Genomic DNA, 72,089 nt, shown 5'->3' with positions numbered 1-72,089 from the left:
ATGCCTGTCTTTTTGTGAGATATGTGGAACATTCCTTGTTCCAGTCTTACTTGGACCCCCTCCCTCCCTCACCTCTTTTTCCAATACATTGATGACTGTATTGGTGCTCTCGCCTTGAAATGAAAAACTTCATCAATTTTGCTTTCAATTTCGACCCTTCTCTAATGTTTACATGGTCCATCTCCAAATCTTTCCTTCCCTTCTTTGACTTCTCTGTCTCCATTTCCGGGGAGAGGCTATCAATGAATATCCACTATAAATCCATTGATTCTCACAGCTACCTCGACAATGCTTCCTCACACCCTGCTTCCTGTAAGCATGCCTTTCCATTCTCCCAGTTTCTTCATCACCGTCGCATCTGTTCTGATAATGCAATCTTTCATACCATTGCTTCTGATATGTCTTCCTTTTTCTCACCATGGTTGACAGGGCCCTCGAACGTGTCCATTCCATTTCCGCACTTCTGCTGTCACCCCTTTCCCTCCCTCCCAGAACCATGATATGGTTCCCCTTGTCCTCACCTTCCACCCCACCAGCCTCCGTATTCAATGTATCATCCTCCGCTAATGGAAGTGGACACCTATACAAGCAGAAAGGAAATCACCAATATTGCGACAATCACAGAGGAATCTCACTCTTCTCCATCACCAGCAAAATCTTCACCAGAATCCTTCTGAACCACTTAGTGCAACATTTCGACCAGGATCTGTTTGCCAGAGAGTCAGTGCGGTTTCAGAACTGGTCGAGGAACCACTGATATGGTGTTTGTAGTTAGACAGCTCCAGGAGAAATGCCAAGAACAGGACATGGACCTTTACACCATGTACGTCACCTGACCATGGCCTTCGACACAGTCTGTCATAAGGGCCTTTGGTAGTTAATGGAGAAATTTAGCTGCCCTGAGAAATTCATCACAATGGTTTGACAGTTCCATGATGGCATGCTCACATGTGTCCTGGATAATGGTGAGTTTTCTGACCCATTCCCAGTTACTATTGGAGTTAAACAGGGCTGCATGCCAGCACCAACCCTCTTCAGCATGTTTTTTCTCCGCCATGCTCTCTGATGCCTTTCATGATTATGATCCTGGCATCGAATTCAGATATCACATGGATGAGAAGCTGCTCAATCTGAGATGACTCCAGGCAAATTCCAAGGTCTCCAAGGTCATACTTCGCAATTTCCTGTTTGTCAATGACTGTGCATTAGTTGCCGATTCAGAGCTGGACATGCAATGTAGCATGGACTTGTTCTCCAATGCATGCTGCAACTTCGGCCTTACAATCAGCACAAAGAAAACTGAAGTAATGCACCAGCCTGCTCCAGGAAAGCGCAACGTTTCAGTCCATGACCAGAACTTGTCAGCAGTGGATAAATTCGCTTATTTTGGCATCACACTTTCTTGAGCTGTCAATATCGATGACGAGACACATGCAAGAATTGCTAAAGCAACTGTGGCCTTCGGCAAACTTCAAACGTCAGTCTGGGAACAAAGAGCAGTAAGTTTGCCTACCAAACTGAAAGTCTGTAGAGCAATAGTCCTGTTGAACTCCAGAAAGCTTGTTATGGAAGGATATTGCTGGAGCCTATCTTTACTCAGTTTCACATTTATTGTACAGAGGAAAAGGATTACATACATATGGCTCCTCACTCAAACTCTTCACCAGTCTCAGTAAGTGTCTGCTTGTAAGTGCTCGGGTAAGACCCCAATTAACACTCTCCATCTGCATATAATCACACAATTGATACGCATTCAATAGATTAACAGTCCTGCCCACTCTGCTTTATGTATGTGAGACTTGGACTGTGTACCAGCATCATGCCAAGAAGCACAACCATTTTCACTTGAGCTGCCTTCGGAAGTTTCTAAAGATCAGATGGCAGGAAGTAATACCAAACACTGAGGTGCTCACCCAAGCTGGCATGTCAAGCATCCACACCATATTGAGACAGTCACAACTGAGTTGGGCTGGTCATGTAGCCAGAATGCCTGACATTCGCTTACCCGAGTGAATCTTCTATGGAGAGCTTGAGTTTGGGGTGTCCTATCATGGCCATCAAAGGAAGCGCTACAAGGACACTCTGAAGACTTCACTAAGGAGTTTTGATATTGACTCCAAGTCTTGAGAGAAGTTCACCCAGGATTGCTGCACCTGGCGCAACCAAATAAAAAAGGATGTGGCCTCCTTTGAAAGCAAACGCATATCAGACACAGAGAGAAAACACAAGGAGAGGAAATCCTGAGACAGCAACTCGTCCAAAACTCAATCGTCTGTGGTATCCTGCCCTATTTGCAGCAGAACCTTCGGGGCACAGATCGGCCTGAGCAGTCACCTACGTACCCACCGGATCCCTACCAAACACCCCAGATGATGGACCTGGTCATCTTCGCCTTGAAGGACAAATAACAACAACATCATCCTCTGCCATTTCCATCACCTCCAGCATGATGCCACCACCAAACACATCTTCCCCTCCCCTTTCAGCATTCCATAGGGACTGCTCTCTCCACGACATCCTGGTCCACTCCTCAATCACTCCCAACACCCCATCCCCTTCCCACAGCACCTTGCCATGCAAGTGCATGAGATGCAACACCTGCCCTTTTACCTCCTCTCTCCTTATCGTCTAAGGTCCAAAACATTCCTTCCAGGCGAATCAATGATTTATGTGTATTTCTTTCAATTTAGTAATCTGTATTTGCTGCTTACAATGTAGCCTGCTCTTCACTGGAGAGACTGAATGCAGTTTGGGTGACTGTTTTGCAGGACACCTCCATTCAGTCCACAAGCACAACCCTGAACTATCGGTTGACCATCATTTTAATTCTCCACCTTGCCTTCAAGCTGACCTCCCTGTCCTCGGCCCACTGCAGTTTTCCAATTAAGTTCAACGTAAGTTTGAGGAATAGCACCTCATCTTTCAATTAGGCACTCTACAGCCTTCTGGACTCAATGAGTTAAACAATTTCAGACCATAAACTTTGCACCCATCTTGTGTCCTTTTCTTTGCATGTTTCGGTGTTACCCTTATTTTTCTCTTGTTTTTGCTTTCAGATGGCAGGTGTTCATCATTCTGCCATTCACACTTGCTCTAGGCACATCTTTCATTTCTCTGTTTCTTTTCTTGCCCCCTTACCACTATCTTTGGCCCTGCACAACTCACTGTTTTGTCATCTAACCTCTCCTGTCTTCCACCCTATCACAGACCTTCCCTTTTGTTCTTTTACCCACCCTTCCACTTTTCACCTGCTTAAAACCTATTATATTACTAATTTTTCCCAGTTTTGATAAAAGGTCATCGACCTGAAAGTTAACTCTGTTCCTCTCCCCTCAGATGCTGCCAGACCTGCTGAGTATTTCCTGCATTTTCTGTGTTTATTAATAGTAGGAGTGTTGTCAAAGGGGTGATGGGGCTGATTAGGAACAAAATGGAGATTTATTATTGGAGGCAGAAGGCATGACTGAAGTACTAAATGAATACTTTGCAGCAATGTTTACCAAGAAGACTTTGTCAAAGCTATGGCAAACAACAAGGTTGCTGGGATATTGTATGAGATTAAAAATAGAGAAGATACTAGAAAGGCTGCAGTCCTTAAAGTGGATACGCCACTCTGTCCAGATTGGAAGCATTCTAGGTTGCTGAGGGAAGTAGAGTAGAAATTGTGAAGGTGCTGGCCACAATCTTCCAATCTTTAAATTCAGAGGTGCTGCCAAAGGACTAGAAGATTGCAAACGTCAAAAATGGGGAGAAGGATAAAATTAACAATTACAAGCCATTTGGTTTAATGTTGGTGGTGGGGAAAATTTTAGAAACAGTAATCAGGGAGAAAAATAAGAGCCAGTTGGAAAAGCATGGATTAAGAAAGGAGAGCCAGCATGGATTTGTTTAGGGTAATCATGTTTGAATAAGTTTTTTGATGAGATAACAGAAACAATGGATGAAGGCCATGAGGTTGATGTTGTGGATATGGACCTTCAAAAGGTGTTTGATAAAGTACCACAAGTTAGGCTTGTTAGCAAAATTGAGGCCCATAGAATAAAAGAAACAGTAGCAGCATTGATACAAAATTGGCTCAGGGTTCGAAAACAAAGAGTTGTGATACACATTTGTTTTTCAGACTGGAGGGAGAGATAAAGTGGAATTCCCCAAAATTCAGTATTAGGAACACTGCTGTTTTGATATACATTAATGACTTGGACATGGGGATTACAGGACAGATTCAGATTTGCAGATGGCTCAATAATTGGAAATGTAATAAACAGTGAGCAACATAGTAGTAGACTTCAAGAGGACATAGACAGGCTGATGGAATGGGTGGGAACATGGCAGATGAAATTAAACACAGAAAAGTGTGAGGTGATACATTTGGAGGGAAGAATGAGGAGAGACAATACATCCAAAAATGGTACAATTCTAAATGGGGTGCAAGAAGAGAGAAACATGGGGTGTAAGGGCAGAAATCTTTGAAGGTGGCAGGACAGGTTAGCGAAGCAGGACAGTTAGTCAAGCATACAGGAATCTGGACTTTATAAAGAGGGGCACAGAATACAAAAGCCAGGAAGTTATGCGAAACTGATATTAAACATTAGCTCGGCCTCAGCTGGAATATTGGCTGGAATTTTCATGGCCCTTGGCGACAGGTTGGGTGGTGGGAGGGCTGGTAACATGGCGGGGGAAGGCACCGGGAGGGGAGACTGATGTCTTCCATGCCATATTGTCAATGGTGGGAAAGTTGGTCAGTTGAGCCACTCAAGTGGCCAATTAAAAACCACTTCCCTCCTCTGTGGGCATTTTGCTTGCATCAGGAGGGCCCACCGCCATCTGGAAGACCGCCCATTGAAACCTGGTGGCCTTCTATTGGACTCCAGTGGGGAGGGATGGGGGTCCTCCTTTAGCGCACTCCATGGCCCACAGAGGGACTTCCCTCACAGCAACGGTGCCATCGGTGCTTCACGATACGCTATTGGTGGCCTGTTAATTGGCTGCCACGAGCAACACGCTGCACAAGTCCCACTGCTTGCCGAATTGGAGTCGCCTCCCGCTTTCAGTCCCCGTGGTGGGACTTGCCGGTAATCAGCCGAATTCAACCCATTGTGTCTAATTCTGGGCACCACACATTAGGAAGGACTAGAAGGCTTTGGAAAGATTGCAGAAGTCTTACTAGCATGGTTCCAGGGATGAATGTTTAAAGTTACCTGGATAGATTGGAGAAGGCTGGGGGTTGTTCTCCTTGCATCAGAGAGGGCGAGGAGGAGGGTTTAGATAGAGTGAATGAAGAGAAGTTGTTTCCAATGGCTGAAGGGTCGATAACCAGAAGACAAATATTCAGGATGATTGGTGAAAAAGGAGATGCAACATGAAAATAAAACATTTTTATGTTGTAAGTGGTTAGGATTAGGAATGTACTGCCTGATAAGATAGTGGAAATAAGAAAAACAAAGAACAGAACAAAGAACAGTACAGCACAGGAACAGGCCTTCAGGCCCTCCAAGCCTGTGCCGATCTTGATGCCTGTCTAAACTAAAACCTTCTGCACTTCCGGGGACCGTATCCCTCTATTCCCATCCTATTCATGTATTTGTCAAGATGCCTCTGAAACGTTGCTATCATAACTGTTTCCACCACCTCCCGCAGCAGCAAGTTCCAGGCACTCACCACCCTCTGTGTAAAGAACTTGCCTCGCACATCCCCTCTAAACTTTGCCCCTCGCACCTTAAAGCTATGTCCCCCAGTAACTGACTCTTCCACCCTGGGAAAAAGCTTCTGACTATCCACTCTGTCCATGCCACTCATAACTTTGTAAACCTCTATCATGTCGCCCCTCCACCTCCGTCGTTCCAGTGAAAACAATCCGAGTTTATCCAACCTCTCCTCATAGCTAATACCCTCCAGACCAGGCAACATCCTGGTAAATCTCTTCTGTACCCTCTCCAAAGCCTCCAAATCCTTCTGGTAGTGTGGCGACCAGAATTGCACACAATATTCTAAGTGTGCCCTAACTAAGGTTCTGTACAGCTGCAGCATGACGTCAATTTTTATACTCTATGCCCCGACCGATGAAGGCAAGCATGCCGTATGCCTTCTTGACTACCTTATCCACCTGCGTTGCCACTTTCAGTGACCTGTGGACCTGTACGCCCAGATCTCTCTGCCTGTCAATACTCCTAAGGGCTCTGCCATTTACTGTATACTTCCCACCTGTATTAGATCTCCCAAAATGCATTACCTCACATTTGTCTGGATTAAACTCCATCTGCCATTTCTCTGCCCAAGTCTCCAACCGATCAAAATCCTGCTGTATCCTCTGACAATCCTCATCACTATCCGCAACTCCGCCAACCTTTGTGTCGTCCGCAAACTTACTAATCAGACCAGCTACATTTTCCTCCAAATCATTTATATATACTACAAACAGCAAAAGGTCCCAGCACTGATCCCTGCGGAACACCGCTAGTCACAGCCCTCCATTCAGAAAAGCACCTTTCCACTTCTACCCTCTGTCTCCTATGACTGAGTCAGTTCTGTATCCATCTTGCCAGCTCACCTCTGATCCCGTGTGACTTCACCTTTTGTACCAGTCTGCCATGAGAGACCTTGTCAAAGGCTTTACTGAAGTCCATGTAGACAACATCCACTGCCCTTCCTTCATCAATCATCTTCGTCACTTCCTCAAAAAACTCAATCAAGTTAGTGAGACACGACCTCCCCTTCACAAAACTATGTTGCCTCTCGCTAATAAGTTCATTTGTTTCCAAATGGGACTTCGACCACCTGGCCGGGCCCATTCCCCAATACCAGATCCAGTACGACCCCTTCCCTAGTTGGACTATCTACATATTGTTTCAAGACGCCCTCCTGGATGCTCCTTACAAATTCTGCCCCATCCAAGCCCCTCGCACTAAGTGAGTCCCAGTCAATATAGGGGAAGTCAAAATCACCCATCACTACAACCCTGTTGCTTTTACATCTTTCCAAAATCTGTCGACATATCTGCTCCTCTACCTCCCGCTGGCTGTTGGGAGGCCTGTAGTAAACCCCCAACATCGTGACTGCACCCTTCCTATTCCTGAGCTCCACCCATATTGCCTCGCTGCACGACCCCTCCGAGGTGTCCTCCCGCAGTACAGCGGTGATATTCTCCTTAACAAGTAATGCAACTCCCCCACCACTTTTACATCCCCCTCTATCCCGCCTGAAGCTTCTAAATCCCGGAACATTTAGCTGCCAATCCTGTCCTTCCCTCAACCAGGTTTCTGTAATAGCAACAACATCATAGTTCCAAGTACTAATCCAAGCTCTAAGTTCATCTGCCTTACCTGTTATACTTCTCGCATTGAAACAAATGCACTTCAGACCACCAGTCCCGCTGTGCTCAGCAACATCTCCCTGCCTACTCTTCCTCTTAGTCTTACTGGCCTTATTTACTAGTTCCCCCTCAGTTATTTCACCTGATGACCTACTGCTCTGGTTCCCACCCCCCTGCCACCCAAGTGACGCTAACAAACCTCGGAGCCAGGATATTTGTGCCCCTCCAGTCCTTCTTGTACAAGTCCCACCTGTCCCGGAAGAGATCCCAATGATCAAGATATCTGAAACCCTCCCTCCTACACCAGCTGTTTAGTTGCACTATCTTCCTATTTCTAGCCTCACTGGCACGTGGCACAGGGATCCCGAGATTACAACCCTAGAGGTCCTGTCTTTTAACTTTCTACCTAACTCCCTAAACTCCCCCTGCAGGACCTCGTCGCTCTTCCTGCCTATATCGTTAGTACCAATGTGTACCACAACCTCTGGCTGTTCACCCTCCCCCTTCAGAATGCCCCCTGTCCGTTCAGAGACATCCTTGACCCTGGCACAAGGGAGGCAACATACCGTCCTGGAGTCTCTTTCACGTCCACAGAAGTGCCTATCTGTGCCCCTGACTATAGAGTCCCTATAACTATTGCTCTTCTGCGCTTTGCCCCTCCCTGCTGAACAACAGAGCCAGCCGTGGTGCCACTGCTCTGGCTGCTGCTGTTGTTTTCCCCTGATAGGCCATCCCCCCCAACAGTATCCAAAACGGTATACTTGTTAGAGAGGGGGATAGCCACAGGAGATTCCTGCACTGACTGCCTGCCCCTTCTAGCGGTCACCCATCTATCTGCCTGTACCTTGGGTGTAACCACGTCTCTAAAACTCCTGTCTTATGACGCTTTCTGCCACCTGCATGCTCCTAAGGGCTTCCAATCGCTGCTCCAATGCGGTCTGTGAGGAGCTGCAACTGGGTACACTTCCTGCAGATGTAGTTGTCCGGAATGCTGGAAGCTTCACGGACCTTTCGCATCTCACAGGTGAAGCACTTTACCCCTCTAACTGACATTTCTGGCACTAATTAATAAATTAATTAAAAATAAATACTTAAATACTTATTAAATCCCTACTAAATTAAGTTACAATTAACCTTATGGTCTCGAGTGCTAGATTTCTACTATAAATATTGAATGCTAAATACAGTAATCTCCTCCCTCGGTTTAGTTAGTCCTCTACTTATTAATTAATTAGTTAATTAGGATTTTAATCAATGTTTTATTTTCAAATTCAGAACAGATTCCCTACCAGCCAATCAGGTCACAGCTTTCCTGTGATGTCACTTTTCAGTTCATTTTTTTACTTATTTTCCCACCTGAGGTAACTTACCAGTCCGGAACTCTGCCCTCCGATTCTTCTCCCTGGATGTAGGCCGCGAATCCCCGAGGTAAGGTTTTTATACTTACCGGTCCAGAACTCCGCCCTTTGAGTCTCCTCCCTGGATGTAAGCCGCAAATCCCCGAGGTAAGGTTTTTATACTTACCGGTCCGGAACTCCGCCCTCCGAGTCTTCTCTCTCGATGTAGGGATCAATAGTAGCTTTCAAAAGGGAATTGAATAAACACTTGAAGGACAAAAGGTTGCAGCATTATGAGGAAAGAACAGGGGAATGGGACTAACTAGGTTGTCCTTTGAAATACAGAGTTAACATTTCAGGTCTGTACCCAGGAATTCCACATTCTGCCATAGATCTGAAATTTTAACTCTCCACAGATGTTGCCTGACCTGCTTAGTAATTCCAGCATTTTCTGTTTTTGTTTCAGATTTCCAGCATCCACAGTATTTTGCTCAGGAAATACATATTGGCTTAGAACCATAGAAAAGTTACAGCACAGTAAGAGGCCATTCAGCCCATCCTGATTGCACTGGCTGAAAAAACTAGCCGCCCATTCTAATCCCACTTTCCCCCACTTGGTCCATAGCCTTGCAGGTTACAGCACTTCAGGTGCAGGTCCAGGTACCTTTTAAATGAGTTGAGGGTTTCTGCCTCCACCACTGATCCAGGCAGTGAATTCGAGACACTCAGCACCCTCTGGATGAAAATGTTTTTCCTCATGTCCCCTCTAATCCTTCTAATCCTTAAATCTGTGCCCCTTGGTAATTGACCTTTTTGCTAGGGGAAACAAGTCCTTCCTGTCTACTTTATCTGTGCCCTTCATAAATTTGTACACCTCAATTAAGTCACCCCTCAGCCTCCTCTGTTCTAAGGAAAACAACTCTAGCCGATCCAATTCTTCCTCATAGCTGCAACTTTCAAGCCCTGGCAACATTCTTGTAAATTTCGTCTGTACTCTCTCCAGAGCAATTATGCTCTTCCTGTAATATGGTGACCAGAACTGTACACAATACTCCAGCAGTGGCCTAACCAGCGTTTTATACAGTTCCAGCATTACAACCCTGTTTTTGTATTCTATACCTCGGCCAATAAAGGAAAGCATTCCATATGCCTTCCTCACCACTCTGTCTACCTGTCCTGCCACCTTCAGGGACCGGTGGACATACACTCCAAGGTTTCTCACTTCTACCCCTCTCAATATCCTCCCGTTTATTGTGTATTCCCTTGCTTTATTTGACTTCCCCAAATGTATTACCTCACACTTCTCTGGATTGAATCCTATTTGCCATTTTTCTGCCCACTCAACTAAACCATTGATATTATTCTGGGGTCTACAGCTATCCTCTTCACTATCAACTACATGGCCACTTTTTGTATCATCTGTAAATTTCCCAACCATGCCTCCCACATTTAAGTCCAAATCATTAATATATACCTCAAACAGCAAGGGACCCAACATTGAACCCTGTGGAACGGCACTGGAAACCGCTTCCCATTCGCAAAAACATCCGTCGACCATTACCCTTTATTTCCTGTCACTGAGCCAATTTAGGATCCAACTTGCCACATTCCCCTGTATCCCATGGGCTTTTACTTTTCCGAATAGTCTGCCATGTGGGGCCTTGTCAAATGCCTTACTAAAATCTATGTAGACAACATCCACTGCACTACCCTCATCAATCCTCCTTGTTACTTCCTGAAAAAATTCAATTAAGTTAGTAAAACATGACCTACCCTGAACAATCCATGCTGACTAACCCTGATTAATCCATGCCTTTCTAAGTGGTGGTTTATCCTATCTCTCAGAATTGATTCTAATAATTTGCCCACCACCGAGGTCAGACTTTTTTAAAATTCATACATGGGATGTGGGCGCTGGCCAGGCCAGCATTTATTACCCATCCCTAATTGTCCTTGAGAAGGTGGTGGTGAGCTGCCTTCTTGAACCGCTTCAGTCCATTTGGGGTAGGTATACCCACAGTGCTGTTAGGAAGGGAGTTCCAGGATTTTGACCCAGCGACAGTGAAGGAACGGCGATATAGTTCCAAGTCAGGATGGTGTGTGACTTGGAGGGGAACTTGCAGGCGGTGGTGTTCCCATGTATTTGCTGCCCTTGTCCTTCTAGTTGGTAGAGGTTGCGGGTTTGGAAGGAGCTGTCTAAGGAACCTTGGTGCATTGCTGCAGTGCTTCTTGTAGATGGTACACACTGCTGCCACTGTGCGTCGGTGGTGGAGGGAGTGAATGTTTGTAGATGGGGTGCCAATCAAGCGGGCTGCTTTGTCCTGGATGGTGTTGAGCTTCTTGAGTGTTGTTGGAGCTGCACCCATCCAGGCAAGTGGAGAGTATTCCATCACACTCCTGACTTGTGCCTTGTAGATGGTGGACAGGCTTTGGGGAGTCAGGTGGTGAGTTACTCGCCTCAGGATTCCGAGCCTCTGACCTGCTCTTGTAGCCACGGTATTTATATGGCTACTCCAGTTCAGTTTCTGGTCAATGGTAGCTCCTAGGATGTTGACAGTGCGAGATTCAGTGATAGTAATGCCGTTGAATGTCAAGGGGTGATGGTTAGATTCTCTCTTATTGGAGATCAGCATTGGCTGGCACTTGTGTGGAGTAAATGTTACTTGTCACTTACCAGCCCAAGCCTGAATGTTGTCCAAGTCTTGCTGCATATGGACACGGACTGCTTCAGTATCTGAGGAGTCATGAATGGTACTGAACATCCTATAGTCATCAGTGAATATCCCCACTTCTGACCTTATGATGGAGGGAAGGTCATTGATGAAGCAGCTGAAGATGGTTGGGCCTCGGACACTACCCTGAGGAACTCCTGCAGTGATGTCCTGGAGCTCAGATGATTGACCTCCAACAACCACAACCATCTTCCTTTGCGCTAGGTATGACTCCAGCCAGTGGAGGGTTTTCCCTCTGATTCCCATTGACCTCAGTTTTGCTAGGGCTCCTTGATGCCATACGCGGTCAAATGCTGCCTTGATGTCAAGGGCAGTCACTCTCACCTCACCTCTTGAGTTCAGCTCTTTTGTCCATGTTTGAACCAAGGCTGAAATGAGGTCAGGCGCTGAGTGGCCCTGGAGGAACCCAAACTGAGAGTCACTGAGCAGGTTATTGCTAAGCAAGTGCCGCTTGATGGCACTGTTGATGACACCTTCCATCAGTTTACTGATGATTGAGAGTAGGCTGATGGGGCGGTAATTGGCCGGGTTGGACTTGTCCTGCTTTTTGTGTACAGGACATACCTGGGCAATTTTCCACATTGCAGGGTAGATGCCAGTGTTGTAGCTGTACTGGAACAGCTTGGCTAGGGGTGCGGCAAGTTCTGGAGCACAGGTCTTCAGTACTATTGCCGGAATATTGTCAGGGCCCATAGCTTTTGCAGTATCCAGTACCTTCAGTCGTTGCTTGATATCACGCGGAGTGAATCGAATTGGCTGAAGTCTGGCATCTGTGATACTGGGGACTTCAGGAGGGGGCCAAGATGGATCATCAACTCAGCTGAAGATTGTTGCAAATGCTTCAGCCTTATCTTTCGCACTGATGTGCTGGGCTCCCCCATCATAGAGGATGGGAATATTTGTGGAGCCACCTCCTCCAGTTAGTTGTTTAATTGTCCACCACCATTCATGGCTGGATGTGGCAGGACTGCAGAGCTTAGATCTGATCCTTTGGTTATGGGATCGCTTAGCTCTGTCTATCACATGCTGCTTACGCAGTTTGGCGTGCAGATAGTCCTGTGTTGTAGCTTCACCAGGTTGACACCTCATTTTGAGGTATGCCTGGTGCTGCTCCTGGCATGCCCTCCTGCACTCTTCATTGAACCAGGGTTGGTCTCCTGGTTTGATGGTAATGGTGGAGTGGGGGATATGCCGGGCCATGAGGTTACACATTGTGGTTGAGTACAATTCTGCTGCTGCTGATGGCCCACAGCGCCTCATGGATGTCCAGTTTTGCATTGCTAGATCTGTTCGAAATCTATCCCATTTAGCATGGTGGTAGTATCACACAATACGATGGAGGGTATCCTCAATGTGAAGGTGGGACTTCGTCTCCACAAGGACTGTGCGGTGGTCACTCCTACCAATACTGTCATGGACAGATGCATCTGCGGCAGGCAGATTGGTGAGGACGAGGTCAAGTATGTTTTCCCCTCTTGTTGGTTCCCTCAACATCTGCTGCATACCCAGTCTAGCAGATATGTCCTTTCGGACTCGGCCAGCTCAGTCAGTAGTGGTGCTGCCGAGCCACTCTTGGTGACGGACATTGAAGTCCCCCACCCAGAGTACATATTGTGCCCTCACCACCCTCAGTGCTTCCTCCAAGTGGTGTTCAACATGGAGGAGTACTGACTCATCAGCTGAGGGAGGGCGGTAGGTGGTAATCAGCAGGAGGTTTCCTTGTCCATGTTTGATCTGATGCCATGAGACTTCATGGGGTCCAGAGTCGATATTGAGGACTCCCAGGGCAACTCCCTCCCTACTGTATACCACTGTACCACCACCTCTGGTGGGTCTGTCCTGCCGGTGGGACAGGACATACCCGGGGATGGCGATGGCAGTGTCTGGGACATTGTCTGTAAGGTATGATTCTGTGAGTATGACTATGTCAGGCTGTTGCTTGACTAGTCTGTGGGACAGCTCTCCCAATTTTGGCACAAGCCCCCAGATGTTAGTAAGGAGGACTTTGCAGGGTCGACAGGGCTGGGTTTGCTGTTGTTGTTTCCGGTGCCTAGGTCGATGCTGGGTGGTCCGTCCGGTTTCATTCCTTTTTATTGAGTTCGTAGCAGTTAGATACAACTGAGTGGCTTGCTAGGCCATTTCAGAGGGCATGTAAGAGTCAACCACATTGCTGTGGGCCTGGAGTCACATGTAGGCCAGACCAGGTGAGAACAGCAGATTTCCTTCCCTAAAGGACATTAGTGAACCAGATGGGTTTTTACAACAATCGACAATGGTTTCATGGCCATCATTAGACTAGCTTTTAATTCCAGATTTATTAATTGAATTCAAATTCCACCTTCTGCTGTGGTGGGATTTGAACCCATGTCTCCAGAGCAATACCCTGGGTCTCTGGGTTACTAGTCCAGTGACAATACCACTAGGCCACTGCCTCCCCACTCCCCACTAGACTGACTGGTCTATAATTATTTGGCCTATCCCTCACACCCTTTTTAAACAATGGTACAACGTTTGCAGGCCTCCAATCTTCTGGTACCTCTCCGGTATCTAGTGAGGATTTGAAAACGATCCTCAGCGCATCTGTTATTTCCTCCCTGTCTTTCTTTAACAGCCTGGGATACAATCCATCCGACCCTGGTGATTTATCCACTTTCAAGGACATCTGACCTTCTAGTACTTCCTTTCTCATTATGCTTATCACACTCATCCTCTTTAACTACGATGTCTGCAGCCATTCTCTCCTTTGTGAAGACAGAGACAAAAAACTCATTAAGAACCCTGCCCACATCTTCTGCATCCACACATAAGTTCCCTTGTACATCTCTGATAGGCCCTAACCTTTCCTTAGTTATCCTCTTGCTCATAATGTATTGATAAAACATCTTTGGGTTTTCTTTAATTTTACCTGCCAATATTTTGTCAGTTCCTCCCTTTGCTTTTCTAATTTCCTTTTTTACTTCACCGCTGCACTTTCTATACTCCTTTAGGCTTTCTAAAGTATTAAGTTTTTTGTGGCTGCCATAACCTTTCTTTTTCTACCTTATCTTACCTTGTATGCTTCTAGATAACCAGGGTGCTCTACATTTGGCAGTACCACGCTTTCTCTTTGCTGGGACATGCCTACACTGTGACTGTAGAAGCTCACTTTTGGATGCCTCCCACTAGCCTGCCACTGATTTTCCTTCAAGTAGCTGTATCCAGTCCACTTTCGCCAGATCACCTCTCAGCTTTGTAAAATTTGCTTTTCCCTAATTTAGAACTTTTACTCCTGTTCCAGCTTTGTCTTTTTCCATATTAATGCTAAATCTAACTGTATTATGGTCACTATCTCCAAAATGGTCACCCACGGCTTCTTCATCCACTTGCCCAGCTTCATTTCCTAAGACTAAATCTAGAATTGCGCCCCCGCTGATTGGGCTTGTTAGGTGCTGGCTAATAAAGTTCTCTTGAAGGCAGTTCAAGAATTTTGTGCCCTCTGTGCCCCTCACACTGTTGGTATCCCAGTTGATGTTAGGGTAGTTGAAATCCCCAATTATCATTGCCTTATTATTTTTGCACTCATTAATTTACCTACATCTTCTATCTCCCTTTCACTATTTGGGGGTCTGTAGTACAGTCCTAGAAGTGTGGCTGCCCCTTTTTATTTCTGATCTCCACCCATATGGCCTCATTTGATGATTCGTTTAGCATATCATCCCTCCTCACAGATGTAATTGATTCTTTAACCAATAATGTTATGCCCCCTCGTTTTTACCCCTTCACTATCCTGCCTGCAAAAGCTATATCCAGAGATGTTGAGCTGCCTCTCTTTAAGCCAAGTTTCCATTATAGCTTCCATTATGGCTTTGGAAACAAAACAGCACAGGTTCACCAGCATGATATCAGGGCATAAAGGATCAATTATCAGGAGAGGCTGCATAAACGTGGCTTCTATTCCCTTGAGTTTAAAAGGTTGAGCGGTGATCTAACTGAGGTTTTTAAAATAATAAACGGATTTGATTGAATAGATGCAGAGAACGATTTCCACTGCTGGGGCAATCTAGAACAAAAGTGCATCATTTAGGAATGCAATCAGGAACTATTCCTTTGCACAAAGGGTAGTGAAAATGTGGAACTCTCTCTGTCTCAAAAAGGATGTAGATTTTGGGTCGATTGAACCTTTAAAGACTGAAATTGATAGAATTTTGTGGGGAAGGGTATCAAAAGATGTGGGACAAAGTTGGGTAAGTGGAATTGAAATACAGATCAGCCATGATCCAATAGAATGGGGGAACAGGCTTGAGTGGCTGAATGGCCTACTTTGGTTCCTATGTACCTTTATTAAGTGCTACAAGTGCTTCCATTTTTTTGTTAAATTTTGAGGATTTGTGTTTTAAAACTGAAAAGGAGTCCATGGATGTTTTTATTTCCAAGGGTCGCTGAGAGGTCTGGATTGTGAATAGTTACTGGAAGGCAACTGTTTTCAAATAATTACCCCCAAGGGTTGTTTTTGTCTTGGGGAAAGATGTTTACAAAGAAGTGACGGGTCAAGATTTATAGGGGGTCAGGCGGCTTGACTCTTGTGACATTGGTTTTGGTTTTGCTTTGGACAGTGAGTTGTGATATGGACAATGGTTTGAAAAGACAGTTGGAGAAAACTTGCCAAGGGACCAAACCCCACCTCAGTCTATTCCAGCTCTTTGAAAGAGCCTGTCAGTTTTCCATCTCTTAAGAAGATGAGAAGCAAGTGTAAGAAACTGCCTGAAACCCCATTACTGCATTTCCCTGGAAAGCCTGCCCAAACTGATCTTCAACGTCACCTGACAAGAACTGTTCTAGGAAGATAACAGTGACAGCTGTCTACACCAGGGTTGTCCAGTTTTCAGGCAGAGGGCTGCATTACAATTTTTGCTCGACCCAGGGGCCGAGAAGCAAATTTCGAAAGATAAAAGCATTAAAAATTTATCTTACTAATAAAAACAACACATATTCATTTTTGTGAAGAAGCTTTAAATGAGAAGACTAATTTATTGACTTACTTTCTCATCACTATATCGAAAACTGATTTAATGACATACGTGGCATTGTTTTTGTTTGCATAAGTAGTCAATCTCTGCCAGTACATTTGATGTAGCGATGCAGAGTATTCTGGTTAAATGTCCATCTTTCAGGAGAGACCTTATCTCTCTGCCCCCTCTCCCCGTGCTCTGTGTCTCAATCTTTCTTCCCTCCTCCCTCCCCTCTAGGAGTAGGGGACACAGAATTGTGTAGAAGATGCAGGGAGAATATGAGGAAGCATTTCTTTATGCAGCAGGTGGTAATGACTTGGAACTCGCTACCCATAAGGGTGGTGGAAGTGGAGATGATCAATGACTTCAAGAGGAAGTTGGTTGGCCACCTGAAAGAAATAGACTTGCAGGGCTATGGGGATTGAGCCAAAAAGTGGGACTGACTGCATAGCTCCATGGGGAGCCGGCATGGGCTCGATGGACAGAATGGCCTCCTCTATGCCGTAAGTAAATGACTCTGACTCTCTCTCCCCCCTCTCACCCATCTCTGTCTCTCTCTCTCTCACCCCCTCTCTGCCTGTCTCTCCATCTCCCTCTGCCCCCTCTATCTGTCTCCTTCTCTTTTATCTGTCCCCTTTTCCCCCCTCTCTCTGTCCCTTTCCACCCCCTCTGTATCTCTCCCCCTTCTCGCTCCACCCTCCGTGTTCCCCGCTCCCTGCTCAGTATTTCCCACCCGCTCTGTCCCCCCATCTCTCTGTTCCCCCGCCTCTCTGTCCCCCATTCTCTCTCCCTCTTCCCCTTTCTCTCTCTCTCTCTGTCCCCCTCTCTGTCTGTCTGTCTGTCCTTCTCTCTCTCTCCCTCTATCTCCCCTCTCCCTGTCCCCCCTTTCTCTCTCTCTGTTTCCCCCCTCTCCCTCTATCTGTCCCTCTCTCTTTCTGTCTCTCCCGCCCCCTCTTCCACTCTCCCTGACACAGTTGCAGAGAGTGGAATGTTCAGCAGATCGTTGGTCAGTTCTTTTTAAAAAGATCTCTGCCAGTTTCACAGCTGACAGCTGCTGACATCGGGAACAGTTATTTCCCAACAGACTTGGGGTTTTCCGGCGGGTTCTGACTTTTTTTTTAAAAAGCCCACTGGAAAACCCCGAGTCTGTTGGGAAATAGCTGTTCCTGATGTCAGCAGCTGTTAGCTGTCAAACTGACAGTGCAATTGTTTAAAAGCCAGTCTGACAAAGGGAAATTTCTCATCTCCAGTCATGATGAGGCGAGGAATGGCCCCGGGTACAGTTTATATCCATGGGCCAGATGGAAACGTTTGGCGGGCTAGATCCTAGCCTATGGGCCATATGTTGGACAATCCTGGTTTACACGTATTTGAGGCGCCAAACCAAAAAAGGACATCTGACATTTTTTCACATCTTCTCTTTTTTCTTCAAGAGTTAGCAAGTATTTGGCCAATGTGGTTTTTGTTTTGCACCAGAGCTCTAAAGAGTATATCTCTTTATTTTTTCAGTTAACCGGTGTATATATGTGTGTGTGAGAGGCTAAGGTAAAAAGGGAACTTTTATATTTTGATCTGTGTGTTTATGCTTTGGTTCATTACTGGTTAAGACTTGTTTTATAATAAACTGATAATTTTGTTGTTTATTAAAGAAACCCTGTTGGTATTATTCAGGGATAAAAATAGAGTCTATGATTGACCGTATCAGTAAGTGGAAAATATTTAAATATATGTTGTAACCTGTGGAGAAGTGGAACTAGAATAAACCATGCACTCCTCCTGCCTCGGTCGTAACAAAAGTAAAAAACTTACCTTTTTGGGGCTTTTCATTTTCTTGGTAGGTCCTGACTTTGTTCCGCCTGGCAGGAAAGCCAGCGACTTCCGCACTCAGGCCAGAGTAAACCATCTTGGTTGGTGAGATATGATCGGCTTTGCAGTGCATAAGTAACCCAGGGCATTTTAACTGCACATCCACCCTGTTTCTGCCAACTGGGTAGGATTAAAATCAATCCAAAGAAATGGACCTGAAGGTGGAGTGGCGGAAACTCAACCCGTAGGGATAATTTCTAGGTCATGAATCCTCTCGGGGTGGAGAGTGGCTTCTGGCTGAATTCTACAGAAAATGGCCAATTAGCAGGTCGCCTCCATGTTCACCTTCCAATTCGGGATGGTGGGCGGGTTCCAGAGGTGGGAGTTACAGATAGCTTGGCCCACTGCAAGGGAGGCCGGCAGCCCTCACTGTGACATGGGAAGACAACAGCCTTGCCATTTTCTGCAAGAAACATTTAATTCTCCTTCATCTTAAGTTTGATGTTTCTCCTAAAGGGTAAATTTGATGCCATGATAGCATTTCCTGCTGGCAGCATCATGCCAGTGCTTCATGCTTAAACACTGGTCAAACAGTTGCAGCCATTCTATGCATACACATTGATTTTCAGCCACTTCATATGGATGTCGATTGTATAATTTGGACATAAATGTAGGAGAGCAGTAGACTTGCTTCATTGACATGAGACCCAGTTAAAAGCAGGTTCATTAGTCTCCAAACCAAACTATTGTGAAATCAACAAAGGTACAGATTTTGTTTGCCTGATATTGACTGCACGATCTTTCAACAAACTTTGTACCCTCACCTCAGTCTCCACCCCTTCCAGGGCCACCATTTCAGGCTGAAACAAACTATTTGCAATCTTAGCATCTTATTTGAACTTCAACTGAGTTTCAAACTCGATACACATTCCACCACAAATATCGCCTATTCCATCTCCATAGCCTTATCTGATTGAATCCTTCCCTCAGCCCATCTGCTGCTGAAATCCTCATCAACACTTCTAGTGCCTCCAGAGTCAACAATTACAATGTTCTATGATCAGCCTCCTATTCTGTGCCCTCTGTAAACTTTTGCTGCCTTATTCCTATCCTGCAGCAAATGCTGCTCAGCCATCACCTTTGTGCTCATTGTCATGCACTAGCAAATTTAAAGTTCTCATTCTTGTGTTTAAATCCCTTGTTCCTCTGTCTCTGTAATCTTTTCCAGTGCTACAGTCCCCTGTCCCGACTGAAATCTTAGTTCCTCTGACTCTGGACTCTTGTGCAACCGCCAGCCCCTTTATTCCTTCAGTTATGAAAGTGTCTTCAGTTGGACAGGACCCCATTGGTGAAATTACCTTCTAGAATCCCTTTATCTTTCCAACTCCCTCTCCTCCTTTAAGATCCTCAATAAAATGCACCTCTTTGACCAAGTTTTTGATCATCCTTTCTAGTATCTCCTTTTTATCTTGCTGTCCGTATTTTTTCCGATAGGGGTAAAAGTCAACATCAGCAGAGGCAGAAAACTAGTGGCAGCAAATTAGCTGCCTGTTTTACACTCTGCCTAATAGTCCTTTCCATTGAAGTTAGTGGGCAGGGTGAATAATGTGTGGCTGTTCTGCTACCACTCACATTTCCTGCCCGCCAAAGTTGAATTTTAAACCCCTGTCCCTGTAATCCGTTTTGGGACATTTTTCTATGTGAAAGGTGATATAAAATTACAAATTGTTATTGTGGTAGGAATAGCAATAAACTGGGCAGCTTACTCACATACAGCTTAATTACAGGTATTCTTCCTACCTTATAGTCCAGATAATTTTTTTAAATTTCCAAAATATACTTTATTCATAAAAATCTGTAAAAATTACATTCCCAAACAGTTTAAAACAGCATCAAGTCAAAAAATACAAACAGTGCAAAGGTGATCAGTTTCCTTCTATACAATCATGAATTGCCTCACAACCCTTCCATTTCACTGTCATGCCATATACATTTTTACACTTACAGCACACTAAATTTTCCTGATACAGTTCAAGGGGTTTCCCATGGATCCAGCCTCTCAGTTCAGCTTGGTGGGGGGAACCTTACACTGTGGTCTTTCCCCATTGAGCCTTTGCTGTGGCTGCCCCAAGCTTTAGTGCGTCCCTCAGCACGTAGTCCTGGACCTTGGAATGTGCCAGTCTGCAACATTCGGTGGTGGACAACTCTTTGCGCTGGAAGACCAGCAAGTTTCGGGCAGACAAAAGGGCGTCTTTCATTGAATTGATAGTCCTCCAGCAGCAGTTGTCCAGATAATGCCAATTTAAGGCTTTGCTTGCAGGGAACTGAGTGGAGAAATTTCCAATCCCCAGTGACAAGTCTGCTTCTCCAAGTCCCATTAATGTCAGGCTGGCTGGTCAATCAACTGTGCCCCGGGTACTGCAGACCTATGTGACTTTGGTTTCAAATTGCTGAGTCTGCCACAGAGATCAAATCAGGCCAATCTCTATTCTCAAGACCTGTAATATTGGAGCCAACTTGGCCCCAGTAAATCTGTACTGACCTCACTGTTCCTTTCCAAAGGGGGTTAGTTACCAGTTGGACATAACACAACTGACAAGCCTGGTTTTGAGGCCTTACTAAGTACCATAAAAAAAAACTGATAAATGCTGGAAAAATCAAAGCAGAAACTGCATCCAAAGCATGAACCTTCTTTGTTCTTTATAGATGCTGATGAACCTTCGAATGATTTCCACTACTTGCATTTCTTATTTTTATTTTTAAGTCATATATTATATAATAACATGAGTTATTTTAAATATTGGGGCTGCAAAACCCAGCTCTATAGAGCAACTGGTGTCAGCACTATGGGAGCAGGGAGATGAAGATAGGGCAGGGGTTTTTCTCTCAACAATATCGGACACAGCCTGCACCGATTGCCATGCTTTGAAGGATGATAGCACAGGCATCCCGAGCATGCAGAGTGTGAAGATCATGATGTCAGTCAGCGTCTAATGGTGATTTGGCAACGACAGGCCATTTTGGACCTCGCAGGTCCTGTTAACGCCCTCTCTTAAACTCTCACAGGTGAACTTGCATTCAGCTGCGTGAGATATGACCCCCTACCACCACTAGCACTATTTAAAGGGATCAGCATTCAATTTTCAGGTGAGGTGCTTTGGATGATCTACTTGCTGCTGCAGAGTTAGTGAAAGTACTCTTTTGCTCGAGGTATTAACAGAAGTTGTTTCAGTCAGGAGGGAGTGGTGCTGGACCTATGGAATGAGTGATGTGGTTTTGAAAGACTTGTGAGCACAACATTTGCCAGAGCCTGCAGCATGGCTGGTGGAAAGCTGCTGACCTTTAGTGGGGGAGACTTCAGATGGCAGGATACCCTCACGCAGCTCTGGGCCTTGAGAGCCTGGTTTCGGACTGTACCACCTTGGCATGGTGGCAGGAGTCTGGGCTGGCTGGCTGACAGGCAACAGCAGGGCACTGATGGAGTGGCAGTGGTGAGAGCACAAATGCTCCCAGACACTCCCCTGGTGCGTTGCCTCAGCAATCCTAGTAATCTGCTGCAGCACAAATTGCTGGACTGCTAAGAGACCCTGCAAGCCCCTTTGAGCACAGCAATCTGCAGTCTGAGTCTGCATGACACCAAGCTGAACTTGCATGGCAACAAGCAGAGATCTCATGACTTCAGTCTGCGTTTCCATTGCAACACTCAGACATTAGGTGGTTTTTGCCTGTGCCGCAATGGAAGCTGGGACATCAACCAACAGATATTGCAGCATGGTCTGGTCCACAAGTGTTTTCATGGAGTTGGCTACCACTTCCACAGTGGAAAGGGCGGACTCTGAGTTATGTGTGAAACCCTTTGCCAAATTGGAACCAGACTCCTGCATGCTCCTTGACAGTGACAAGGAATGAAGTGGCCAACCTGCCAATGCACCAGACATCTCTGTGTGAATGCCCATCAGTTTTTTCTGGTACACTGCTGCATCGAAATCCTCATCCCAGATCTCTGCAACAGAATTCGGGTGAGAACTTGCCCTTGGGGGGAGCTGGCACTTGTGCTATCCTTTCCCCCGGTCTTGCTGCAGCCCACTCAAGCCCAGTGACTCATCACATGCAAACCTGCCTCTGTACTCCCATCTAAAATACACCCAGTGCCAGTATCTGAGCTGGTGACTGCAAGTATCAGATCAAGTGACTGTGCTTCTTCCTCAGAGATATGTTCTTCCTCTGGGCCTTCATCCTCAGGCACCACTGGTTGACCAGGTGGCATCTCTTGGATATCTGAAAGCATGAGTGCACAAGGGAAGGTAAGGCGAGGGAAGGTGGGCAGGGAGGTGCGTGGTTACACCAAATGCAGCTTACACATCATACCACATTGCGGGATGAGGGTGAAGTGAGATTTGAGAAGGTGCATAATGTAGGAACATACTGTCATTCTGGCTGATTTCTGTGACACCAGTTATCATGGCGTCAGTGACAGCTGCACCAATAATGCCGAGCACAATCTCCTCCAAGGGGATGAGGACATGCAGCTGTGCTTATCCCCTGCCAATTCTTTGCTGCTATCCCCTCTTATGTGCCACCTTGTCCTGCAAGAGAGGTATTAGGGCCAGTGAATGTGCTGTGATGTGCTTGAGTGATATGCCTGCCACAGCAAATATGTGGAAGCTGTGAGCTGTGGGTGGGAGGCTTGCTGCAGTGGTAAGTGTGTGAGGGTGAAGTGGAGCATATGAATGTTAGACATGAGCCCTGATTACTAAAGATTGCTGTTGGGTGAGTGATGGGGGTGTGCTGCATTGAGCAGTGTGTGAAATTGGTGGTGCGGTTGGAGATGTCATTTGAAGATGCATTCATTGACCTTGACACTCATGTGAAGTCATTGAATTTTTTTCTGGCACTGTATTCCAGTCCTTAGAGTCAGTCTCCTGGCATTGATCTCCATGGTTATCTGCTCCCACTGCCTTTGCAGTATATGTCTAGAAGGCTCCCAATCCCCTGCAAAAAGATCACCTCTCTCCTCCTTTATATCTCTTGCACTAAGGCCTCCAGCACAACATCTGAGAACCTGGAAGCCCTCTCCCTGTTGTGGGATCACCTTAAGAGGACCACCTTAAGAGGCTATAAGTGAAGGCCATGTCACACATGACCAGAGAGTTGTGGGTGTAGCCTGCCAGAATAAGATGTATGTTGGTGTGGCTCCTGACGTAGCTGTGTATATATATGTTCCAGTTAAGTTATAATAAAGACCCCCTTTGGATATAACTTGGAGTCCTGTGAATGTTATAATAGTTCACAACCCAAAGGAAGAAGTCATATTACATAGTGGCAATGTTTGGGATATATTTTTTCTGAAGACCACCTAATATTACATTGTTGCAATGTTTGATTTTTTTCTGAAGAACACACCAAGAAAGAACAAAGAACAAAAGGTTGCTTACCAGGAGTAGCTGAAGATTCAGGCGGAGAGCAGTTGGCAGGAGACCCCGCAACAGTGCAGTGAGCTAGGACTGCAGACAGGACCCCGGGAGGTGTTGAAACTCTGAGTATAGTCGGTAATTTGCCAGGGGATTGGAGTTTTCAACTAATCTGGCAGTGGGTCGAAAAATTTGAAAAGAGGTAGTACAGCCATTACTGCTTTAGTTTTCCCAGGTATTTTTCTTTGTGGGTGGAGCCTAAGCTGGAAAGAGTGGGAAGAGCTCAACAGTGCCACTGGAGTTCCAGCACAAATTAAAAGGCTAGTTATAGCAGCTGCTGGTACTGCAAGCTGCAGCACTTTGCAGAGAAAAAAACTGTTCTCTCAGTTAAAAAAAAATTGAACAATCTATGTAAACAAAGAAAACTGCTCATAAAATAAAAGCAAAATACTGCAAATGCTGGAAATCTGAAATAAAAACAAGAAATGCTTGGAAATACTCAGCAGGTCTGGCAGCATCTGTGGAGAGAGAAGCAGAGTTAACATTTCAGGTCAGTGACCCTTCTTCAGAAGTTCCAGCATTTCTTGTTTTTATTGAAGAAAACTGCTCTCTTGGTTTAAAAAAAATGAATGAGTGATGTAAACAAAAGCAGCTGTCATCTCATTCTTAAAAGGAGCAGGCCAGTCTAAAAACCTGTCTAAAAAAGGAAAAGGATGTACCTGTGAGACAGAAAACCTGTAAAGTAGAAAGCCAGTAAAAGAAGTGTATCTGTGAAAATGAAAGCCTGTAAAAAGTATTATATTTATAAAAAAGCAGGATCGTCCAGAAAATGGCTTTCAGGTATCCAAATATGGATTGGAAGCCATTTAGACATCGCGTCTGAATTTAAACAGTTTTGCCAATGGATGGAGCTGTGCTTCCTTAATTAAGAAATAAGTGAACCAGAAAAACAAGCTCTGAAAATCAAGGTCGCATTGGGCAATGAGGGTCTGCAATGGCTCAACACATCAGGATTGTCAGCTAAGGAGCAGAAGGACCCTAGCAAGTTATGGACATTCCTGGAAGATCAAGTCAGGGTAAAGGTCAATTTCCGAGTACATAAACTTGAGCTCATGATCTACTGACAAAGGCAAGATGAGTCCATTGACCAGTTTGTTGGTAGGTGCTGAGACAAAGCTTAAGAATGCGACTTCACAGATAGCGAATTGTTGGAATGGGTTATAGACCTAGTATTCATGTCTACCCCAGTGGAGGTCTTTCAAAAAGACCTGCCAGAAAAGAGAAAAGGGCACACCATAGCACTACTCAACACTGGAAGGACACTTGAGCCAGCATGGCTGGGCGCCAACAGTTACAAGTGTTGGGAGCTGCTATAACAATGGGTAAGGTAACCAAGGCTCAGAACTCTGCTAAGCCTTGTGGCAAATGTGGCCTGACTCACCCAATTTTCAGTTGTTCGTCATACCAGGACCAGTGCAAAGCTTATGGCACGTGGGGACATTGGGCAAGGCAATGCAGAAGGCCAAGCTCAGATACAGCATACAGGAATGGTGGCAGATCACATGCAGAGAAAACAACTGCAAGACAAGATGGCAAACACAACAAAAGGTGTGTCAACACACAACAAAAGTTGAAGCAGGTATATCTGGTCAGCAGAGAGAAAGATTACCAGGAGGACAGGGATGAAGAGTGCACTTGTGTCAACAGGGAGCAAGCATTTCTTTGGATCAACATGTCAATGCTATTATGCAATCTGAGGCATTTGTCATGATCAGAATTATATGTCCACAGAAGAGCGGCAAGCATTAGCTCAGAGTAAAAATCGACACAGGAGCAAGTGCACATATTCTACCCATCCATATACTGAAGGACATACACTTAAAGAAATGGGAATCTATGATGCGACCCATGGCTAGACTGACTGCCTACAATGGTTCTCCAATCAAGTGCATTGGAACGATAACCTTGTAGTGCAGCTATGAGAGCTCTGAATGGCTACCAATAGTGTTTTATATTGTAGGCACAACTGGGCCAGCTGTCGCAGGACTTCCAGTCTGCCAAGATTTACGAATTGCCACAATACATGAGGTCAGTACCGCACTGAAAAGTACGGAAGGTTGCAACATGGAGTGCATTGAGTCTGTAACTACTTTACCCAGATAAGTTTAAGGCAATTGGTGATTTCAAGGGTGATGCCATACTGCACCTGAGGGAGGATGCAGTTCCTACTATCAATGCACCAAGGAGGTGCATCGTTCACATTCAACAGAAGCTTAAAGTGGAGCTGGATGAGATGGAATGCAACAGAGTCCTCCGCTGAGTGCACCAGCATTCAGATTGGTGCAGCTCCATTACCTACGTGCTGAAGAAAGATGGCAATCTCAGGATTTGCTTAGACCCACGGTGACTGAATTTAGCTCTCAAGAGATGCCCACATAAAATCCCGACCCTGGAGGAGCTGAATCCTAAGTTTACGGGTGTTAAGTATTTTTCAAAGCTTGATGTGAAGCATGGCTACTTGTCTGTCCACTTAGCCAAGAAGTCCCAGATACTCAACTTTTAAAATGCCATTTGGAAGATACTGTTTCAGATGGTTACTGTTTGGTCTGTGTGTCAACCAGGACATTTTCAAACAATACATGGAAAGGATAATGGTAAATTTCCCAGGCTGTATCTTTATAGCCAATGATATTTCGGTGATGAGGCAGACCAAGGCAGAGCAAGACCGATACTTGCATTTGCTCATCGTAAGGGCCTTGTATTTAATAGAAAGAAGTGCCAGATCAACGTTGGGCACATCAATTTCTTTGGGTCGATATATTCTGCCGCAGGAATACACCCCAACCCTATTAAGATCGAAGATGTCAGAGCCATGTCAACTCCTCAGGACCGGGAAGATGGTGTCTAGGGCTGTTCAACTTTTTGGCCCCAAATACGCGAAGTGAGTGGCACTGCTTCAGGAACTACTATATAAAGATACCCCTTACTTGTGACAGGAAGACCACCGGCAGTATTTGAGTCCTCAAAGTTAGCTCTGTCAAGTCACGTATTACCACCCAACCAAAGAGATCACGCTCGAGATCAACGCATCCCAGAAGTGATTAGGCACCTGCATCATGCAGGAATGGAAGCCAATCGCCTTTGCATCGACGAGTTTGTTGCAAACCGAATCCAATTACTCTCCGAATGTGGAGACTGACCACAAGCCACTTGAAACCATATGATGCAAACCGCTTACAAGTGCAGTTGCAGAGGCTTTTGGTGAAGGTCCAGGGCTACGATTGTGATGTCAGATATAAACCAGGCCACAAAATAGTCAAAATAGTCACATCGGACACCCTGAACAGGTTGTCTAACAAAAAGAAAGATGCAAATGTCTCACTAGATTTGCATGTCCACAGTGTGGATACTGAGATTGAAGATGTCTTGAAAATTAACCTCATGAATTTTGGACCCCACAAATGTAAGCAACTAAGAGATGAGACAGCAAGTGACCCTACACTATCGTTGTAGAAGCTGATTGTGGAAGGATGGCCTGACACCATACAGGAAGTAACTGAGCATCTAAGCTGTTTCTGGCCATATTGAGATGAGCTCAGTATATCACAAGGGGTGATTTTCAAAGGGAGACAAGTCCTGATACCCGAAGCTCTGCATTCTCAAATTCTAACCCAAATGCATCAAGAACATTTAGGAATAGAATGTACCAGATGTCTTGCCTGGGAGACGGTCTACTGGCCAGGTGGTGAAATCCTGTGAGGCATAGAACATAGAACATTACAGCGCAGTACAGGCCCTTCAGCCCTCGATGTTGCGCCAACTATCTGACCTACACTATTCCATTTTCATCCATATGTCTATCCAATGACCACTTAAATGCCCTTAAAGTTGGCGAGTCTACTACTGTTGCAGGCAGGGCGTTCCACGCCCCTACTACTCTCTGTGTAAAGAAACTACCTCTGACATCTGTCCTATATCTATCACCCCTCAACTTAAAGCTATGTCCCCTCGTGTTTGCCATCACCATCCGAGGAAAAAGGCTATCACTATCCACCCTGTCCAACCCTCTGATTATCTTATATGTCTCTATTAAGTCACCTCTTCTCCTCCTTCTCTCTAACGAAAACAACCTCAAGTCCCTCAGCCTTTCCTCGTAAGACCTTCCCTCCATACCAGGCAATATCCTAGTAAATCTCCTCTGCACCTTTTCCAAAGCTTCCACATCCTTCCTATAATGCGGTGACCAGAACTGCACGCAATACTCCAGGTGCGGCCGCACCAGAGTTCTGTACAGCTGCAGCATGACCTCGTGGCTCCTAAACTCGATCCCCCTACTAATAAAAGCTAACACACCATATGCCTTCTTAACAGCTCTATTAACCTGGGTGGCAACTTTCAGGGATTTATGTACCTGGACACCAAGATCTCTCTGCTCATCTACACTACCAAGAATCTTCCCATTAGCCCAGTATTCTGCAATCCTGTTACTCCTTCCGAAGTGAATCACCTCACACTTTTCCGCATTAAACTCCATTTGCCATCTCTCAGCCCAGCTCTGCAGCCTATCTATGTCCCTCTGTAACCTACAACATCCTTCGGCACTATCCACAACTCCACCGACCTTCGTGTCATCCGCAAATTTACTAACCCACCCTTCTACACCCTCATCCAGGTCATTTATAAAAATGACAAACAGCAGTGGCCCCAAAACAGATCCTTGCGGTACACCACTAGTAACTAAACTCCAGGATGAACATTTACCATCAACCACCACCCTCTGTCTTCTTTCAGCTAGCCAATTTCTGATCCAAAGCACTAATTCACCTTCAATCCCATACTTCTGTATTTTCTGCAATAGCCTACCGTGGGGAACTTTATCAAACGCCTTACTGAAATCCATATAGACCACATCCACGGCTTTACCCTCATCCACCTGTTTGGTCACCTTGTCAAAAAACTCTAAGGTTTGTGAGGCACGACCTACCCTTGACAAAACCGTGCTGACTATCTCTAATGAACTTATTCTTTTCAAGATGATTATGTCAAAGTTGTCAGCCAAATCAACAGAAGAAATCCTTGATTCCGCATGAAACACCTTCACATGCATGGGTGAAGATTTGCACAGATTAATTTCAGGTTCAAAGTGATTATTTCCTCCTTGTTATGGATTACTTCACCAAGTTTCCGATCATCAGGCAGCTAAGAAATACATCAAGTGCAGTAATTGCTAATGTGGTCAGTGCTCTGTTCAGTCTATTTGGCGTGCTAGAAGAAATTATCTCCAATAATGGACTGCAATAATCAGGAAGACCATTCTGAGACACGTGTGCCAGGTGGAGAGTCCATCACGTGACATTGTCGCCACCTTATCAAAGTCTAAAGGCATGGCTGAACACATGGTGTGCTCCATCAAATTGTTAATTTTAAAATGTAGGCAGACAGGACAAGATCGCCAGGCTTCAATGCTGCACCTCTGATCCACTCCATTGGACATTGGCTTACCATCACCTGCAGAGTTGATGTTTGGAAGGCAGGTAAGAACTATCCTGCCCAGCCATCATCTATGTTTTCCACTGTAAAGGATATACTCTGTCTAAACAAGGGAAGATGAAGGCATCATATGACAGGCAAGCAGAACTAGAATTAGCTCAATTGCGAGTAGGTCAGAGACCTCAATCATGTGTCGGGAATTTGGTATCCTGCAGAAGTTGCTAGGATATGCGACCAGCCCAGATCATACGAAGTGCAGACACCCAATGGTGCAATTTTCAGACAGAACCGAAGTCAACTCAGAGAGCTGTATAACAATACTACGTGTGGCAACCCTTTGGCATTGCAGATACATTAAAGACAAACTCTGAGATTAATGTGCAGAGGCTACGAGCACAGCGAAAGAACATGCCCACCAGAGTTCCGTGTCACCAGAGTCTCAGAGGAATTGTCAAGACAAGGTCAGCCCCGAGAAGAGGTTTACATTAGCAAGATCGGTACGAATAAGCAAATCTCCTGTACATTTTGGAGAGTGTTAAACGTGCTTATTTGTAAATAATTTTGTTTTAATCATGTATAGTTAGTCCGAACCGCAACATCATTCTATATTGTACATGTTTCTATCTTGTGGAATTCTCTTCCCCAGAAAGCAATGGAGGCTGGGTCATTGAATTTATTTGAGGCTGAGTTAGGTAGATTTTTGATAGACAAGGGAATCGAGGGAAATAGGGAGCAGATAGGAAAGTGGAGTTGAGACCGCAACCAGATCAGCCATGATCTTATCTTACACAGTTAACTTCCAAATTGTAAAAATGTTGAAAGAACAAAGCATGAAACATCAACATTTTCCCTGTTTTTACAAATACTGCCAGACTTGCTGTTTCTAACATTTTCTGTTTTTGTTTCCAATTTCCAGGATCTTCAGCCTTTTATATTTTTTTAACTTCCAGACCTTTGCTGAATTGTTGATTTTATGCATATTATTGTAACAATCTGCTGTTATTGTGCTTCTGAACTGTGTTGTGAAATTCCATGCCACAATTCCAGAGGGAGTTTGAGCACAAATAAACTTTCTAATATCCAAAGAAGGGTTCATACCCAAAATGCCAACAGGATTGATTTCTCTGCAGATGCTGACTGGCCTGTTGGATGTTTCCAGCATTTTTCGATTTTGTTTCACATTTCCTGCATCTTTAGTTTTTTTTTTGCTTTTTGTCATTTGCTCTGCATTCACTTTGATTGTATGGTTTGGCTGAAAAACATTAAATGATACCAGCTTTTCAACAGAAGAAAAGTCTATGTCCCTGATGGCTTATCTATGTAATTTATAGTAAACATGTTGAAGATGTGAATTTATTGATCATTCCTCACTATCTCCACTCCACCATCAGGGCATTATTTTTCAATCAACATTTTTCTGTTCTTTAGGTGCTTTTAGACTAAAGTTTGGAAATTGCTGGCAGCATAAAAGGTGACAATGTAGCATGTGTTCACCAATAGGAAGAACATTACTGTGCTTTGATGCACTCAAATTTGTTGATCCAGCAATTAAAATAGCTTAGTAGCATTCAAAGGGGTCTTCTCTCATATTGGTACAGCAGGTGTTTAGAAAGGCAAATGGTAAGTTAGCCTTTATTACAAGGAGGTTGGAGTATAAGAGTAAGTGGGGGAGGCAAAATCGGATAGTCCTTAAAATCTTCATGCTGCCTGCTAATATAAATGATTTCTACATGCAGTCCAGTGCTAAAGGCTCTGTTGAGTGGCTGCACACCTCATGCGAGGCTAGCAGCACTTAAAGCTAGCCTGCACAACTTAAAGCCATCTTGCACATCTTAAAGGAGGCACATTCAGGCTGCAGCAGGTGTTGGAAGTGGCTGAGGGAGAGTGTCTGACCTGCAAGAAGAGTAAATGTAGTGCAACATGACAGAGAGCATGATCTAAGGTTCTCTGACACAGGACAGAAGGCCTTGATGGAGGAGGTGGACAGGAGAGAAGTGCACTATCCACGACAAGCAAATGGCTTCCTTCCATGCTGCAACTGCTCTATGATTTCTATGGTGTTGAAAATCATGAGTGCTAGACAGAGTAGTTAGAAAGAAACTGTTCCCAAGGTTGGAAGGGTTGAGAGGTTACAGATTTAAAGCGATTGACAAACGAACCAAAGGCAACAGGAAAAAAATCTTTTTATGCAGTGAGTATTTACGATCTGGAATGCACTACCTGAAAGGGTGGTGGAGATAGCTTCAATTGCGGCTTTCAAAAGGGAATTTGATAAACACCTGAAGGAAAATATTTGCTGGGTTACGGGGAAAGGGCATGGCGGTAGATCTAGCTAAATTGCTCTTATTTTTATTTATTCGTACATGGGATGTGGGCAGTACTGGCAAGGCCAGCATTTGTTGCCCATCCCTAATTGCCCTTGAGAAGGTGATAGTGAGCTGCCTTCTTGAACCGCTGCAGTCCTGGTGCAGGTACACCCACAATGTTGTTAGGGAGGGAGTTCCAGGATTTTGATCCAGCGATATATTTCCAAGTCAGGATGGTGTGCAGCTTGGAGGGGAACTTGCAGGTGGTGGTGTTCCCATGCATCTGCTGTCCTTGTCCTTTTAGGTGGTAGAGGTCGCGGGTTTGGAAGGTGATGTCGAAGGAGGAGTGGTGTGTTCCTGCAGTGCATCTTGTATATGGTACACACTTCTGTCACTGTGCATTGGTGATGGAGGGAGTGAATGTTTAAGGTGGTGGATGGGGTGCCAATCAAGCGGGCTGCTTAGTCCTGGATGGTGTTGAGCTTCCTGAGCGTTGTTGGAGCCGCACTCATCCAGGCAAGTGGAGAGTAATCCATCACACTCCTGACTTGTGTCTTGCAGAGGGTGGACAGGCTTTGGGGAATCAGGAGGTGGGTTACTCGCCGCAGATTTCCTAGCCTCTGACCTGCTCTTGTAACCATAATATTTATGTAGCCGCTCAGTTTCTGGACAGTGATAACCCCAGGATGTTGATAGTGGGGGATTCAGTGATGGTAATGCCATTGAGTGTCAAGGGGAGATGGTTAGATTCTCTCTTATTGGAGATCAGCATTGGCTGGCACTTGTGTGGAGTAAATGTTACTTGTCACTTACCAGCCCAAGCCTGAATGTTGTCCAAGTCTTGCTGCATATGGACACGGACTGCTTCAGTATCTGAGGAGTCATGAATGGTACTGAACATCCTATAGTCATCAGTGAATATCCCCACTTCTGACCTTATGATGGAGGGAAGGTCATTGATGAAGCAGCTGAAGATGGTTGGGCCTAGGACACTACCCTGAGGAACTCCTGCAGCAATGTCCTGGGACTGAGATGACTGGCCTCCAACAACCACAACCATCTTCCTCTGTGATAGAAATGACTCCAACCAATGGAGGTTTTTCCCTTTGATTCCCGTTGATTTCAATTTGGCTAGGGCTCCTTGATGCCATACTCAGTCAAAAGCTGCCTTGATATCCAGGGCAATCACTCTCACCTCACCTCTTGAGTTCAGCTCTTTTGTCCATGTTTGGATCTAGACTGTAATGAGTCTGAAGCTGGGTGCCCTTGGCGGAACTCAAACTGAGCATTGGTGAGCAGGTTATTTCTGCTTAAGCGGCGCTTGATAGCACTGTTGAAGACACCTTCTATTACTTCGCTGATGATTCAGAGTAAACTGATAGGTCGGTAATTGACTGGATTGGACTTGTCCAGTTTTTTGCTGATTGGATATATCTAGGCAATTTTCCACATAATCAGGTAGATGCCAGTGTTATAGCTGTACTGGGACAGCTTGACTAGGGGCACGGTTAGTTCTGCAGCCGGGATGTTGTCAGGACCCGTATCCATTACCTTCTGCCTTTTCTTGATATCATGTGGAATGAATCGGATTGGCTGAAGATTGGCATCTGCGATGTTGGGAACCTCAGGAGGTCCTTGCAGGGAGCCAGCATGGGTTTGATGGACTGAATAGCCCCCTTCTCTGCTGTAAACATTCTATGATTCTATGATTGATTCATAGGGGTCAGGTGGCCTCCAGAGAAACTTTGCAAAGGCAGTAAGAGCAGATAGCCATTGCTGTCAATGCCAGCAGTATAGCCCCAAGGACCTGGATCCAGTCTGGAAGAAGTTTAATGACTTCACACAAGTGGTCAAGCTCAGTGAATTCATCCTCAAATGCCACCATATCCTTACAACTGAACCATTAGCCTCACACACTCCTCGCTCACCTATCAACAATTTCTATCCAGCATGATTCATGTCTCATATTCATAGCTTCACCTCCCCCTCACACACTCAGCACTGTTGCAAGCCTTACACCCACAGCTCACAACTTGCATGCACTGCCAGCTATTCAATCATGACAGCAACACCAGCCAAACACATTGCACCACACACACTGATGCACTTCCCTCTCTCTTCCCTCCCCCCTCTGATTTACAAGGTGCAGATGGTGCAAACATTCACCTTTTGCTTCTCCAACCCTTCCTTCTCCACAACCCAACCCTTGTACCTTTCTCCTTTCAGATACCCAAGAACTGTAACCTGGTCAGGCAGTGGTGGAAGACTTATAAGTGTAAGAGGAAGAAGTGACTGATGATGAAGCAACAGTGTCACTTGCTCTGATACTCGCAGTCACCAGCTCAGATACTGAAAATGCGCATTCTTTAGAGGGTAGAAGGAAGTAGGATCTGCATGTGGTGAGACACTGGACACAAGTGACCTGCAATTAGGCCAGGGGAAAGGGTAACGTAGGTGCCAATTTGCCAGAGGGCGAAGTTGTATATGAGTTCTGCTTCTGAGGACTCAGATGAGAACTTCAATGGAGTGGCACACTAGAGAAGGCAGATGGGTATGTACACATGAATGCTTGGCACACTGGCAGGCCTGCTAGAAAGCCTGCGGCCACTGTCAAGAAGCATGTTGGAGTCTGGCATAAACCATACACAGAGCTTGCAGCCCCAGCTCACCTGGAAGTGGTAGCCAACTCCATGAGAACACCTGCAGACCCAAACGTGATGTGGGATTTGATGGCCAATGTCTCAGCTTCTACTGCAGCAGATGTAGAAGCCACACAACGTTGGGCTGGATTTTATGATCCCACCACTGGGGAGCGGCAGTGGGTGCGCAAAATGGCAGAGGTCCTGCATGTGATGTCAGTGTCTGCACCGCCGCGATTATATGGTAGGTAGCCATTTTGCATAATGGAGATAGCTGTCCCCCCCACTCACATGTCAGGGGCAGCAATGGAGACACCATTCATGGTGTCACCTGATGTTGGAGCAGGTGCTGGTGCCATCTTTAAAAGGTTGCCAGCCCTACATCTAGTCTCCAAGCATTGAGCAGCAGTGTATTAAGGCAATACCTATGTGTTTTGAATTAAATCTCTCAATCAACAAATAAACCACCAAGCAACCATGTCAGATGTCAGACCAAGTGTGGCCCCACAGTTCAGTGATTCCTCCCTGCTGATTCTCCTTCGGGCTGGAAGGGAAAGGCGGGAGGTCCTTTTCCCCACCGATGGCAAGAAAGATCCTCCCACCTAACCAAGCAAGCCTGGATGGAGATTGCAGAGGAGGTCAATAGCTATGGAGTCACCCGTTGTAACTAGGTCCAGTGCAGGAAGATGATCAATGACCTCCTGTGTTCAGCCAAGGTAAGTGCCACATTTTGAAATTGCTTGGTGTGATCTGGTTGTCCACAAACATTATGCCACACGGTTGCCACAGCCATTCCAAGGACAGAAAGATCATGGCAGATTGATGGCAGATGACTGACTGCATATGTGAAACAAGTTTCCTTCATTTCTACCTCCGCCCAAGTGAGACCCATGACAGGTTGAGTCAGTATGAGAGACGAGACATCCCCCAGGTGTTAATGAGAGGCCCATGTTAGTATTGCCGTGATGTTGAGAGGTTTGGAAATATTCAATATCTGTATCCTTGCTCTTTCAGAAGAGGGCCCATAACAGGAGGGAGGTGGCCAGGACCAGTGGCGGGTGCCCGACCTGCGGCCTTTAACTCATGCCGAGAGGAGTCACTGGAACTAGCTGATAGCAAAGGTGGACATGTCATCTCAGACGTGGAGCTCAGGGTCTGAGCTGAAGAGAGTGATTGTTGCCAATCAGAGAAACATACAATATTCATGTTGAATGACCTATGCCATGCTGTCCTTGATGGGAAATCACATGCCAACATAATTTAAACTACCCTGTGATGCCTTGGTGGCGCCAGCTTTTGAAAGTCGAGAACCTGAAGACATATGAGTGTCACATGTCAAATACAAAATTGAGAATGCTTCGTTGGATCGTGGTGAATGACATTCAAGTGCATTTAAATCAGTATGTAAAACATTTCTATGATGATGACGTTGCGTCGGAGCATCAGTGCCACCACAGTACTTTCCCCACCTCCGAAAAAATCGGAAGAGCGTTATGGTGCCAGGTTCCATGGCGGACAACTCTGCAGGGATTCTCTGGCCCCCCATGCCAACGATCCTGCCTTCAACAGGAGTATACAATACAGCCCAATGTCTGAGTCATGCAGTGTACACTCAGAGTGAAGTCAGGCAAGTTCAGTTTGGTGCTATGCAAGTGCAGCTTGCTGCCATGCACATTCAGATGGCTGCCATCATGACTGCAGATACCAGTGTTCAAAGAGGCTTGCAGGGTCTCGCAGCAGTCCAACAATCTGTGCTCAAGCAGATTACTAGGATTGCTGAGGCCCCTCCCGAGGGGAAATGGCAATGTTTCTGTCAATCATAAATCTGCTGCCCTCTCTCAGGATGAAAGCATTTGTGTTCCTACCACTGCAATTCTGCCAGTGACCCTACTATTGCCTGTTGTTAAATGGGGTATTGGGGTTGTGTTCACCGGTACTACAGTCGATCACAGACAGCCTGGCCAGAAAGGGGATATTTTTGTTGCCTTCTCGTTTCCTTCTCCTCCTCTTCATCCTCCTCCTCCTCAACTGCTTACTCAGTTCCTCATGGCAAGGGCTGTGCCCTCCTGATGGCAAGATTGTGGAGGATGTAGCAGACCATGATGAATCATGAAACGCACTCTGCTGAGTACTGCAGAGTTGCTCCAGAGTGGTCCAGGCACCGGAAACATTGCTTAAGCACTCCAGTGGTCTGTTCAATGACATTTTATGCAGCAGCATGGCTGTCATTATATGCATGCTGCCCACATATGTGTGGGTTGTGCACTGAAGACATGAGCCAGTGGTCAGCAGATAGCTCTTGTCACACAATAGCCACCCTCTGGTTTCTTGTGGTGGCTCAATTCTAATGGTACAGCAGACCGGTGCAGAATAAAGCTATCATGACTGCTGTCGGAATACTGGGCATTGGTAAGCATGAATATACAGAGTATGGTCACATATCAGCTGGATATTGAAGGAGTGGAACCCTTTTTGGTTACGGTACATCTCTGAGTTTAGATGTGGTGTCTGGAAAGCAACATGTATGCAGTCAATGGCACCCTGCGTCATAAGGAAACCTCCTCTCTTTACAGTGTGTCAATCTCTCCCTTATACAACAGTGGACAGTGAACTGTGAGATGCTGGAGAGGTCATCCATTCCAACCTGGAAGGATCCTACTGTGATGAAGTTCATGGCCATTGTTACCTTTGCAACCACTGGCAATGCTCTCCTCATCTTGACACTGCAGGGCTAACTTCAACAGGTGGCAGATTTCAGTGAGCAATTCCTTAGTGAAGTGGAGACTTTGCACACATTGGATGGAATTTTATGGGCCCTGCAAGAGCAGATTTGGTGGTGTGTGGTTTGATTTAATTAAGCGGGAGGTATTTTTTTTGGATTTTGACGGTAGGATTTTTAAAACTGAAATTAAGTCGATTGCGTGATTGTGGCATTCTGGGGATCCCCGTGCATGGTGGCGAATTGCAGCTTTGCATTCATTTGCATTATTCTACACATAGTTCCAAGTAAGTCCTACCTGCCAGATTAAGTGAACGGTGAGCGCTATTTTCATGTCACTCAGTTCATGCAATGGTCGGCTTTGTGCAGTTGAGTCTGAGGTCAATATTTTCTTTCTTGAACTCATCGTCAAAATTACGCCAGCACTGGAATGGATGTTTGGCTCCAGGCTCAGCACCAGCAAGGGTGATTCTTCTCAGGGGATGGCGACAAAGGCATCGGGGTGTATAAATAGAGGAAGAGGGAAAGGTACTCGGGTGGACAGGATGGGGTTATCAGGTGCATGGAGGAGCAGGGGAGGGAAAAGGGGAGGACAAAGGGTGGGGTGATTGGGTGCATGGAGGAGCAGAGGAGGGAGAAGGGGATCATCCAGGGTGTATAGTGGTTGTTATTGCTGCTGAAGCTGGATGTGGGCTGTGGGTGTGATGAGTTGATTTGAGCATTACAGTCAACAGATGGTCATCAGAGGCCCAAAGGGAGGGATGAGTACTGTCAATGTTGGGGACCTGTGAGGCAAATTCAAGGTACTGGCAGAAGGAACGGTCAGAGTCAATGGGGGCAAATGGATTCTGTAGGGGGGAAGGTCTCTACGGGGCATCATTGAGAGGGGAACTGGTTTCGGCAATAATATTAAGGTTGATTTGAGGACGATCAAGGGTCAGAGCGGCATGTCGATGTAGGAACGGGGGGGAGGGATGGCATGAATAAATTGTTTGTGACAAGATCCAAGATAATAGGGGGAGATTCAATGGTAACAGAAGTAAGGGTTAAGGTTACATTGGGTGGGTCAAGGATGATGGGTGCAGGCTGGAAGGTAGCAGGAGGAGGTTGGAAGAACAAAGAACAAAGAAAGAACAAAGAAAAGGCGGGGAGACTTGCCCTAAATTGTACACGCACCATTTTCTCCAACCATAATGCAAATCTCGTGGCCACTCAAGGATTGCAAGATGAGTAGGAGGAGAGAAATGATGGTGGATGGAATTTCCTGTGGCTGTAATTTTAAGGCACATAAAAACGAACTGCTCATTGCATCGATGCTTCAACTGGCTGGCAACAGAGGGCTGAAGTGGAATACTGTGCTTATTTCATTATTTGAAAAGCTGCAGCGACATGGGTCTCATACTCCCAATTTGTCTACCCCCACAGGAAGAAGAGCAGAGGGAGTGACTAAGGATGGCCCTTTTCCCTCAGTGCATGATGCCTGAATGGCAGCAGCAGGCAGAACAAGAAGGTAAGGATGCTTCGGATGATAACATCCAGGAATGGCATTATCTAAGATGGGCACTGGCACGTCATCACATCCTCAAGGCAAGGTCAAATTACCTTCAAATATTAGAGAGGCAATTCCAGAGACGCCTTGGATGTCACATGAAATGGTTACAGAAATTTGTACGATCCTGTGACATGACCTGCAACTGCTTGGGTATGGTGGGAATCCCATGCCAGTTGCCCTCAAGGTGACTGCTGTACTCAATTTATTTGCTAGCGGGACCTTCCAGGGATCACGGGTGACATATGTGGCATATCACAGTTTGCTACCCATAGGGGTATCAAAGAGGTGACCAAAACCCTATTTCGCATGCCAATGATTTAATCTGCTTACCTGTAGACAAGGACAGCTAGGCAGCAAAGTCTGCGGCCTTCGGCACCATCACTGGGTTCCCTAGAGTGCAAAGGGTGATCAACTGCACTCATGTGGCCATCAGAGCTCCCTGGAACCAGCCTGCTGCATTTGTGAATCGCAAAGGCTTCCACTCTTTGAATGTACAGCTGATTTGCAACTGCATATGAACATGCGAATAGGTCATGAGAAGAATCATGTATGTTTGCGCAGTTTTCTGTCACGGCTCATACATTTTGAGGAACTCCCAGCTGCCAGAAGTTTTTGAGGAACCAGCCGAAGTAGACGGCTGGATCCTGGATGACAAGGGTTACCCTCTTTGGACATGGTTGATAACATGAGTGTGGCATCTCCAAAGCGCAGCTGAAGAGAGATTCAATGCTGCTTACGCATCCACCAGAGCCATCATTGAACACACCATTGGCATGCTGAAAATGCGATTCTGCTGCCTTGACCGATCTGGAGAGTCTCTTCAGTAAGCACCACAGAGGGTATCACATATAATCATTGTCTGCTGTGCCTAGCACCATCTTGCAATTAGACACAGCAACATTCTGCAGATGGAGGAACAGGAGGAACAGCAGGCCTCTTCCAATGAGGATGACCATGAAGAGGGTGAGGAGGAGGACAATAATGCCAATGAAGCCACTATAGATATGAGGGCCATAGAGAGACATGCAAGGGACATCAGGGAAAACCTCATATTTGCATGTTTCAGCCAACAATAAGCCACTTCATAAAGGAATGTAGGAGAAAAAAAACATTTTCCAAATATATTCACATACGCCTGAGGTCTTCTTCATTGCTGTAACCAAAAAGAAGGGATCTTCTGACAACAGCACATGAACATGTAGTGGAGATATGCCTAACGGCCTGTCTGCTATGAGCTTCATTAAAAGAGAGCTGCGCCTACATTGGGAAAACTGTCATGCATCAAGGCATTAACCCGCACACATAGGAAGCTACAACGTTGCAGCCCTTTGATGAGAATGGCAGATCAAATCTTCTCAGGGCTACAATGGAACTGAAAACACATCAATGCAAGGAAAGTAAGGGGGTGACCGCAGAACCACAAATGTGAAGCATGTTGGTAGTGAAAAAAGTGAAAAATTTGCAAACGACAAGAAGTCATCATTGAAGACTGAAGGCTCAAATGTCAATGATAAAAGGACACTGGACACTTTCTGAAATGCTTTGCAAGCATCAATGCGTTCCTGCCATAGGCATCCAATAAACATTTTTCTTTTCTACTGAAACAAAGCAAATGATTTACGAGAGTGCATCAGATATTAAAGTAAATAAAGATGTACTTAAACTTCTGTTATGTGTGCACAATATTTACAGCACCTGTGCCACCTTTCTGCTCAAAACAATTTTTTAAACATTTTATTTTATTTAGAGATACAGCACTGAAACAGGCCCTTTGGCCCACCGAGTCTGTGCTGACCATCAACCACCCATTTATACTAATCCTACATTAATCCCATATTCCTACCCCATCCCCAACTTCCCTCAATTCCCCTACCACCTACCTATACTAGGGGCAATTTATAATGGCCAATTTACCTATCAACCTGCAAGTCTTTGGATGTGGGAGGAAACCGGAGCACCCGACGAAAACCCACGCAGTCACAGGGAGAACTTGCAAACTCCACACAGGCAGTACCCAGAATCGAACCCAGGTTGCTGGAGCTGTGAGGCTACGGTGCTAACCACTGCGCCACTGTGCTGCCCCTACCACTACATCTAGGTTCTACCCCACATTAGCACTGAGGTGGAGGCAGTTTGCTCAGTGCATTCCTCCTTTGCTGTGGATGACTGTGGCAGGTGTCCTCTGGAAGATGGCTCCATCCTACTGGGAGTCTGCAGCAATGGTGCTTGAGTATCTTCCATGTGCTCGCCAGCTAGAGGTAAGTGGGTCAATTACGGGGGTGGGTAGGACGCGGCGCTGCTTACCCTGGGGGTGTCTGGAGAGAAAGACCCCGGGGCAGCTGGCAGCGCTCCTCCTCCATCTGGTGCATGATGGCACCTGCCTGTCTCCCTGAGGTGAAAGAACACCGGTGGGGAGGTCCGTGTTCCTCGTCCGCAATGGAGTGCAGGTCAGAGCGGGTATGGCTTGAGTGCACAACCAAACATGCCATGGAGCTCATCAAAGTCTTGACAGCGGAAGACATACATCTATAAATAGGTCTTTTGCACTGATGTGCTGGGCTCCACAAATATCCCCATCCTCAATGATGGAGGAGCCTAGCACATCAGTGCAAAAGACAAGGCTGAAGCATTTGTAACCATCTTCAGCCAGAAGTGCTGAGTGGATGATCCAGCTCGGCCTCCTCCTGATTTGATCCACTCCACATTATATCAAGACACGGCTGAAGGCATTGGATACTGCAAAGGCTATGACAATATTCCAGCAATAGTACTGAAGACATGTGCTCCAAAACTTGTCATGCCCCCAGCCAAGTTGCTCCATTATATTTGCAATACTGGCATCTACGCAAAAATGTGGAAAAGTGCCTAAGTATGTCCTGCACACAAAAGGCAGGACAAATCCAACCCGGTCAATTATTGCCCCATCAATTTACTGTCGATCATCAGCAAAGTGATGGAAGGTGTTGTCGACAGTGCTATCAAGCGCCACTTACTCACCAATGACCTGCTCAGTTTGGATTCCACCAGGGCCACTCAGCTCCTGACCTCATTACAGCCTTGGTTAAAACATGGACAAAAGAACTGAACTCAAGAGGTGAGGTGAGAGTGACTGCCCTTGACATCAAGGGAGCATTTGGCCAAATGTGGCATCAAGGAGCCCTAGCAAAATTAGAGTCAATGAGAATCGGGGGGAAAAAAATCTCCACTGGTTGGGGTCATACCTAGCGCAAGGCAAGATGGTTGTGTTATTGAGGCCAATCATCTCAGTCCCAGGACATCACTGCAGGAGTTCCTCAGGGTAGTGCCGTAGGCCCAACCATCTACAGCTGCTTCTGTTGTGTATTGTGGTTAGCGTAGTTTGAGCATCGTTTACAAATGTCTCAGAGTCTTGTTATGGCTAAATAGTAACTCATTTATTTTATATACATAACTATTTACACTCTCATTAAGCCTGTCCAGCTAACACCTCTCATGATGCTTCTAGTTTCTTCCAAGCCTAATACCCATGTGACTACTATGTCATCATCACTATAGTGGGAGCAAGGCTGTAATGAGGTCAGGAGCTGAGCGGCCCTGGTGGAATCCAAACTGTCTCAAACATTCACCCTTTCCATCTCCCCCAAGACTTTGTCCATGTATATTTTTGATATACATATATTCATTCATTTTGACTGTACATACTACCCCATCTCCCCCCAAGTCTGTAACATCACAGATTCAGTCTGTCAGGAGGCTACATGACTCTCCTTGATAGTGTTCTTGTCGGACTCAGAAGATCTGTAGACTTCCTTGAAAGTCTAGTTTGACGACTTGAATGGCCTTGACCAATGTTTACAGTATCCTGTTGTCTCTGGGTTTCTTGCTCATCGTTTGGTTCTTCCAGATATATAACTGGTTGTTGTATTTGAGGAATAGGGATAAGGTTTCTCCTATTTCGGCATATAGTACCCTCAGGAGTGAGCATTACATAAGATCTCAGATGAACTTCATCTCTCTGGATGATTCTACCTTCACATCCTAGATCGCATATCCATACCTTCTCTCCTTCCTTTAAGACTGGTAGGTTTCTGGTACAAAATCTCTCATTGTAATTGCAAGCTTGTTGGTTCCTGTAAGACTTCTCTCTGTCTTGAACATTTTTGTAGTCTTGTACACCTAGCTCTGGAAGTAGTTTTCTGGGTAGCATAGGAAGTTAAGTTTTTATCTTCCTCCCTATCAACATCTATGAAGGTGAAAGTCAACATAACAATGGAATAGATCGATAATTCAATAGTGCAGTTGGGAGATCTTCGTTCTTCTGCAACAATAATTTAATAGTTCCTACTCCTCTCTCCACTTCACCATTCGATTGAGGGAACTTGTGAGATGTTCAAATCCCCACTTCCTTGCAAACTGTGTGAAGTAGTCATTTGCAAAATGTGGTCCACTGTCTGACACCACCTTGTCAGGAATACCATGCATTGCAAAGATCTCCTGTTAAGCTCGAATAACAGATTCTGTTGTTGTTGAGCATAATCTTTTCACGTCAATCCATCTTGAGAAATAATCGATCACTATGATGTAAGATTTTCCATTGTACATAAATAAATCCATTCCTCAACATTCCCATGGTCTGCTTGGAAATTGTGTAGTTATCAGAGGTTCCCTCTGGTCTGGTCTGTGTACCGCACATATCTGACAATTCAAGATCATATTTTCTATGTCTTTAGATATTCCTGGCCACCAAACAGATGATTGAACTCTTACTCTGCATTTTGTGATTCCCAAGTAGCCTTGATGTATTCTTGCCAAGATATTTGATCGAAGACAAATTGGAATGACCAGTCTGTCATTATACACCAGCAAATCGTCTACGATTGTGAAGTGTCTCCTGAATTCAAAGAAAATTTTCATAATCTTTCCTGTGCCAACTTTATATGTACAATACTAGCATATCTGACTGCATTCCTCCTGCTGCTTTTGAGAGTGACAAATTTCTTGAAGTTTCTGTGTACTTTTTTCTTCATTCATTTGAGGTGGGCGTTACTGGCTAGACCAGCATTTATTGCCCATCCCTAACTGCCCTTGAGAAGGTGGTGGTGATCTGCCTTCTTGAACCATTGCAGTACTTGGGGTAGTACTGTTAATATAACTCTATCTCTTCAACAAAGTTCATATCCTGTTGTGTCAGATGGTTAACAGTTGCTTGTGATAATGCATCAGTGGACGTTTGCACCTTTCCCTGACCATATACCGTCTCGTAGGTATATCTCATGAAACCTCAATCGGAATCTCAGAATTCTCGGAGGCATCTTTGCAATTTCCTTCTCATCCAGTAAGGAAACCAAAGTTTGTGGTCTGTCTCAATAACAACTTTCAGACTAATAAGGTAATCAGAAAACTTCTTGCAAGCGCACGTAACTGCAAGTGATTCTTTTAAAATGACAGCCTAACTTGTCTCTGTCTTAGACAAAGCTCCAGATGCATAATTGATCGGTCTTTGGCATCCATTTGAAAGAGTATTGCTCCTAACCCTGTAGATGAGGCATCTGCTGTGTTGGTAATGAAGGGTTGTAATGCGCTAATATCTCGGCGAGACTAGCATCTCCATCATTCTTTAAAATGCTTGTTCATGACGTGTGTTCCAACACCACCCTTGATTTATTTTCAAGAGTTGTCATAATGGTTCTGTTACCTGTGCCAAATTGGGTAAAAACATTGCCAATTGATTCACCATTCCAAGGAATCTTTGGATATGTTTGACTGAAGTTGAAGTTGGAAATTCATTAATGGCTCTTGTCTTTTGTGGATCTGCCATTATACCATTACTACTTACAATATGTCTCAAAAAACAAGTGGACATTTTTGAGAATTCACATTTGTCATTAAGCCCTTCTTCTTGAAGATGATGTAGAACTGCTTTTACTCTGGTCATGTTCCCCAACGGATTCCCCATCTACCAGGATGTTGTCCATGTGACAAATCACCCCATTGAGGTCTTGCAAAATATTGGACATGGTCCTTTGGAAGATTTCAGGTGCAGATGTTGTACCGAATGGTAAATGATTGAAGTAAAATCTTCCAAATGGTGTGATAAATGTTGTGAGTAATCTTGACTCCTTGTCCAACAGAACCTGCCAAAAGCCAGTATTCGCACTATGTTTGGTGAACATTATGCTTTTGAATAGCTTTGCCAGGCTGTCATCTATCAAAAACATAGGATGGATTTCCCTCGCCACAGCTTTGTTAAGCTGTGTTAAGTCCACACAGATATGAAGAGTACCATTTAGTTTTGGAACTGGAACCATAGCCGAACACCACTCTGTTGGTTTTGTAACAGGAGAAATGATTCCGATCCTGATCATTTCTTCCAGCTGATTTTGTACTTGGTTCATCAACAGGTGTGGTATCTGTCTTGGTGTAACGATACATACCGGTTTGGCATCTTCTCTTAACGTAATGCTATACTCAGTCTTCCATCTTCCTAGACCCGAAAATAGCTTTGGGAAGTCTGCTTGAAAGTGATTGTTGAACTCTGACTGTGTGATTTCATCCACCTTTTCTGCTTAACAGAGAATGTTCTTGGTTTTTTAGAATGTGTAGGGTTTCCATTATCCATTTTCCCCTATATTGAAGAGTAGCTTGTAGCTTTCCCTTGATTTTCAGTTCAATCCCTCCTGTACCGTGTAACTGAATATCTGTTGTTTGTAAGCAATGTATCAATAAATATGGCTCTTGGTCTGACAGAATTGTGACACTTGCACCTGTGTCCAATTTGAAATTAGTAATATGTCCATTGATATAAATGTCTGCCGTGCAGAATGCCTGATTGGGATCATTAATTTCCCCTGGGAAGTCTCCTGGTTTGTCTTCTAGTGGAAGTTTTTCCACTTCATTCACAGCTTTATGTGTGAAGGCTTTTTGCTTGGCATTTCTGTGAAGAGGTCTGTCTTATTGCAATTAAAGCATTCAGCTTTATTAGCAGGACACTGTTCACATCTGTGGGTATTTCTGGCTCCTCAGCACTGGCAGGGTTTCATGGCGTCTTGCACCTTCCCCCCGAGTGTACCTTCTTATCTGTAGAGTGCTTTTCTGTCCTGGGCTTCAGGAACTGTGCTGTCATTGGATTCTTTCTGATCCAAAGCCGCAGGATGGCTCTTTTTTGTCGCCTGACCTCTGCCTGTTGCACCATTGTAATCACTTTCTCTTGAGTGAGACTCTCTTTTGACTGTAAGAGATCTGATAAAGACTTGTCAGCTATTCTCACTGCTATTGGTCTCTGATTAACTCTGACTTCAGTTCTCCATGGTTCCATCCCTCAGCCAATCTGTACAAATTGCTGATGAAAGTGTCCACTGATTCGCCCAGCTTCTGGGCTCTTTAATAAACTTTGCTCTTTCCAGGATCTTATTACTTCTTAGATTAAAGTATTTTTGAAGGCTTGTAACACATCCTCAAACTTGTCTGAAGCTTCATTTATACCTTGCCTTACAATTATGCCATCCACAATTGCACCCATGGAGTAAATTGGAGTATTAACTTGATCAGCCTTAGTGTTAGCTGAGAAACTATTCCAAATCTTAGAAATTTTTTTCCCAAAGTGATCAATTCTGTATCTGATTGGGTCCTTCCCAATTCTGGAAGTTTTCAGGCATCGTATATTTCAAATCCATTTTTTCCTAGCTCTTTAGGATCTCTCCTTTTAAGAATTTTTTCTTTGCTTTAATGGAGGTGTTCCCGCTCTTTTTGAAGGTTTCCCACTCTTTTTGGGTGTTTCCGTGCTTTTCCGAGGTTTCCCGCTGTTTATGGGTGTTCCCATGCTTTTCCTCCGTGGCCTGTTGGTGTAATGGCCGCTGACTCTGGACTCGCCCACGCAACAGATCGACTTTTTTCTTCCCCGTCTCACCTAGCCAGTGCACCGATAAACATTAAACCTCCAAAAGGTTTCACACCCAATCCCTAACCGTCACTTGGTACTGTGATTCGTAGTCCGATCGCTGGACCTGGATTCTGCTCGCAGACCACCAAGCATCTATGGTGTAGCCTTAATGCCTGCGTGGCTGATTCACCAACTGTCCATGTCTTCCTTTGGCTACAGAGCAACTCTGGAGATTTTTGCAATTGCCCTTCGTGATTTGCCATCTTCTTGGCATTACTGTACGAGGTGAGGTCTTTCAATAATTTCTATGCGTTTTCACCATTGCCACCATGTTGTGTATTGTTGTTAGTGTAGTTCAAGTGCTGTTTACAATTGTCTCCGATTCTTGGTATGGCTAAATAGTAAATCGTTTATTTTCTATGCTTAACTATTTACACATTAAGCCTGTCTAGCTAACACCTCTCATGATGCTTCTAGCTTCTTCCAAGCCTAATATCCATGTGACTACTACATCAACATCATGACATGGGAGGGGTTACCCTCACTGTCTCAAACATTAACCCTTTCAGACCTGGATACTCCAGCTTCATCAATGACCTTCCCTCCATCATAAGGTCAGACGTAGGGATCTTTACTAATGATTGCATAATGTTCAGCACCGTTCATGACTCCTCAGATATGAGACAGTCCATGTCCATATGCAGCAAGACCTGGACAACATTCAGGCATGGGCTGATAAGTGGCAAGCTACATTCACACCAAACAAGAGCCAGGCAATGACCATCTAAAACGAAAGGGTATCCAACCATCTCCCCTTGACATTCAATGGCAATACCATCACTGAATTCTCCACTATCATTATCCTGGAGGTTACCACTGACCAGAAACTAAACTGGACCAGCCATATAAGTACTGTAGCGACAAAAGCAGGTCAGAGGCTGGGAATTCTGTGGCAGGTAACTTACCTGACTCCCCAAAGCCTGTCCACCATCTACAAGGCATAAGTCAGGAGTGTGATGGACTACTCTCCACTTGCCTGGATGAGTACAGCTCCAACAACACCCAAGAAGCTCGACAAATCCAGGACAAAGCAGCCCGCTTGATTGGCACCCCATTCACCACCTTCAACAATCATTCCCTCCACCATCGACACTCAGTGGCAGCAGTATGTACCATATACAAGGTGCACTGCAGCAATGCACCAAGGCTCCTTTGACAGTACCTTCCAAACCTGTGGCCTCTACCACCTAGAAGGACAAGGGCAGAAGATGAAGGGGAACGCCACCACCTTCAAGTTCCCCTCCAAGCCACACATCATCCTGACTTGGAAATTTATTGCTGTTCCTTCACTGTCGATGGGTCAAAATCCTGGAACTCCTTTCCTAAAAGCACTGTGGGTCTACCTACACGCCCTGGACTGCAGCGGTTCAAGAAGGCAGATCACCATCATCTTCTCAAGGGCAATTAGGGACAGGCAATAAATGCTGGTCTCGCCAGCGATGCCCACATCCCGTGAAAGAATGTAAAAAAAAACTCAGATGCCTGGGGCATGGCAGATGTCATGGCTTGCATGGACTCCTTCATGGCACTTGCAAAGCCACGCATGACCTCAGGCAACGCCGACATATTTTCCACATGGCTTTGCTGCACATCCATCAGACCACTCATAGCAACAAACAGAGGATCATCATGAGTGTGGGGCTGAGCAGGAGCCTGGTCCTCAGCAGTCCTCCGCTTGTCAGGGGACCCAGGTGGCCCATGCTCCCTCAGCTGCAGGTACCTGTCTGTGCTGTGCACACCAGCTTGTGACCTAGATTCTAATCTTAAACCCCCTGTGGACCGTGTGGATGTATCTGCATTGGCGGAGGTGGATAAAGAGGCAGGTGATGGCACACCCTCTGGCTCATTGTCTTCTTCTTGCTCCCTAGAGGAGGAGTCTTGGGCTTCGCGGCATTCTGAGACTTGAGTGTGGGCACCTGCAGTGGAGACACAAACAGCTGAACATGAGTTCACACACTTTCCTTTGGCGTGCACATATGGCTGCAAGACTGAAGATAACACTTCATCCTTATGCTTTGAGGATCCTGCCTCGCCATCTGCAATTGCCCTGCCTCCCTCATCTCTATTTCTGCCACCTCCTCCTCAGCCAGTGTCAGCACCCTTATGTCTGGTGTACCTCCATCTGTCTTTGCCCGCTCATGCTGGTTGTGGGTGCGTTTATCCTGCATGAGACTTTAACGACATGTCAAAAGATGCATCACAACCATTGTAAACATGCATCACCATCACTCATTTAGGACTGGCTTTCACACAACACATCCAAGCACATCAACAATGCCAATCGTCAACTTTGCGCACAATCAGTAAGTGTATGGCACCAAGGCTGCTCACGCATTCTACTGCATGCCTTGTCTTCCCTCTGTCTTAAAGAGACAGAGCCAGGGAGTTAAACAATGGAACAGCTTCGCCAAGACTACTTACCCTCGTCGATCTGAGCAAGTCATTGATACATTTGTGACACTGAACCCAGGTTTGCCGCGTCACCCCTTGTCTCGAGACCTCCTCTGCTCCCTACATCCAGGCTGCCTTGGTCAGGCAGGAGGGTCTTCTGAGTCCACCTGCAGGGAAGAGGACCTCCCACTTTTTCCTGACAGCCTGGAGGAGAACCTGCAGGGCAGCATCACTGAAGTGATTGCCTTCTGTCTGACACTTTGTTTACTCTTACTGCAGTGAAAAAAAAATGATGGGGAGTTGCTGCTGTGTTTCAAAAATTAAGGAAGGAAAAAAGAGTTATAAATAAGTGAAAGATTTAATTCTGGTAACTCTTAAGAGACATAGGTAATGCAAAGGCTGCTGGTCCTTGAGGCTTGAAGGGCAGAATGCTTCATAGCAATGGCGCTCATGGTGCTTGAGCGAGTGACGGCGGGTTCCACCAATGAAAGATCGTTCCTGCCGCATGTGTCCCGTGCCCATCGCCGCACCGTTCATTTACATATAGATTTGCGTGGGATACAGGAAAAATGGCAGTAGCGGAAGTTACACCAATTCAGCCCCGCTATCCAGAACGCTGCAGGACTCACAAAATCATGGCCATTGTTCCTCACTTAGGTTGAGGTAGGAGAATTGCTCCCTGAAAACCATGGGTGGATATGCCTCCTGGTGAAAGCCCTTCTCCCCCTCCTCCTCCTGCCTCTTTGAACACCTTTTTGCCTCAGTTCACTCTTCCTGTCATGCTGCAATCAAAAGAGGATGGAAATTACAGCACCCATGGCAGTGAGCAAGTGGTCTCAGGAGTACCCTTGAAGTGAAAACCAAGGCTTCCGCCACATGTCACACTGCTCCCTGTAGATTTCACCAATTTTATATACAAACTAATACAAATAATACAAATTAAGTACAATCCATCAAACATCTACTAACTCAGCATTAGCCAGTATCATAGTGTTATAGAATGTTTATAGCACAGATACAGGCTATTCTTCCCATCGTGTCTGTGTTGGTTCTCTGCAAGAGCAACTCAGCTAGTCCCACTCCCCTGCCTTTCCCCCTGTAGCCCTGTGGGCAGTGCATTCCAGACGCTAAAAAGGTTTTTCCTCATGTCGCCATTGCTTCTCTTACCAATCACATTAAATTGGTGTCTTCTGGTTCTCGACCTTTCCTCCAATGGGAACAGTTTCTCCTTATCTACTCTGTCTCGAGCTCTCATGCTTTTGAACACCTCAATCAAATCTCCTCTCAACCTTCTCTTCTCTAAGGAGAACAACCCCAGGTTCTCCAATCTATCCACATAGCAGAAGTCCCTTATCCCTGGAGCCATTCTTAAATGTTTTCTTCACATCCTTCCTGATATGTGATGTCCAGAGTTGGACACAATACTCGAGTTGAGGCCGAGCCAGTGTTTTCCAAAGGTTCATCATAACCTCCTTGCTTTTGTACTTTATGCCTTGATTTATAAAGCCCAAGATCCCAATTGCCATTTTAACCACTTTCTCAACCTGCCCTGCCATCTTCAATAACATACCCCCAGTCTCTCTGTTCCTGCATCAACTTTAGAATTGTACCCTTTATTTTCCATTGTCTCTCCTCGTTTTTCCTACCAAAATGTACATTTTCACACTTCTCTGCATTAAATTTCATCTGCCACGTGTCTGTCCATTCCACCAGCCTGACTATGTCCTCTTGAAGTTGATCAGTATCCTCCTAGTTAACACAACTTTCAAGTTTTGTGTTTTTTTTTATTCATTCATGGGATGTGGGTGTCGCGGCCAGCATTTATTGCCCATCCCTAATTGCCCTTGAGAAGGTGGTGTGAGCTGCCTTCTTGAACCGCTGCAGTCCATTTGGGGTAGGTATACCCACAGTGCTGTTAGGAAAGGAGTTCCAGGATTTTGACCCAGCGACAGTGGAGGAACGGCGATACAGTTCCAAGTCAGGATGGTGTGTGACTTGGAGGGGAACTTGCAGGTGGTGGTGTTCCCATGCATTTGCTGCCCTTGTCCTTCTAGTTGGTAGAGGTTGCGGGTTTGGAAGGTGCTGTTTAAGGAGCCTTGGTGCATTGCTGCAGTGCATCTTGTAGATGCTACACACTGCTGCCACTGTGCGTCGGTGGTGGAGGGATTGAATGTTTGTAGATGGGGTGCCAATCAAGCGGGCTGCTTTGTCCTGGATGGTGTTGAGCTTCTTGAGTGTTGTTGGAGCTGCACCCATCCAGGCAAGTGGAGAGTATTCCATCACACTCCTGACTTGTGCCTTGTAGATGGTGGACAGGCTTTAGGGAGTCAGGAGGTGAGTTACTTGCTTCAGGATTCCTAGCCTCTGACGTGCTCTTGTAGCCACGGTATTTATATGGCTACTCCAGTTCAGTTTCTGGTCAATGGTAGCCCCTAGGATGTTGATAGTGGGGGATTCAGCGATGGTAATGCCGTGGAATGTCAAAGGGAAATTGTTAGATTCTCTCTTGTTGGAGATGGTCATTGCCTGGCACTTGTGTGGCGCGTATGTTACTTGCCACTTATCAGCCCAAGCCTGGATATTGTCCAGGTCTTGCTGCATTTCTACACGGACTGCTTCAGTATCTGAGGAGTAATGAATGGTGCTGAACATGATGCAATCATCAGAGAACATCCCCACTTCTGACCTTATGATTGAAGGAAGGTCATTGATGAAGCAGCTAAAGATGGTTGGGCCTAGGACACTACCCTGAGGTACTCCTGCAGTGATGTCCTGGAGCTCAGATGATTGACCAACAATCACAACCATCTTCCTTTGCGCTAGGTATGACTCCAGCCAGCAGAGGGTTTGCCCCTGATTCCCATTGACCTTAGTTTTGCTAGGGCTCCTTGATGCCATACTCGGTCAAATGCTGCCTTGATGTCAAGGGCAGTCACTCTCACCTCACCTCTTGAGTTCAGCTCTTTTGTCCATATTTGAACCAAAGCTGTAATGAGGTCAGGAGCTGAATGGCCCTGGCGGAACCCAAACTGAGCGTCACTGAGCAGGTTATTGCTAAGCAAGTGCCGCTTGATAGCACTGTTGATGACACCTTCCATCACTTTACTGATGATTGAGAGTAAGCTGATGGGGTGGTAATTGGCCGGGTTGAACTTGTCCTGCTTTTTTGTGTACAGGACATACCTGGGCAATTTTCCACATTGCAGGGTAGATGCCAGTGTTGTAGCTGTACTGGAACAGCTTGGCTAAGGGTGCGGCAAGTTCTGGAGCACAGGCTTCAGTACTATTGCCGGAATATTGTCAGAGGCCACAGCTTTTGCAGTATCCAGTGCCTTCAGTCGTTTCTTGATATCACACAGAGTGAATCGAATTGGCTTAAGTCTGGCATCTGTGATGCTGGGGACTTCAGGAGGGGGCCAAGATGGATCATCAACTCAGCATTTCTGGCTGAAGATTGTTGCAAATGCTTCAGCTTTATCTTTTGCACTGATGTACTGGGCTCCTCCATCACTGAGGATGGGGATATTTGTGGAGCCACCTCCTCCAGTTAGTTGTTTAATTGTCCACAACCATTCACGGCTGGATGTGGCAGGACTGCAGAGCTTAGATCTGATCTGTTGATTATGGGATCGCTTATCTCTGTCTATCGCATGCTGCTTACGCAGTTTGGCACGCAGATAACTTCACCAGGTTGATGTCTCATTTTGGAGTATGCCTGGTGCTGCTCCTGGCATGCCTTCCTGCACTCTTCATTGAACCAGAGTTGGTCTCCTGGCTTGATGGTAATGGTATAGTGCGGGATATGCTGGGCCATGAGGTTTCAGATTGTGGTTGAGTACAATTCTGCTGCTGCTGATGGCCCACAGTGCCTCATAGATGCCCAGTTTTGCATTGCTAGATCTGTTCGAAATCTATCCCATTTAGCACGGTGGTAGTGCCACACAACACGATGGGGGGTATCCTCAATGTGAAGGCGGGACTTCATCTTCACAAGGACTGTGCGGTGGTCACTCCTACCAATACTGTCATGGACAGATGCATCTGCGGCAGGCAGATTGGTGAGGACGAGGTCAAGTATGTTTTCCCCTCTTGTTGGTTCCTTCACCACCTGCCGCATACTCAGTCTAGCAGATATGTCCTTTAGGACTCGGCCAGCTCGGTCAGTAGTGGTGCTACTGAGCCACTCTTGGTGATGGACATTGACGTTCCCCACCCAGAGTACATTTTGTGCGCTCACCACCCTCAGTGCTTCCTTCAAGTGCTGTTCAACATGGAGGAGTACGGTCTCATCAGCTGAGAGAGGGCGGTAGGTGTTAATCAGCAGGAGGTTTCCTTGTCCATGTTTGATCTGATGCCATGAGACTTCATGGGGTCCGGAGTCGATGTTGAGGACTCCCAGGGCAACACCCTCCCTACTGTATACCACTGTGCCACCATCTTTGGTGGGTCTGTCCTGCCGGTGTGACAGGACATACCCGGGGATGGTGATGGCAGTGTCTGGGACATTTTCTGTAAGGTATGATTCCATGAGTATGACTATGTCAGGCTGTTGCTTGACTGGTCTGTGGGACAGCTCTCCCAATTTTGGCACAAGCCCCCAGATGTTAGTAAGGAGGACTTTGCAGGATCGACAGGGCTGGGTTTGCCATTGTCGTTTCCGGTGCCTAGGTCGATGCCGGGTGGTCCGTCCAGTTTCATTCCTTTTTATTGACTTCGTAGCGGTTAGATATAACTGAGTGGCTTGCTAGAACTTTTCAGAGGGCATGTAAGAGTCAACCACATTGCTGTGGGTCTGGAGTCACATGTAGGCCAGACCAGGTAAGGACAGCAGATTTCCTTCCCTAAAGGGCATTAGTGAACCAGATGGGTTTTTACAACAATCGACAATGGTTTTATGGCCATCATTAGACTAGCTTTTAATTCCAGATTTATTAATTAAATTTAAATTCCACCTTCTGCTGTGGTGGGATTTGAACCCATGTCCCCAGAGCAATATCCTGGGTCTCTGGGTTACTCGTCCGGTGACAATACCACTACGCTTCCCCTACTTGTCATCTGCAAATATTGAAATTGTGCCCTGTACACCCAAGTCTAGATTATTAATATATAGAATCATAGAATGGTTACAGCACAGAAGGAGGCGATTCAGTCCTGCATGCCCATGCCAGCTCTCTGCAAGAGTAACTCAGTGAATCCCACTCCCTAGCCCTTTCTCCACATCCCTGCAAATCTTTTCTCTTCATATAATTATCCAATTCCCTTTTGAAAGCCACGATTGAATCTGACTCCACCATACTCGCAGGCAGTGCATTCCAGACCTTGGTCACTCTCTGTGTAAAAAGTTTTTCATGTTGCCTTTGGTTCTTTTGACAATTACCTTTAATTGGTGTCCTCCAGTTCTTGACCCTTCTGCCAATGGGAACATCTTCTCCCTTCTACTCTGTCTAAACACTGCATGATTTTGAACACCTCACTGGATTCTCCTCTCAACCTGCTCTTCTCTAAAGAGAACAGCCCCAGCTCTTCCAATTTTTCCACGTAACTGAAGACCCTCATCCGTAGAACCATTCTTTTAATTCTTTTCTGCACCCTCTCTATGCCTTCACATCCTTCCTAAAGTGTGGTGCCTGGAATTGGACACAACAACTCAGTGGAGACCAAACCAGTGTTTTATTAGATTTTCCATAACTCCTTTGCTTTTGTACTCTGTGCCTCCATTTATAAAGCCTAAGATACTGTATACCTTATTACCTGCTCAACCTGCCCTGCCACCTTCAATGATTTGTGCACGTATACCTCCAGGTCCCTCTGCTCCTGTATCCCTTTTAGAATTGTATCCTCTATTTTATATTGCCTTTCCTCAATCTTCCTACCAAACTGTAACACCTCACAATTCTCTGTAGTAAATTTCATCCGCCACGTGTCTGCCCATTCCACCAGACTCTCTATGTCCTCTTGAAGTCTATCGCTATTCTCCTCACAGGTCACAATACTTCCATGTTTTGTGTCATCTGCAAATTTTGAAGTTGTGCACTGCACACCCAAGTCTAGGTCATTAATATAGATCAAGAAAAGCAGTGGTCTTAATACTGACCTCTGGGGATCACCACTATAAATCTTTCTCCAGTCCAAAAAACCACCATTTACTACTACTCTCTAAAATCTGACAACTCCCCGGGACCAGATGGCCTACATCCTAGGGTTCAAAAAGAGATAGCTGCAAAGATAGTGGATGGGCTGGCTATGATTTTCCAGAATTCCTTAGATTCAGGAATGGTCCTGTCAGATTGGAAGTTGGCAAATGTTACGCCGCTTTTCAGGAAAGAAGGTGAGAGAAAACAGGGAACTACAGGCCAGTTAGCCTAACATCAGTCATTGGGAAGATGCCTGGAAACTATCATGAAAGAAGTCTTAACATTGCACTTGGAAAAGCATAGTATGAATAGAACAAGTCAGCATGGTTTTACTAAAGGGAGATCCTGTTTTACAAATTTATTAGAGTTTTTTGAGGATGTAACTAGTAGGGTAGATAAAGGGGAACCAGTAGATGTAGTATACCTGGATTTTCAAAAGGCATTCGATAAGGTGCCACATAAAAGATTAATAGGCAAGATAAGGGCTCATGGTGTTGGGGGTAATATATTAGCATGGATAGAGGATTGGTTAACAGACAGGAAGCAGAGAGTGGGCATAATGGAGCATTTTCATGTTGGCAGGCAGCGAATAGTGGAGTGTTGCAAGGATCAATGCTGGGGCCTCAGCTAGTTACACTCTATATTAATGACTTGGATGAAGAGACAGAGAGTAATGTATCTAAGTTTGCTGATGATACAAAGCTCGGTGGAAAGGTAAGCTGTGGGGAGGATGTAGAGAGGCTGCAAAGAGATATAGACAGGTTAACTGAGTGGGCAACAAGATGGCAGATGGAGTATAATATTGGGAAGTGTGAAGCTGTTCACTTTAGTTGTAAAAATAGAAAAGCAGAATTTTTTTAAAAGGTGTGAAACTGTTGATGTTTCAGAGAGACTTGGGGGTAGTCGTACAAGGAACACACAAAGTTAACATGTAGGTGCAGCAGGCTATTAGGAATGCAAATGGCATGTTCTCCTTTATTGCAAGGGGACTGAAGTACAGGAATAAAGAAGTCTTATTAAACTTGTACAGGACTTTGGTGAGGCCGCACCTGGAGTACTGTGTGCAGTTTTGGTCTCCATATTTAAGAAAGGATATACTTGCACTGGAGGCGGGGCAGCGAAGACTTACTAAATTGGTCCTTGAGATGAGGGGGTTGTCCTATAATGAGAAGCTGAGTAAATTGGGCCTATATTCTCTGGAGTTTGGAAGAATGAGAAGCGATCTAATTGAGACAGACAAGATTCTGAAAGGGCTTGATAGGGTAGAAGCTGAGAGATTGTTCCCAATGGTCAGGGAATCTAGAACACGGGGACACAGTCTCAGGATAAGGGGTCAATCATTCAGGACTGAGATGAGGAGAAACTACTTCACTCAAAGGGGTGTGTATCTTTGGACTTCTCTACCCCAGAGGATTGTAGATGCTCCATCATTGAATACATTTAAGGCTGGGATAGATAGATTTTTGGTCTCGCAGAGAATCAAGGGATGTGGGGAGCGGCCAGGAAAGTGGAATTGATACCCAAGATCAGCCATGATCATATTGAATGGTGGAGCAGGCTCGATGGGCCATATGGTCTACTTCTGCTCCTATTTCTTGTGTTCTTGTATTCCTGTCACTCAGCTGATTTCATATCTTTACTGTCACTATCCCTTTTATTCCATGGGCTTTAACTTTGCTGACAAGCCTGTTATGTGTCCCTTTATTAAATGTCTTTTGGAAGTCCATGTACACCACATCAACTTCATTACCCTCGTCAAACCTTTCTGTTACCTCATCAAAAAACTCAACCAAGTTAGATGAACATGATTTGCCTTTAACAAATCCATGCTGGCTTTCTTTATTTAATCCACACTTGTCCAAGTGACTGTTAATTTTGTCTCCGATTATCACCTCTAAAAACGTTCCCACCACCGATGTTAAACTGAGTGGCCTGTAATTGTTGGGCTTATCCTTACACATGTTTTTGAACAAGAGTGTAACATTTGCAGTTCTCCAGTTCTCTAGCCCCATCCCTATATCTAAGGAGGATTGGGAGATTTTGGCCAGTGCCTCCACAATTTCCACATTTACTTCAGCAACCTCAGATGCATTCCATTCGCTGCTGGTGACTTATCAACTTTAAGTACTGCCAGCCTTTCCAATACCTCCTCTTTATCAATTTCAGCCGATCCAGTACCTCAAATATTTCCTCTTTCACTTTGACTTTGGCAGCATCGTCCTCCTTGCTAAAGAGAGATGCAAAGTACTCATTTAGTACCTCAGTCATGCCCTCTGCCTCCATGTATAGATCCCCTTTTTGGTCCCTAATCAGTCCTATCCCTTCAATCAGAAATCAATCAGCAACTAACCTGATAGTAGTTGATGATCCCTTTAAATAGCACTGGTATATGGGGGTTCTTCCAGCTGATGAATGAAATTAAGAGAGGGTGTTAGTTGAAGCCTTGAGGTTGAAAATGGCACCAATAGAGTCAAATCAGCATTATATGCAGGAAGTGTGTGCTTGCTGTGTGGAAGCCATTTTGGATCCATAGTGGAGAAAATATGGGTGTTGTGCATCCAATTTTTCTGGACAGGAAGTCTTGTTGCAATTATATAGGGCTGTGGTGAGAATAAACCTGGGGTACTTTGTTCAGTTTGAGTTTCCTTACCTAGGGAAGGATATATGTTCCTTAGTGGGGATGTAATGAAGATTCACCAGAGTGATTCCTGGGATGAAGGGGCTGTCCTATGAGGAGAGATTGAGTAGAATAAGTCTATATTCTCTGGAGTTTAGAAGAATGAGAGGCGATCGTATTGAAACGTATACAATTCTTAGAGGGTTTGAAAGGGTAGTTGCTTTTTCACCTGGCCAAAGAATCAAGAGCTAGTCACCATATTTTCAGTATAATGGGTCAGCCATTTAGGGTTGAGAAGAGTAGAAACTTCTTCACTCAGAGGATTGTGAAGGTTTGAAATTCTCTACCCACGAGGGCAATGGAAGGTTAGTCAATGAATATATTCAGGACTGAGATTGATAGATTGTTGAGCTTTAAGGAGATCAACAGATATGGGGATTGGCAAGAAAGTGGAGTTGATATAGAAGTTCAGCAATGATTGTATTGAATGTCAGAGCAGGCTTGATGGGATGTATGACCTACTCCTGCTCCTATTTAGTGGTCTTATGTTTTTATAGTTGTGGAAGCACCAATGGTATGTTTTAGTTTCCAGGTTTGTGACCTCTAGCAGGACTGCATTCAGTTCTTCAGCAATACTGGACTTGGAAGTAAAGGACCAACAAGATTTGGAGATGGCTGGTCATAGCATTGGTTCACGAAGCAGATCTCCCAGATCAGGCACAGTTACCTGGCAACAACAGTAGAGATGTGCGCATGGAGGTTTGGTTCAGCAGACACTGTGTCAGAATAGTATCTTAACAAAGATCTCCACACTACATTTAACATGCATATGACACTGCCATTGGCCATTAAAGTCAACTTGTGACTCAGTTTCTCAGTGTTTAGCTCCTTCCAAGCTAATAATAAATAAAAACAAGAAATACTGGAACCACTAAGCAGGTCCGGCAGCATCTGTGGAAAGAGAAGCAGAGTTAACATTTCGGGTCAGTGACCCTTCTTCGGAACTAATGCTTCCAAGCTAATGCTGGGACATCTGTAATGTGTGAATCACCCACATCTAGGGCTCTGGTGGTTTAGTGTCTTTGACTCCTATAAGCTAAACCATCTCATGCCTGGTACTTGTGAGGAATAGGCATAAGTCCCTTTAAGCGCATACCTTCGCTTTCTGAATCCTTGGAGAAGAGCTTGTAGTACTTGGTCAATAAATCTATTCTTTTCTCAGTCTGTAAAACCTAAATCAATAGTAATTTGGTGAGCAAATAACTACTTTTGCCTTTCCAGTGCTATTTCAGGGGCTCAACTGATTCCTAATTGCAGTTCAGAGTTGATTTGAAGGATTTAGTGTTGCTCCCTTCTCACTGGCTGGCCAAGTAAGTGGGAGAGAATTTCCACAGTTTTGCCCACAGACTGAAGCCAACAATATCATGTGTAAACCAACAGGAATAAGTTCTCCCAGCAACTTTAATAACCTGTAATTTATCCATGAATAGCACACCAACAGCAATTCATAGGCTTTTAGACCCAAACTGATGGCAGACGTACACCCACAAAAATGTAATTCTGCTGTTGTGATACTGCTTTTAATTATGTAAATGCAGGAGTCTTTCTTGTGTCTTTCGCCTCAGTGAATCTCTCAAAAAAGCAGAGCCCAGTACACCTACAGAGATCATCTCCTGTCTTAATGTAAAAGCAGGAGTCTGGTACGTAGGTGCCAATCTCCTGAAACAGGATGAAGTGGCAATTGTGAAGCTAAGTGCCTTTTGGAATTCTCTTGCTGAAACACTTTTCCTCACAGCCTTTCCCATTTCCTATAAAAAAAACCCAAATCCTACACCTGTAATCACTTTTAGTCATAGAATAGAACCATAGAATAATATAGAACAGAAGAAAACCATTTGGCCCATCGTACTTGTGCCAACTCTTTGAAAGAGCTATCCAATTAGTCCAATTCACCTTCTTTTATCCAATTTTTCCCTTTCAGATATTTATCCAATTCCCTTTTGAAAGTTATTATTGAATCTGCTTCTGCCACCTTCTTAGGCAGTCCCATCCAGAGCATAAGAACTCGCAGTGTAAAGCAAATGTCTCCTAAGTCTTGCCTCTGGCTCTTTTGACAATTACTTTAAATCTGTGTCTTCTGGTACAGACCCTACTGCCACTGGAAATAGTTTCCCCTTATTTACTCCAACAAAACCCTTGAGGATTTTAACAAATTGTTGACATTGCATTTCTGCTCGGTCTCCTTCTCTTTCCCCTTGTGAAGCTTTCTGAGGTATTCTTCTATGTAAGGCACACTGAAAAATATAGGCTCTTTGTAATTGCCAAACTCCAATTTTTAAATCTTTTATTTTTGAACAATTTACAAAGCGGAGAAAAATAAAAGCAACAACTTTTCTGTAATTGCACATATCAGGAAAGACGATTCACTCCATTATAAAATAGTTTTCTTGCAAATAAAGGAAAGTTGAGGTAAGATTCAATGATTAATACAGGTTCTGCTATATAATCGCTGTAAATTCTTTAAATAATGGATTCAATTTAATTTCCTAAACTATAAGTTACAGAAAAAGCTGAATAAGTTCTAGACTATACGTTGAAAGGCTCGTTATTGATTTTCCTCTAATTATTGTTGGAAATATGACACAACTAAGGGTTCCATCTCTTACAGAACTGCCCTAGTGTCATAGAACTGTATTTATTTTCTCCTCTGTTTGAAACAGTGTGCTTTTAAGACTCTGTTAAAACAGTGTACCTTTAAGACAGAGAGAGAAGTGTTAGATTTCTGAGGCACAGTGTGCCAGCTGCAGTTGTTACCTAGGTTCAGCAGTAGCGCAAGGAAGTCACATGGTATAATGTTTCAATTTAATTGTGTGTAAAAACCAGCGAAAACCAGTTTTGAGAGACACCAGCAAAGCATGCGTACTGAAGGAAAGAGCTGTCTATTTCTCTCAGCAGAAATCCTACAATGAGCTACAGGCCATGTTAATTGCCTAAGGAGGAAAAAACCCTTTGAAGAGACCATTCGTATTGCTGGAGGTAGCAAAAATCCTTTTCTTTACTTCCAATCTAAGACATCTTTGCTTCAAGATTGAATCTCTCTTGACTGATTATATTTGTTGGAATTTGCAGTAAAGTTTTGATTGAGAGACTGTCGCTTTTAAAATTCAATAGACCTATTGCTGTTCTCATCGTTGAAGGAACTGTTTGATGCCTGCTGCAGCTGAAGTGCTTTGAATGTCTATTTACTAAAGGACTGTTTCATCAAATCTACATGGAGACTTCGAGTGACATTTGATTTTTTTTTTTACACTAGGATACCGCACCCATCAGGAACGTAACCCACAAAGACTAACAACCCAGTTATTTATATATTCTTAAGAAACAGCTAATTTTTAAAACATAATTTTTTAAAAGAAACCGGTTAACCATTGATTCTTGAGTGTATGTGTGTGAATGGGGGAGTTAGGTTAAAATAAGAAGTTATAAGGTCTTTAGACTTAGGTTTATCTTAATAGTGTTTAAGATTTAGTTTTAACAAATTTGTTGTAGTCTAAAGATACCTGGTTTGGTCTGTTTTATTCTGGTGGTTATTGGAGTGTTGCTGGCTGTTTTCCGGTTGGGTGGGAAAACTTTAATAATATGCTGCGACCTGTGGAGTGATGGGACTGAATTGACAGTGCATTGCTCCTGCCTTGGTTGTAACACTAGTGTTACAGTTTTGTAGTAAGGTGACAGCTTTTTTTTTAGGAACAATAGCTCCAATTTTCAATGTTCCCCCCTGCCAGAAACTTAACTTCTTGGTTGGGCCTAGCAGTTAATTTGAAGGCCCTGGTTTTTCTGAGTGCAGCTGGAGCTGGCGCTAGCTGTCTCAGGGAAAACAAATTTCGGAAAGGGGCCCTTACTTGCCTATGCGTGGGTACTTCTGCCAAACCATATATTTTTGTTCTTATCCAAAATGACAGGTGATGGACTTCCAGTTGGAAATGTGCGCACACTTTCTATCTGCTATATTGAGGCATTAATAATCCGAATAGCACCCGAAAAACGGATGATGCATGGACCAATTTGTAGGCCAGTATCCTATATATTCCCAATACTCCAGTCCTGTGCTTTGAAGAACCACTCCCTCACCTGTTCTCCAGACTATAAACTTCGTATAACCTCCTGATAACCCATGACAGATATGTTTTATGTTCCTAGTTTTCTCACACCGTTCATGAAATGTTGGAAGGTATATTACAAATTTGTAGAGTTAAGAACATAGTTGAACAGGTAATCCCTAGATGTAAATGAACAAAAACAAAAACAATAAGGGTGGTTCTGTATTTTAATTGAAATGTTCAGCCTGCATCTTGTTGGCTTTGGTTCCTCCTTCATCATTTGTCATGTTTCCTTCTGTTCCCTTAAGATAAAACATTCATTCAGTATGTAATCTTGGTTATATGCTTTGTTGTCTCCAGAGCTTTGATTAGTTGCTGTTTATATTTTGTTGTCACTGATCCACCCCTGCCCCACTGTAAATTAGAAACAGTTCACCTACTGCTTGTATTTGTGCCGAGCCACGTGTTTTGGAATAAGTAGCTGTTTGTGAAAAGAAATAATTGTAAGCGCTATTTCACTTACAATAATAATTATTTTAAAAATAAATATAAAATGAATATATGAAAACCAATCTCAGTACAAGACCAGTTGGTTCAGTGATCCTGTTCAATACAGTTGTGGTGCAACTTATGCACACTATGAGATCCAGCTGCCTGATTCTCCCACCATCCCCCCACCACTTTACCACCCACCCATAGAACCATAGAAAAATTACGGCACAGAAGGAGGCTATTCAGCCCGTCGGGTCCATGCCAGCCAAAAAAACTAGCCGCCCAATCTAATCCCACTTTCCAACACCTGCTCCATAGCCTTGCTTGTTACAGCACTTCAGGTGCATGTCCAGGTATCTTTTAAAAGAATTGACGGTTTCTGTCTCCACCACCATTCCTGGCAGTGAATTCCAGACACCCACCATCCTCTAGGTGAAAAAGTTTTTCCTTATGTCCCTTCAATCCTTCTATCAATCACCTTAAATCTGTGCCCCCAGTAATTGACCTCTCTGCTAGTGGAAACAAGTCCTTCTTCTCTACTCTATCTAGGCCCCTCATAATTTTGTTCACCTCTATTAAGTCACTCCTCAGCCTCCTCTATTCAAGCCCTGGCAACATTCTTGTAAATCTCCTCTGTACTCTCTCCAGAGCAATTATGTCCTTTTTGTAATGTGGTGACCAGAACTGGACGTAATACTCCAACTGTGGCCTACCCAGCATTATATACAGTTCCAGCATTACATGCCTGCTTTTGAATTCCATACCTCGGCCAATAAAGGAAAGCATTCCATATACCTTCTCCAAAGTTTCTCACTTCTTCTACCCCCCTCTCAATATCCTCCTGTTTATTGCGCATTCCCTCGCTTTATTTGCCCTTCCCAAATGCATTACCCCACACTTATCTGGATTGAATTCCATTTGCCACTTCTCTGCCCACTCAACCAAACCATTGATATCTTTCTGGAGTCTATGGCTATCCTATTCACTATCAACTATACAGCTGATTTTTGTGTCATCAGAAAATTTCCCAATCATGCCTCCCACGTTTAAGTCCAAATCATTAATATATACAGCAAGGGACCAACACCGAGCCCTGTGGAACACGACTGGAAACAGCTTTCTATTCACAAAAACATCCGTCAACTACTACCCTTTGTTTCCCGTCCCTGAGCCGATTCTGGATCCAACCTGCCACATTCCCCAGTATCCCATGGGCTTTCATTTTACTGACCAGTCTGCCATATGGGACCTTGTCAAATGCCTTACTAAAATCCATATAGACCACATCCACTGCACGACCCTCATCAATCCTTTTTTTTTAGAATTAGAATTAGAATTAGAATATTCTTGTTACTTACTCAAAAAACTCAATTACGTTAGAAAGACATGACCTTCCCTTAACAAATCCATGCTGACTATCTCTGAATAATCCATGCCTTTCTAAGTGGCAGTTTATCCACAGAATTGATTCTAATAATTTACCCACCACCGAGGTCAGACTGACCAGCCTATAATTATTTGGCCTATCCCTCGCACCCTTTTTAAACAATGGTACAACTTTCGCAGACCTCCAATCCTCTGGTCTCTTGCCTGTATCTAGTGAGGATTTGAAGATAATCCTCAGCATATTTCCTCCCTGGCTTCCTTTAACAACCTGGGATGCAATCCATCCGGCCCTGGCGATTTATCCACTTTCAAGGATGTTAGACCCTCTGGTACTTTATCTCTCATTATGCTTATCGTATCGAATATTTCACACTCCTCTTTAACTACAATGTCTACGTAAACACTCTCCTTTGTGAAGACAGAGACAAAAAACTCATTAAGAACCTTGCCTTATTCTTCCACATCCACGCAAAAGTTGCCTTGTACATCTCTGATAGGCCCTACCCTTTCCTTAGTTATCCTCCTGCTCTTAATGTACTGATAAAACATCTTTGGGTTTTCCTTGATCTTATCTGCCAATAATTTTTCATGTCCTCTCTTTGCTTTTCTAATTTCCTTTTTTTATGTCACCCCTGCACTTTCTATACTCCTCTAGGCTTTCTAAAGTATTAAGATTTTTATGATCGTCATAAGCTTTCTTCTTCTGCTTTAACTTACCCTGTAAGCTTCTAGATAACCGGGGGCTCTAGCTTTGGCAGTATCACCCTTTTGTGGGTACATGCCTACATTGTGCCTTAGAATCTTGCTTTTGAATGCCTCCCACTGGTTTGCCACTGATTTTCCTTCAAGTAGCTATATCCAGTCCACTTTCGCCAGGTCACCTCTCAGCTTCTTAAAATTCACCTTTCCCCAATTTAGAAGTCTTACTCCTGCTTTACCTTTGTCCTTTTCCATGATTATGCTAAAACTTACTGTATCTATGTCACTATCTCCAAAATGGTCACCCACTGTTACTTCCTCCACTTGCCCAGCTTCACTATTGAAGACTAAATCTAGAATTGTGCCCCCTCTCGTTGGGCTTGTTACGTGCTGGCTAAAAAGTTCTCTTGAAGGCAGATCAAGAATTTTGTCCCCTCTGTGCCCTTCACACTGTTTGTATCCCAGTTGATATTGGGGTAGTTGACATCCCCAACTATTATTGCCCTATAGTTTTTACACACATAAATTTGCCTACATATTTCTTCTTCTACCTCCCTCTCACTATTTGGGGGTCTATAGTACACTCCTAGTGAATGGCTGCCCCTTTTCTATTTCTGAGTTCCAGCCATATGGCCTCATTTGATGATTCATTTAGCATATCATCCCTCCTCAAAGCTGTTAGTGATTCCATAACTAATAATGCTACACCCCCTCATTTTTTATCTCCCTTTCTTTCCTGCTTGAAAACGCTATATCCAGGGATGTTGAGTTGCCATTCTTGCCCCGCCTTAAGCCAAGTTTTCGTTATAGCAACGATATCATGTTGCTATGTGTCTATCTGTGCCCTCAGCTCATTGGCTCATCACCTGCCCCCATCCTCCCTCCCACCAATCAGTCATCTTCTTCTTCTTAGACAGTCCTTCGGGAACAAGGATTACCTTCTTCCACTCCAGGTTTGTGGGTCGTTAGGTCACTGAATAGTCCAATTCTGGGCCGGCACACTCTGCCACAGGTGGGGCAGGTGGTGTTTGATGAGGCGGGTGGATGGGATGCTCGAATTTCCGAGCACTCCTTCTGCTGTCAGTGCTTGGTCGCTGCCTGGGCAAGTCGACATTGTTCGAACTGGCTGGCGCCTTTACGGATGTTTCTTCTCCATTTTGAGAAGCCTGGCAAAAGATTCCCACGAATCAGTGGAGATGTCACATTTTTTCAGGGAGGCTTTAAGGATACCCTTGTAGCGTTTCCTCTGCCCTCCTGGTAACCTCTTGCCCTGACAGAGCTTGGAGTAGAAAGCTTGTTTTGGGAGTCTTGTGTCAGGCATGCGGACAATGTGACCTGCCCAACGTAACTGACCAGCCATGGCCAGTGTCTCGATACTGGGGATGTTGACCTGAGAGAGGACACTGATATTGGAGCACGTGTCCTGCCACTGAATTTACAGGATCTTGCTGAGGCACCGCTGGTGATATCTCTCCAGGGATTTGAGATGTCTGCAGTGTCCATGTTTCCGCGCATACAGGAGGGCAGGAAACAATGCAGCCCTGTAGACCATGAGTTTGGTGTCAGGTTTGAGGTCTTTGTCGTCAAACACTCTTTTCCTCCGACGACCGAAGGCTGCGCTGGCACACTGGAGACGATGCTGAGTTTCATCATTGATGTCCGCCCTTGCTGAGAGGAGGCTCCCAAGGTATGAGAAGTGATCAACATTGTCCAGTGGTTCGCCATGGATCTTGATAGTTGGGGGGCAGTGTTGTGCTGTGGGAGCAGACTGGTAGAGGACCTTTGTCTTCCGGATGTTTAGCTTAAGGCCCATTCTTTCATTCACCTCATTGAATGCATCGACAAAGGTTTGAAGCTCGGACTCTGAGTTTGTGCAGACGCAAGCGTCATCATAGTACTGCAGCTCGATGACGGCGGTTGGGGTGACCTTGGTTCTGGACTGGAGGCAACTTAGGTTAAATAGTTTCCCGCTCGTCCTGTAGAATAGATCTACTCCAGCAAGGAGCATTATGGAGATGAGGTGAAGTGTTGTGATATGGAGATGGAAAAGAGCATTGGTGCGATGACACAGTCTTGCTTGACCCCAGTTTGCACTCGGATTGGGTCAGTGGCAGATCCATTGGCAAGGATTACAACTTGCATGTCATCATGCAGCACGCGGAGGATGGTGACGAATTTCTCCGGGCAGCCAAATTTGAGGAGGATGTTCCATAATCTCTCCTGGTTAATAGAGTCAAAGGCCTTTCTGAGGTCAAAGAAGGCCATGTATAAAGGTTGCTGCTGTTCTCTAAATTTATTTTGGAGTTGTCTTGCTGTGAAGATCATGCACACTGTGCCCCTTGATGGATGGAATCTGTATTGTGATTCCGGTAGGAGCTCTTAAGCCACGGGGAGGAGGCACTCACAGGACTTCTTCTGAGAGCCTGATTTCATTGCTTTGAAGGTGATTTCTAACTTTTCATCTACCTTGGACTTTACACACATTGATAGCAACATCCCTGTTGTCAGCCTTCACTGCAGCATGGGAGCAGCTTATGCAGCTCTAGCATGGACCTCTGATGAGCAACAGGAGTTGCCACACCACCAACAGCAGCACCAGAAGCCACAGCTGCAGCACCAGCAGGAGCAGCAACAGCAGCTGCCTTCTCCGCAGCCACATGCCACTCCACAGGACAGAGAGGATGGACAGAAAGCTCCTGCTTGAAGGAGGCGGTATCCCTAACACAGGGTACACAGACAGAGGATAAGCTTCCTGACATGTGGAACAACAGTGCCTCAGGAGGCTCAGGCTTTCAAGGCAGGTCGTTGCTGACATCTGCAGCCTCCTGTGACAAGATCTCCTTCCAAGAGGGCCAGGTGGGCACACATTGCCGGTGGGCACACATTGCCAGTGGCCGTCAAGGTCAACACAGCCCTGAATTTCTTCGCCTTCAGGTCCTTCCACAGATCTGCTTGTGACATCCACAGGATTTCACAATCTGCTGCCCCTACATGCATCGAGCAGGTCACCTCAGCCTTGTTTTCCAAGACTGCCACTTATGCGCACTTTGTTATTGATGAGGCCAGTCAAATAGAGAGGGCTATCAGTTTTGCTGCAGCAGCTGAGTTCCTACAATGCAGGAAATCATTGCTTGTACACATCTGGCAATCAAGGTGCCCTTATTTCAGCCAGATTCTTTATTAATCGCAAGGGATTCCACTCCCTCAATGTTCAGACCGTTTGTGACCGCTGGAACGTTATCATGCATGTCTGCACAAGATATCCAGGGTGCTGCCATGGTTACTTCATTCTTCAACAGTCACATCTTCTCCACTCCTCTACACAGCCTCAGTAGCTGGCTCCTTGGAGACAAGGGTTACCCTCTGAGGACCTGGCTGATTACTACTCTAAGGAACCCTACCAGTGAAGCAGAGGAAAGATACTGCAGCCACATCACCACCAGGGGCATTAATAGAGGGTCAACTAAGTCTAAGCTAAAGAAAATATAGAAAAGTAAGTACATATTTGATAATGAATAAAAATAATATATAGCAGCAGATATATTTATTTTTATTTAGAGATACAGCACTGAAACAGGCCCTTCGGCCCACCGAGTCTGTGCCGACCATCAACCACCCATTTATACTAATCCTACACTAATTCCATATTCCTACCTCATCCCCACCTGCCCCTATATTTCCCTACCAACTACCTATACTAGGGGCAATTTATATAATGGCCAATTTACCTTTCAACCTGCAAGCCTTTGGCATGTGGGAGGAAACCGGAGCACCCAGAGGAAACCCACACAGACACAGGGAGAACTTGCAAACTCCACACAGGCAGTACCCAGAATTGAACCCAGTTTGCTGGAGCTGTGAGGCTGCAGTGCTAACCACTGCGCCACTGTGCTGCCCAAGCCAATGAAAGTAAATAATATGTGCTTCTAAATACACACACAGTGAATAGAGATAATAAATACCAGTAATTATTAGGTTGCTGAAGATGCAGTTCAGGAGTTTGGACAGATCTAGGGTGTCCTTCAGAATACCCCATCAAGGGTCTCCAGGAAAATTGTGGTTTGCTTTGCTCTTCACAATATTATGCTGCAGAGAGGAGTGGAGCTGCAGGAAGAAGATGGTTCAAACCAATCGGTATCCTCCTCCGAGGAGGAGGAGCAGGAGCAGGAGAACAAGCCAGATGTGACCATGGTGCCTGCAGCTGCACACCTGGCTACCAGAGAAGGCTTTGTTGGCCTCATCTAGGCAAACCTCAGCTAATCTAAGTGCATGAGGGCATCTGACAGTACCATCAAAAACCCTGTGTCCCCTCCCCCAAACACAATTCTTTCCAATAGTCAAATATCCCACTGCCACATTCAAACCCTTTCATTCTCATAAAACCCAGCCATGCCAATCACCTGACGGCTACTGTCCAGCGTGAATGGGGCATGCAACAAACAGGAGCCAGGAGAATGAGAAGTTCAAATAAAGTGTTTCATTCATTGAAATAGACATTAACAATGCTATAAACTTTGCTATTCACACCTAAATGAATCTATTTGTGCAGCATTTAAGTCTTTCTCATCTGTTTTCTATTACTCTTGTCTGGTGCTATCCCTCTATCTTCAGCAGAGCTGAAAGTAGGCTGATCATTCCCCTGCTCTGACAGATGAGATGGCCTTGGCAGATGTCCTCTGGGTTTTTAAGCCCTTAGAAACATTGAAAATAAAAGCAGGAGTAGGCCATTCAGCCCTTCGAGCCTGCTCCTTCAGTCATTATGATCATGGCTAATCATCCAACTCAGTATCCTGTCCGGCTTTCGCCCCATACCCTTTCATCCCTTTAGACCCAAGAGCTATATCTAATTCCTTCTTGAAAATATACAATGTTTTGGCCTCAACTGCTTTCTGTGGTAGTGAATTCCACGGGCTCACCACTCTCTGGGTGAAGAAATTTCTCCTCATCTCAGTCCTGAAAGGTTTACCCCATATCCTTAGACTATGACCCCACCATCGGGAACATCCTTCCTGCATCTACCCTGTCAAGTCCTGTTCGAATTTTATAGGTAATTTTATAGCCTTGAGGGCCCTGCCAAACACTGCCCCACCTCCACCTGTGCAGAGGCAAACTCAGTCTGGGGCAGGAGGCAGAATGTGGGGCTCCATCTGAGGTTGGGTTTGGTGGGGGGTTGAAGGGTGGTGGCAACGGCTGAGAAGTGGGGGTGCCTTGAGAAGAGTCTGCAATGCCATGTGCCCTTTCTCCATCATGCAGACCTTGACAGTATGTCAGTGAGACGTTGAGCCACCATGGCAAGACTTTCCTCCATCCTGTGTAAAGTGGCAGACTGTGTGTGCAGGCCAGGCATTTACCTCGTTGCCTGCCGCATCTGATCTCCATGCAGGTGGCAACTCTTTCCACGGAGGTTGACATCAGCACAAATGCCTGAGACATCTGAGACTCCTCCATTCTCTCTCCAAAGGAATGCACTGCCTCTGGAAATATTGACAGCAGCACACAGATTTTCCGTTGCTGCTCCACAAATTTCCTTTTTGAGAATGACCCCCAAAGATCAGCATCTACCTCTAGATATGGCCAATGAGTCCTACCAGGCCAGCAACTCACTGAAAATGCAAGGTCTGATTGGTTGCTTGCTATGTTCTCTCCTTATTGAATTGTATGTGTGCTGAAAGTTAATTTGATTTTTCTCATAACTGCCAGGTAAATTTCTCAAATTTCTTAGGGGTGGCACAGTGGTGCAGTGGTTAGCACCGCAGCCTCACAGCTCTAGTGACCCGGGTTCAATTCTGGGTACTGCCTGTGTGGTGTTTGCAAGTTCTCCCTGTGTCTGCGTGGGTTTCCTCCGGGTGCTCCGGTTTCCTCCCGCAGCCAAAAGACTTGCAGGTTGATAGGTAAATTGGCCATTATAAATTGCCCCTAGTATAGGTAGGTGGTAGGGGAATATAGGGACAGGTGAAGATGTGGTAGGAATATTCTTTCTTTCTTTTGGGCCTCCTTATCTCGAGAGACAATGGATACGCGCCTGGAGGTGGTCAGTGGTGTTGTTTTAGTCGCTGTGAGGCAACTATGGAGTGACCTCTCCATGGCGCATGCCTGGGCAAATTTATGGAGGTTGAGAGTTGCCCAGTCGTCAAAACCCCCCTCTCGGCCTTTCTGGTGGGGTCCAAAGGAGTGCAGGACACGACGTTTGGCACCAGTATGGCTGCAGGAAGATATAGGATTAGTATAAATGGGTGGTTAATGGTCGGCACAGACTCGGTGGGCCGAAGGGCCTGTTTCAGTGCTGTATCTCTAAATAAAAAATAAATTGTCCTGGAAATATTCAAATTGGATGCGTTGAACAAATGTTTTGTGTTTTTGACATTAGCAAAGAAAATGTCTGACTTCTTCTATTGGCTGTTGTCAAGTTTAATTAAAATTCAGTTTAAATATAATCATAAATAACATTTATTTTTCCCAAAATAAAATTTCCCAGAATCTGATAAAAGAAGCAGTTAAAATGGAAGAAACACACAAACATGGAAAGAGTTAAGTGGTGCACTTTGGGTCAGGGCAACAAGATGCAGGTGGAGTATAATGTGGGGAAGTGCAAAGTTATTCAATTTGGTCGTAAGAATAGAAAAGCAGAATATATTTTGAAAAGTGTAAAACTATTAAATGTCGATGTTCAAAGAGACTTGGATATGCTTGTTCAAGGAATACAGAAAGTTAACGTGCAGGTACGGCAAGCAGTTAGGAAGTCAAATGGCACGTTGGCCTTTATTGCAAGGGAATTGGAGTACAGGAGTAAAAAACTCTTGCTACAGTTGTACAGGAATTTGGGGTGAGAACACATCTAGAATACGGTGTGCAGTTTTGGTCTCCATATTTAAGGAATGATATACTTTCTTTGGCGGCAGTATAGCGAAGGTTCTCTAGATTGGTTCCTGGGATGAGGGTTGTCCTGTGATGAGAGGCTGAGTAAATTGGGCCTATATTTTCTGGAGTTTAGAAGAATGAGAGGTGATCTAACTGAATCATACAAGATTCTGAAGCAGCTTGAAAGGGTAGATGCTGAGAGATTGTTTCTGCTGGTCGGGGAATCTAAAGCACAGGGGCACAGTCTCAGGATAAGGGGCGATCATTTAGGACTGAGATGGGGAGAAATTACTTCACTCAAAGGCTTGTGAGCCTTTGGAATGCTCAACCCCAGAGGACTGTGGATACGCCAGCATTGAATATATTTAAGGCAGAGATAGAAATATTTTTGGTCTCTCAGGGAATCAAGGGATATGGGGAGTGGGCGGGAAAGTACAATTGAAGCCCAAGATCAGCCATGATCGTATTGAATAACAGAGCAGGCTCAACAGGCCATATGGTCTACACCTGCTCCTATTTCTTGTGTTCTTGTGTCTAATGCAGTCTTACGCATCATGCCAAGAGTTAAAGTAAATGTTTAACTAACTCAGCTTTAGTTATTATGCAGTGGTGATAGGAACCTGACAAGTTTATTTAGCATCTACTGAAATTAAATTAAAAAGTTAAAAAGAATCAAAAGTATTCCCAAGCATACTTTCATCTTTCTCTTTCTAAAGCACAGTAAACAAAAATTATCAACAACTATTCTCTGATTTCTTAGTATTTCTTTTAGGATATGCCTTGACTCACAGCTATATTTGAACTCAGAATGCTTTGTCAACTTACTGTTTGCTCAATTAGTTGAGGTTTTACTGTTTCAAATATGGTTAAATACTTCAAAGTTGAATTGAAACATGTCTAAGGGAACTTGAAAACCAAGGCTTCATTAGTATAATATTGATGCCGTACAAATTGCTTTGATGCCTACCCTACAAAAATATTTTCTGAGTTTCAAAGGGAAAGTCAGCCAGAGTTGCCACTCCCGATTGTTATTCAGTGATTTATACATCAATAATGGACACTTGGCTAAGGTAACAGAAGGGGTGTGTTTCTGAGAGCTGCTGAGTAGAGACCAGGTGCTTTCCTGCAAGTCAGAACATAGTCACTGCTTCAGAGTGCCACTTGAGGCTGCTTAACATCCTAGCAGCTTGTCTGTCTGACACTGG

The sequence above is a fragment of the Heterodontus francisci genome, chromosome 6 (genome assembly GCF_036365525.1).
Source record: "Heterodontus francisci isolate sHetFra1 chromosome 6, sHetFra1.hap1, whole genome shotgun sequence".
Classification (NCBI taxonomy): domain Eukaryota; kingdom Metazoa; phylum Chordata; class Chondrichthyes; order Heterodontiformes; family Heterodontidae; genus Heterodontus; species Heterodontus francisci.
Note: the sequence above shows the minus strand (reverse complement) of the source record.